The sequence below is a fragment of the Eschscholzia californica genome, unplaced genomic scaffold, assembly GCF_041429995.1.
Source record: "Eschscholzia californica isolate CP2 unplaced genomic scaffold, dmEscCali1.0.p SCAF_6, whole genome shotgun sequence".
In the NCBI taxonomy this organism is placed as follows: domain Eukaryota; kingdom Viridiplantae; phylum Streptophyta; class Magnoliopsida; order Ranunculales; family Papaveraceae; genus Eschscholzia; species Eschscholzia californica.
In genome coordinates, this window is record NW_028238483.1 from 21,445,785 (window position 1) to 21,507,288 (window position 61,504).

General features: G+C 35.6%; 4 protein-coding genes and 1 long non-coding RNA gene across 13 annotated transcripts; 3 read left to right on the top strand and 2 right to left on the bottom strand.

Annotated features, from left to right (window-relative positions):
• Positions 1–6,549: 6,549 nt before the first annotated feature.
• On the top strand, positions 6,550–8,038 carry LOC147532423 (uncharacterized). Its single transcript, XR_015227932.1, has 3 exons — positions 6,550–6,667; positions 6,774–6,837; positions 7,571–8,038. It is a non-coding gene; the product is annotated as an uncharacterized LOC147532423 (long non-coding RNA).
• Positions 8,039–11,869: 3,831 nt separating this feature from the next.
• Positions 11,870–22,896, bottom strand: LOC147532424 (heat shock 70 kDa protein 17-like). Its single transcript, XM_086649598.1, has 9 exons — positions 22,884–22,896; positions 17,439–17,600; positions 13,779–13,910; positions 13,595–13,695; positions 13,441–13,510; positions 12,926–12,982; positions 12,778–12,839; positions 12,518–12,590; positions 11,870–12,433 (listed from the first exon to the last, which is right to left on the bottom strand). Exons 3-9 carry the CDS (start codon positions 13,905–13,907, stop codon positions 12,224–12,226), a joined length of 702 nt encoding a protein of 233 aa, XP_086505724.1. The 5' UTR covers positions 13,908–13,910; positions 17,439–17,600; positions 22,884–22,896; the 3' UTR covers positions 11,870–12,223.
• Positions 22,897–26,121: 3,225 nt separating this feature from the next.
• Positions 26,122–41,866, top strand: LOC147532425 (uncharacterized). Of its 5 annotated transcripts, none has more exons than XM_086649600.1 (21): positions 26,122–26,331; positions 31,412–31,529; positions 32,392–32,469; positions 33,006–33,116; positions 33,439–33,495; positions 33,665–33,735; positions 34,704–34,803; positions 35,459–35,529; positions 35,625–35,725; positions 35,822–35,925; positions 36,021–36,074; positions 36,274–36,329; positions 36,496–36,534; positions 36,836–36,980; positions 38,009–38,190; positions 38,262–38,329; positions 38,461–38,533; positions 38,612–38,673; positions 38,754–39,678; positions 39,884–40,174; positions 41,413–41,866. In XM_086649600.1, the coding sequence occupies exons 3-21, from the start codon at positions 32,407–32,409 to the stop codon at positions 41,696–41,698; spliced, it is 2,859 nt and encodes a 952-aa protein (XP_086505726.1). In that variant the 5' UTR covers positions 26,122–26,331; positions 31,412–31,529; positions 32,392–32,406; the 3' UTR covers positions 41,699–41,866. The 5 variants fall into 5 exon arrangements, with proteins under 5 accessions (XP_086505726.1, XP_086505727.1, XP_086505725.1 ...); XM_086649601.1 differs by lacking the exon at positions 26,122–26,331 and adding an exon at positions 26,380–26,557; XM_086649602.1 differs by lacking the exons at positions 26,122–26,331; positions 31,412–31,529 and adding an exon at positions 31,211–31,411 and having other exon boundaries at positions 41,413–41,523; positions 41,571–41,866.
• Positions 41,867–42,651: 785 nt separating this feature from the next.
• LOC147532426 (uncharacterized) lies at positions 42,652–53,466 on the top strand. 4 transcript variants are annotated; one of them, XM_086648684.1, is made up of 20 exons: positions 42,652–43,460; positions 43,986–44,063; positions 45,491–45,601; positions 46,001–46,057; positions 46,212–46,282; positions 47,295–47,394; positions 47,594–47,664; positions 47,837–47,937; positions 48,020–48,123; positions 48,245–48,298; positions 48,453–48,508; positions 48,684–48,722; positions 48,965–49,109; positions 49,678–49,859; positions 49,932–49,999; positions 50,138–50,210; positions 50,286–50,347; positions 50,426–51,350; positions 51,557–51,847; positions 52,970–53,466. In XM_086648684.1, the coding sequence occupies exons 2-20, from the start codon at positions 44,001–44,003 to the stop codon at positions 53,244–53,246; spliced, it is 2,850 nt and encodes a 949-aa protein (XP_086504810.1). In that variant the 5' UTR covers positions 42,652–43,460; positions 43,986–44,000; the 3' UTR covers positions 53,247–53,466. The 4 variants fall into 4 exon arrangements, with proteins under 4 accessions (XP_086504810.1, XP_086504809.1, XP_086504812.1 ...); XM_086648683.1 differs by having other exon boundaries at positions 42,653–42,951; XM_086648686.1 differs by having other exon boundaries at positions 42,659–42,951; positions 47,594–47,659.
• Positions 53,467–54,211: 745 nt separating this feature from the next.
• LOC147532427 (PKS-NRPS hybrid synthetase cheA-like) lies at positions 54,212–58,066 on the bottom strand. 2 transcript variants are annotated; one of them, XM_086646532.1, is made up of 5 exons: positions 57,519–58,066; positions 56,905–57,125; positions 56,646–56,771; positions 54,782–56,552; positions 54,212–54,665 (listed from the first exon to the last, which is right to left on the bottom strand). In XM_086646532.1, exons 1-4 carry the CDS (start codon positions 57,835–57,837, stop codon positions 54,795–54,797), a joined length of 2,424 nt encoding a protein of 807 aa, XP_086502658.1. In that variant the 5' UTR covers positions 57,838–58,066; the 3' UTR covers positions 54,212–54,665; positions 54,782–54,794. The 2 variants fall into 2 exon arrangements, with proteins under 2 accessions (XP_086502658.1, XP_086502659.1); XM_086646533.1 differs by having other exon boundaries at positions 54,754–56,552; positions 57,519–58,064.
• Positions 58,067–61,504: the final 3,438 nt, after the last annotated feature.

The following is a 61,504-nucleotide window of genomic DNA, read 5'->3' on the forward strand; positions in this document are numbered from 1 at the left end:
AAAATACTTCTCGTTTGGTTGATTTTATTGATATGTATACATGAGTATTTATACAAGTTTTGATGTTTATCTAAAACTTTTAGGGTTACATAGGGTTACATGGAAAGATAGGATACAAGAGATTAACATCAAGGCTTAAAAATTTGGTGATCAAGTTTATCTGGGTTTGGCCAAGATCTATTGTAGTTGGTCGGGTCATCGTGGTGGGTCATGCATGAACCCGTGCATGGTGCAATCTGGTGTCTGTAATACTCCCCCTCAAGTTGGAGCAGGGATGTTAATGATACTCAACTAGTCAATCGTCTTCTTAAAAGTGTCTGCGCCCAATGGTTTGGTGAAGATATTAACCAGTTGGTCAACGGAAGGAGTACATTGTGGAGCCATAATTTGTGCTTTTATCTTCTCAAGAACGAAGTGGCAACCATTTTCGATGTGTTTGGTGCTTTCGTGGAAGACAGGGTTGTCGGTAATATGGAGACAGGGCCAGTGCGGGCAGGGCGCCCGCACTGGGCCCCCCAGCCGTGAGGGCCCGTTTTCGATGATGTCCTAACAATAGCTTATATATATGTAAAGATCCTAATTTATTACAATCCATCTTATGGGCGAGATGGTTAGGTACCGTGAATTCCATCCCGTTGACAGAGGTTCGAAACTCCAAAGACCCATTTATTTTTTTGGTTTTGTGATGTTCAAGGTAACATTGTTAATTGGATCTCTATTTCTACTCTGTTACACCTTTTGATAATTAGGTGTATTTCTTTCATTTTTTGAAATATTTTTTTGAAAATATAAATCTAAAACTACTAAAAAAATCAAAATATTTAAATATATATATGAAAATCATGATAAAAATACTACATTCAAAAACTCACTAGATTCTAAACTGTACCTTCAAATTTTGTTTGTAATATTTTTTTGTTTTCCAAAAGACCCTAATTCGAGTTTCGCACGGGTCCCCGAAATTCTAAGGCACGGCCCTGTATGGAGAACTACCCGATTGTCACAGTGGACATACATAGGAGAGGAATGATCAATCCCAAAATCATGAAGAAGATATTTTAGCCATTGCAACTCACAATTGTTTAGTTTTCGTTTTTATGATGAATAAGTACTTTTGATGGGGACAAACTCACCTAACCTAAAATCCCCTTATCTCTTTCTCTCTCTCATCTGTTATTTTCTCTTTCCTCTTTCTCGATCGAGATTCAAAACAAAAATGATGTCAAACCATCGACTCAACTGTTCACTTTCTGTCTAACCTAGACTTAAAAACCACCAAATCATCCTTAGCTTCTTATTTTTTCTTGTATACAACCACCCATGTTCTTATTTTGATTCAAATTCATGTTCTTTTATACAATTCAGATTTGCTGTTGAACTTAATTAATCAGGGATTTATTTAATAAACTCAATTTAGGTTTAAACTAATGCTGAACTAAATCAATTTAGGGTTGTTACAACACCAATTTAATCAAATTTAGATCTAAATAATCAATTTAGGGCTCAAGAGTCCAAATCTATCTGGTTTAGGTTTAGAGAGAGAAGAAACTAGTATCTGAAACTTAGAAATCCTTATTAAAACCTTTCAAGGGAAGAGCCAACATTTTTTTTAAATTCACTGATAGAATTTCATTAAATTATAAACTTTATTGTTTGTCGCAGTTCCTGCGAAAGTAAGTTAACATATTATTTAAACTTTATTTTTTTAATTTTTGTCGCAATTCTTGCGAAAGTGAGTTAAGATACAATTTTTTTTTGTTTGTTTACAGTTAGTAATCTGAATAAACTTCTTAAAAACTTTATAATTTTTACAATTTAATATTTAGATTCGTCACAAACTCTTACGAGACATAATTAAATAGAACATAATCTTCTGATGCTTGACTTCGCATGTTTATGGCAATAAGCTTTATCAATTGGTTGTCAGTTAAATCAAGTATTTTTTTCATTTCGCATGTTGATTAAATGGAGCATATGGAATTTGAGAAATAGATTTGAGTTCATCAACTATGTATATGCAAACATGATCTCCCGTTTGACTTCGCATTTTGATTGTAGTTAACTTGATACATAATTTTTTAGTTAGATCAGGAATCCTCTCTTCTCTAATTCAGCATTTTTTTTCTATATGTTTTCTCTTAAAACTAGCTTATATATATAGAAGATAACAAGTTTTAATAGTCAAAGTTGTTAGACTAATCGTTACTTCTTTTCTTTACAACTTTTAAATGAGTTTCTTGATTTAGCTAACGATTAACAAAAGTTGTAATCTAATGGTTGTGATAGGTTTAATACAACAATTGTGCTAATACCTACTTCTACCAAGAACAACAATTGTGATAGGTTCAATATTAATTAAAAAGTTAATTTAATATTAATTAAATTTATTAAGATATTACTTAATTAATATATTACATTTTAACTACTTAAATTTAATTAGATATTAATTAATACGTTAAACAAAGCTAAACTAAAAGATCAATAATGTATCTAAGTGAAATATTGAATAGAATATTAATTAGATAATATTAAAATAAAATTATTTATATATATTAAAAAGTAAATATTATATAAAAAAATAAATAAATTTTATATAATTACCAATTAAAATATCTAATATACTTTTAGATTTTATACTTTTAAATTAAATATCAATTTTTTTATTTAAATATGAAATAATTGATACCTTATCTAAGATTATTTCTCAAGGTAAATCGAAATCTTTTTTTATTGACTATGGAGTACTGATTTCTTGTATGAACCGCTTCCCTAAACAAATTTCGAAATATTGTCGCAACTTCTTTTTTACTCCCAAAGTTGTTATTGATAATACCAAAATTAATCAAATGAGCAACATCCTATTCAATATTTAGCAATGAATCTATCAGTTGTGCATAAAATGAAAAGTAGTTTGGAGCAACATCTTTATATCTCTCAAACGCAATCATATTCATTAAAAACAACTCTATAGTGTTGTCTATCAAAAGGGTTAGAATAGAAAATATACCATCAAGATCAAACTTTATGTTCAAAAATGACTTTTGTCGAGGGGTTGGTTTGAATGTAACTCTACACTTAATGAGTTCACTGACAGATGATATGGTGTGAAGTGTATTGGTTGAATTATCATTAGAAATTAAAGATGGAGGATGAAATGATCTAGATATAACTTCGACCAAATGACATCCTTCATAACTAATTAGCATGTCAATTATCCTTTGACGCTGAAATAGATCAATATACCTATAGATATCTATAATTAATGAGAAGCCTTCAATTGGAGCTCTTAACCTTTCAATTATCGGAGAGGAAATGCTTTCTAAAACAAGAATTGGGATTTGGTTTTCGAGTAAAATTAAATCTCTGTGAATACTAACAGCCTCTTGTTTGATGGAAAATGGATCAATACCATCGGAAAAACAGACATATTCCTTGCAGGTGTAAGAACCCATTTTATTTGCATGAACTGGTTTCTAAGCAAAAAGCTACATTGGAATCTCCAAAATAGGAAACTGGTTGTAAGAATAAGGTCGGGCTCCCATTTATAAGTTCAACACTGATACTATGCTCGGGTAGATCTCTAGGACCAATCCCAGCAATCCACATGCCACATGTGGGGCAGAGTACTTGAAGGGTTTTAAAATGAGTTCTTCATTCTTTGATTAATTATGAATAAGTGTAAGATCTCCAGGCCCAATCCCAGCAAGCCACATGCCACATGCCACATGTGGGGCAGAGTACAAGAATTGGGATTTGGTTCTCACACATAATCCTTGCAGGTGTAAGAACCCATTTTATTTGCATGAACTGGTTTCTAAGCAAAAAGCTACATTGGAATCTCCAAAATAAGAAACTGGTTGTAAGAACTAGGTCGGGCTTTCATTTATAAGTTCAACACTGATACTATGCTCGCGTAGATCTCCAGGCCCAATCCTAGCAAGCCACATGCCACATGCCACATGTGGGGCAGAGTACTTGAAGAGTTTTAAAATGAGTCCTTCATTCTTTGATTAATTATGAATAAGTGTTTTTGATGAAGACAAACTCAGTACTTAACCTAAAATCCTCCTATCTCTCTCTTTCAACTGTTATTGATAATACCAAAATTAATCAAATGAGCAACATCCTATTCAATATTTAGCAATGAATCTATCAGTTGTGCATAAAATGAAAAGTAGTTTGGAGCAACATCTTTATATCTCTCAAACGCAATCATATTCATTAAAAACAACTCTATAGTGTTGTCTATCAAAAGGGTTACAATAGAAAATATACCATCACGATCAAACTTTATGTTCAAAAATGACTTTTGTCGAGGGGTTGGTTTGAATGTAACTCTACACTTAATGAGTTCACTGACAGATGATATGGTGTGAAGTGTATTGGTTGAATTATCATTAGAAATTAAAGATGGAGGATGAAATGATCTAGATATAACTTCGACCAAATGACATCCTTCATAACTAATTAGCATGTCAATTATCCTTCGACACTGAAATAGATCAATATACCTATAGATATCTATAATTAATGAGAAGCCTTCAATTGGAGCTCTTAACGTTTCAATTATCGGAGAGGAAATGCTTTCTAAAACAAGAATTGGGATTTGGTTTTCGAGTAAAATTAAATCTCTGTGAATACTAACAGCCTCTTGTTTGATGGAAAATTGATCAATACCATCGGAAAAACAGACATATTCCTTGCAGGTGTAAGAACCCATTTTATTTGCATGAACTGGTTTCTAAGCAAAAAGCTACATTGGAATCTCCAAAATAGGAAACTGGTTGTAAGAATAAGGTCGGGCTCCCATTTATAAGTTCAACACTGATACTATGCTCGGGTAGATCTCTAGGACCAATCCCAGCAATCCACATGCCACATGCCACATGTGGGGCAGAGTACTTGAAGGGTTTTAAAATGAGTTCTTCATTCTTTGATTAATTATGAATAAGTGTAAGATCTCCAGGCCCAATCCCAGCAAGCCACATGCCACATGCCACATGTGGGGCAGAGTACAAGAATTGAGATTTGGTTCTCACACATAATCCTTGCAGGTGTAAGAACCCATTTTATTTGCATGAACTGGTTTCTAAGCAAAAAGCTACATTAGAATCTCCAAGTTAAGAAACTGGTTGTAAGAACTAGGTCGGGCTTTCATTTATAAGTTCAACACTGATACTATGCTCGCGTAGATCTCTAGGCCCAATCCTAGCAAGCCACATGCCACATGCCACATGTGGGGCAGAGTACTTGAAGAGTTTTAAAATGAGTCCTTCATTCTTTGATTAAATATGAATAAGTGTTTTTGATGAAGACAAACTCAGTACTTAACCTAAAATCCTCCTATCTCTCTCTTTCAACTGTTATTTTCTCTTCTCTTTCTTGATCGAGACTCAAAACAAAAATGGTGGCAAACCACTAGAGGTGCTCAAAAGGCTGGGTCGGCCCGTTCTGTACAGGCCCGGCCCGGTCTGTACGGAAAACGGGCCAGGTCAACCCAGGTTTTGTCCCGGGCCCGGGCTGGGCCTCTATTTTGGGCTGACGGGCTAAGCCCGAGTTGAGCTCGGCAACTTGTTTTTTTTTCCTTTTTCTATTTTTTCTTTTTTCTTTAAATATTTATATTCCTCCTAATCATTTATATCCTATTTAGAAAATATAACAAATTTAAGTTGGAGAAAAAAAATTTGGTAAGCTTTAAAAAATCTTATCTAAAAACCAATCGGCATGAGTGGGGATGACCTATACATTATATTTTTGGTTGCTAGTTGCCCCTTCTTCCATGTGAGACTATTCTCACACGCCCCCTCACGTGTGGTGTGGTTACGTGTTTTTTTCGAGTGACGTGGAGCACGTGTGACTTTTAAGCCTATCATGTGTGGGCCTAGATCTGATATCATGTTAGGTTTGTGGTCATCCAACTCAAAACCAATTGGAATGAGTGGAAAGGCCTATACATTATATTCTTAGTTGCTAGTTACCCCTTCTTCTGTGTGGGACTACTCTCACAATGTTTGTATGGACAAAATGTGGAGTGATTCTAATCACATGATACGATATACTCCTTTTAAAGATTTGTTAAGTTTGTGATCATCCAACTCAAAACTAATTGGAATATCAATTTTGACTTGTTAGATGGAAAATTTTCATTTAGTGTAACAATTTTTCATATAATAATGACCCATAATCCTTTGAAAATTTTGATAAGAATTACACTGTCAATATCATTCTATGAGATGAAATTTTTCTTTTAGGAAGGGGGTAGTGGTTGTGGACATCGGGGGACATGACAATGCCCCCCAATGTCTGTGTTATTGACCCCCCCAATGTCTGTGTTATTGGTTGGGGACATTTGAAATATTCCCAAATGTCTGTGTTATTGGGTGGGGACCCTTTAAATGCCCCGAAAGGTTCGTTTTATTCGTTCGGGACATTTTAAATGTCCAGAAATGTCCGTGTTATTGGTTGGAGACACTTTAGAGACATTTATGACCATTTTGTCCCAGAGACATTTGAGAGATTTTTGTGAAGGATTTTGGTGAATTTGGCCCACACAAGTCCACCAGAAAAGGAGAAACATTTGGGTGGGGACATTTCCAGTGAGGAACCTCTTAGGGCAAGAGTGGGCGACATCTGCCTTCAAATCGAGTTTCAGAGAAATCGATCTATGGTAAGTGATCTATAATTTTTCCAATCTTCTTCTTCTTCTCACAAAAGCAGTCTTCTTCTTGTTCTTTTTCTTCTTCATTATAGTTCTCATTCTTCTTTGTTTTTAGGGCAAGAAGGGGTCGAGTTCTTCACCATCATCATCATACATTTTCTAGTTAAAAAAATCTACAGGTAATTACGTTAACATTCTAATGTTTTGATCTGTTTGTATAATTTGATATATTTGTGATTGCTAGTTATATAAGAGTTTTTATGATTTGATCTATTTGTGATTGCTAGTTATATAATTACCTGTTTTTATATACCTTGGTTTTTGGATTTGGTAGATATATGATTTGTTTGTATGATTTGATTTTTAGATTTGGTAGAAATGTGATTGCTAGTTCTTCACAAATATAATTACCTATTTGTGATATATACCTGTTTTAATATACCTGTTTCTATGATTTGGTTTTTTTTGGGGTTACTTTGTCAAAAGGAAACTACCCATTGAGCTAAGCTTTATGAGTTTTGTGTTATATGAGTCTCTAAGAGGAGAACTCTTAGTTATATGAGAGTCTTTTAAGTCCTTCCCTAGTTCTTTTTAGCAAGTAGTTATATAAGAGTTCAATCATTATTAGATATTAAGTACCAACTTCTACTTTTAGCCCACGATTTAATAGCTTATGGAGGTGAAAAATAAATCTGATTCTAGGTCAAGATCTTGTGCTTTCTGTGTTATACGACAATGCTGCCTTGATAAGAAAGTATAACTAAAAAAAAGGTATGTAGTGACTATTAATGCAATACAAATTTGTGTGGCGTATGATCGTATCTTCATGTTGTTGTTTTCCCACGCTATGGTTTGATCTATTTGTGGTTGCTATTTGTATTTGAAAGTTTGTTTTTTTTTCTTTTCTATTAGTGTAGCGTATGATCGTATCTTCACGTACGTAGTACCCACCATAAATGGATACTTCCAATCAAAAGAAAGCAACAAAAAAAAAACAACACACGAGACTTAGACTATGAAAGAGACAAATGTTTTGTTGAAGCTTCTAGTAGATGGTGCAGGCTACAATTGGCGGGACAAAAGTGGATCTTTTAACAAAAGATAGTGGAGACAAAGATCTTACCATTATTAAATGCTCAGCTTAATTGCACCATATCGTATGTGGAATATCAAAGTCGTTTCAAATATATTTAGCAGAGATATAAGATTAGCAAGAGCTATTGAAATTTAGCTCCGGCTTTGGATAAGACTCAACAAGTAAGAAGTTCACAGCCGATGAAGAAATATGGAATAACTATTTGAAGATTTGTATATGTCTACTTATTTGAATATTCTCATTCTTTATGTTTTGTATCCACACTAATAAATTATTTTTGGTTATTTTCTAGTCTCATCCAAACCATAGATGGATGAAAGAGGCATGTGGTGACTATGAAGATATATGCATCGTGTTCAGAAAACTCCAATAATCCTTTAGTAAGATACCTAAAATAAACATCCCGTCGTCTATTAACATTTCCACGAATTTATAGCTTGGTATATCGTCGAATGATTTGGAGTAGCATTTCCGACATTGTTCTTCCATCTCTTTAACTCTTTCTACCAAACGATTTAAAACAACTTGGTGAGGTATTTCTTCTGTTTTGATTAGCAGGTTGTTTATAACATATAACTTGTTACACTGATTAAATATCGTATTTTCATTTCTGAAGTGATTAGGCCTCATTTAGACAACTGTCGGAACATACGGATTTTGAGTACCAGAGTTGAGTCTCTCATCTATTACGTAGATGCAATAAATGTAATCTCTCGGATGTCAGACTTCGCACGTTGATCGCATATAGTTTTATCCATAGTTTTTTAGTTAGATTAAGAATTCTATCGTCTCCAAAGCTAGGCATTTTTGTTCATGTCTTCTCTCAAAATCATCTATTGTTTATATACACAGAAATAAGTTTTGTGTGGTCAAAGTTTTTTAGACTAATCATTAGTTTCTTCTTCACAACTTTGAAGAGGATGATCATGCAAAAAAAATATTTGAATCTTAAAGGAAAATATTTGAATCTTAAAGGAGAATATTTGAATCTTTGACCAATTAAACACAACCCAATTGTTATTGGGTATGAGACTACAATTTTAGTATGTACATAAAAACTTTGTTCTAGCCTAACAAAGCTATTGTATGGGATTTAAATCTAATTTCTACCAATTTACTTTGTTATTCTGCTGCAATGTCACTTGTGTTATATTTTTCAAACCACCCCTAATTTTTCACCTACTTTAAAATATTCTAAAATAAGTTTTGATATAACTTATGACAAGAAAAATGTTATACTAGAAAAAAAAGATATTGATAAAATTAGTTGTTTTATTGTCATCAAAAGTTACACCAAAATATAGTTTTACTTCTTGTAATTTTAAACCATTTTTCTTGTTTAATCAATTTTTTCAACAATAGAATATAACTATTTGAGTTAAAATGTTGCAAATGATAAGCAAAACAACTAAAAAGTGAATAATATTATATCCTAAATGCCTCAAACAAATAAAATTCATTGTATGTCTAGTAGTTAGTGACTCTAAGAGCATCTCCAATGCAAATCTCAATCTTAGAAACTCGGAATGCCACGTAGGACTTTTAGAGTTTTTATCTTAAAATTTATCTCCAATGCAAAACTCAATTCAAATCTCTAATATGACGTGTCGAGGGTGGAATGGAGATATCTCAAGAGGACACTCCATTTCTAGAGTGTCCTCTTGAGATATCTCTAAATGTCAACTCAACATTTTCATATATTTTGATGAAAAAAATGTCAAAGAAGCAATTTTTAGAGTTTTAGAGTGTTGCATTGGAGAAGTCCTTCTAATAGGGGATCTCAATCTTGACAAATAAGAAAGAGAAAAATTATAGATTAACAGTTGAATCTCGACACATAGGATTTTTAGAGTTTCTTTTGTGTTTTGCATTGGAGATGCTCTAAGGTGTTTCCCTTGTTTTTCGTCTTCTTCATGGTCCATATTTGTTTAATAAACAAAACTTCATTAAAGGGAAGCTCTCCACCATAAGTTAATGCAGATTCATTTGACCAATCAAACCAAATAGTGAACTAATTAACCATGAAACTTAACCAAGTCGTTATAAAGATTGGAAAAGTTACTGTTTCTTTTTTTGAATATTGACTACAATGGTCATTACAAAAACATCGATATGATGTGATAAGCACGATAGTGTTGGGTGGTCTTGGGCCTCTCTTACCTCAAAAGTTAGCTCAAGAGGTAAGGCTTCTTCCACATTAACACACTCTCTGCCCCTTCCACAACCAATGTGGGATTAACCTAACAATCTCCTCCTCACACATTGGCTCTTAACTTCAATAGTTATTGGGTCGAGACTTGTTATTACCTGGGCTCTGATACTAGTGTTAGGTGGTCTTGGGCCTCTCTTACTCCAAAAGCTAGCTCAAGAGGTAAGGCTTTTCCCACACTTATTAACACACCCCTGCCCCTTCCACAACCAATGTGGGATTAACCTAACAGATAGTTGGCGAATTACTACTAGCTTAAAGTCCGGCGAATTAAATGGCCTAAATCCCGACAAATTAAATGGCCTAAAGCCCGTATAAACTACTTTATTACAACAATCAATCCACGTCCATCACTTACAACTTTCTTCGTAAATTTAAGGGGCAACTTAAACCAGTTATAGATGGGTCATATAAACACATAAGACAATATTACATATTTCAAAGAAGAGAAAACAACTTTTTAAATAGAAAAAACATATACCTTATTTAAAAGAAGAAACTTAAACCAGTTATAGATGGGTCATATAAACACATAAGACAATGTTACATATTTTAAAGAAGAGAAAACACCTTTTTGAATAGAAAAACATTTACCTTATTTAAAAGAAGAAACTATAATTTACTTTAGAGTTATTTCTTTCTTGGCCGCCTACTTTGTGACCGGCTTCCTTCTTGGCTCCCTATTTTTATAAATTCAAATATGATCCCATTTTTTTAAGATGAATGTCATAACTATCCTTCCACTAAATATATTTTCAAAATAAATAAAATAAAAAACATCTCTCCACCTCACCTCTTTCTCTCTCCACCTCACCTCTCTCTTCTCCGACGAAGTCGCAGTCCGGAAAATTTTCTGGTCGGCGACCTTTAAGCAAAAAAAAATATATTCTCTCATCTCTCTCTCTAAACACTCCAGCGAAGGGGTTTCCCTTCGCCGTGGTGTTTAGAGAGAAAGAGAGATGAAAGATTTTTTTTATTTAAAGGTCGTCGGAGAAGAGTGCTGAGGTGGAGAGAGAGGTGAGATGGAGAGATATTTTTTATTTTTTTCTAATTTTGAAAATGTGTTTAATGGAAGGGTAGTTGTGGCATTTACTTTAAATATGAGAGTCATATTTGAATTTATGAATAATAGGGGGCCAAGAAGGAAGCTGGTCACAAAATAGGAGGCCAAAAAAAAATAACTCTTTACTTTAAGGTGAGAGTTAATAAATAAGTAACTAACAGTACCCAAATTATATAATACTGCTTTTAAAGTACCACATATATTTGGGTTTCAGTCTTTTAGGCCGTGTTTAGTTGGGGTGAAGGTCCGCTTCTGTAAGAGATCAAATTAAGCATCGTGCTTATCACATCTTTGATGTATTAATGTCATTGTAATGATTATCGTAGACCATAGTCAATTTAAAAAAAAAATCACATATATTTTAAGAAAATGGTAGGGAATAAGAAAAACGGTGGAGACTTCGAATAGAATAGAAATCTTGTATGGCAGTTCAGATAATATATCTTCCTTGTTCCTAGCATTGCTTGTATTTTTTTTCTATGCTTACTAAATCAATTACTTTTTTAACTTGTGTACCCAACTACCCATTTCTATAGAAGGATCAAAATTCTGGCCTCAAACTTCCATTATATTTTCCTTCAACAAGAAAAAAACTTCCATTATATTTTAAGGACAATTTTATGTCCCACAATCAACCATTCCTTACAAACTATTGATTTTGAATTCAAAATCATGGTATTTCAATGGGATGATATTCATTTTGCCAGGAACTGGTACTACCAAGTTCTTGTGTAAAACTCAACAGAATAAACCACAGAGAAAGGTAGACCACATCGAAATTTAGAACTTGATATATTGAAAGAGCAAGAACTCTAACAGAGGAAGAATATCAAAAGACAAAAATAGGAAAATTATGAACTTCAATTCACCAAGTGAGATCAAAGAATTCTGTATTATTCTACGATTCAAAATTCCCATTAACTACAGTATGTGAACAAGTGAGATTAGTATGGAAAAGGAAATATAGACGGCCGATTCACCAAGATCTTGAAGATTTAACTCATCGATGATATTTGAATAGCGCTTCTTCCTTGACAGAGAAAAATGGAGCTTACTTTGAACACCTATATCCTTCCAAAAACTGGTAATGTCTAGGGGAGCTCGAAACAGCTATTGATTTGTTCTAGATAAAGTAGAACTCAAGATCGATGTGTAAAAAGATAAAATTACTTCCTAGTGTTACCTCGACTTTTTCAATTATAACTCATCTTTCAGCTCACTTTTTGGGTCGGCATTGTCCTCTGGAGATGAAGTTCTATCATCTTCTACAGAAGGTTCATCTTGTGAAGAGTTCTCCTCAGAAGTTGTTTTATCGGTCTTTGCCTTCTCTTCTTTGTTTTCAGTTCCGTTTTTCGGGGGTTTCTCAACTTTCGGCTTTGGTTTGGAGATTTTATTCACTCTTGCAACCTGTATAAATTCAAGTTTAGATTATCGATAGAAGTGAATATCGTGCAGAAGTTGTTAATATTTGAAGAGACTCGTCAACAATACCTTGTTCTTTAAATCAAACACTTTTTCGTAAACGTAGTCAGATGAGAATGTTGGAGTACTAAATGGAGAGGTCCTGTCAAAACAAAACGAACAATCAGCAACTTAATTTTCAGCAAATTCAAGTATAAAACGATTATCTCTTCAAATTGGTGATGAAAGATTTTCTCAGAAAAACTTTATAACTCGAAAGTGGGTAACTGTTCACCAAATATACATGAAAGGAAACCCAATTAATACGTTTTAGGAGAAGAAGCGCTTACTTTTTCTGTTCGGCTTCCTTCTCTTCCAACCACTTCTTGAGCTTCTCAGCCTCGCTCCGAATCTGAAAAGATCGTACCAAAATTGTTAACTATAAGCTTTTGTACCTAGAACAGAGTAAAAAATCAGCGGATGATAGTAAAAAAATACCTCATCAATTCTATCTTTAGGAATCCAAGGTTTGTTTTTCTCCCAATCACTTATAATCTGCAAAAGTTCGGGAGACGTTAAACTAAAAACTATTCGAGAAAAAAAAAGATACCAAGCGGTTCAACACAAACACGAGTTACATTTGAGCACATTTCCAATTTGCTAATTGGTTAATTAAACGAACTCCTCTAGAAAACACCTTTGAATAACACCCGATCGAATTCTTCCTCGAAATATATCTTTCAGGCTCAAATCTTAAGCTATATGTTTCAAATTTATATAATGCAGGAATATTCTTTCTTGGTATCACCTAGTATACTCGTGTAATATATAGTTACAATTACACATTAGAGGAATGACTTTTACCAATTCCGCTATATTTTAGCAACCTAAGTACGGATGTTTATGTTAAATTTGATAAAAGCTATCTCACGCTGATTAACTCGAAAAACCATAACCAGATTGATAATTAGTGAAGAGTCCCTGGTATCTCAGTGTGTGGTGATATTTTTTACCTGTGGAAGTTCACCAAGATATGTTTTAGCATCCTTGGATGCGATTGGTCGTTCAGTAAGCTCCCTTAATCTGTGAATAAGATTGTTAAGATTTACTCTTTAACGATGCAAAAATGAAATAACTTGCCAATGAGATGAAGATTAAGGAAGTGACCTGAAAAATATTGGGTCATATATAGCTTTTAATAAATCAAGGCGTTCTGTGAACTCCTTTGCATTAGCATCTTCACCATCAGTATATAACCAGTCTTGAGCCTGCAATTACAGAACATATTGGACTAAGAAATGAATCATGACAGGAAGATAACAAAGGAAAGCAAGGTCGTGCGGCAACTAACCTCTTCAAGCTTTTCGATCAAGGATTGACGTTCCTGCTCAGTTGAAATTTTTTCAATCCCCTCAGCTGAACCAAGCTGATATAGTGATGCAGGCGCATCCGGGTCGGGCCCGCAAACCCACACGTCCATGGCCTAGTCGGCCATTCTAGAAGTTTAGGAGAGTCCTAGTTTAGAAGGATTCATAATGAATCTAGGTTTAGGAAGTTTCATTATTTTAGTATTTCTATTATTTAGGAAAGTCCAGTTTGAGTCTATCTAGGAAAGTCTAATATCCTATAAAAGGATGTCCAGGCTGTCTTTATACATTCATGTTGAAGAGAAAATCCCCTTGCGTTTAATAAAGTTTATCAGTTTTAGAGTTATTTTAATCTGTCTTTTAATCGTTCTTCGTTTATTTTATCGTCTTCTTTAATTCCGCTGCGTTCTACATCAAGTGGTATTCAGAGCCATCAAAATTCTGAATTTTTTATTTCCGCGAAGGTTAGTTCTTATATATCAATGGATTCTTCGTCTTATAGTGATGAAAGTTTTTTTGAAGAAAGATCGGATTGCGAGGAAGATGATTTATCTTACCAAGATATTTCTTTCCATGATCCACAAGAAGATAACTTCTCCTACTATGAGGCAGAAAATTTCGATGAGTCAAGTATGGATGATTTTGGATACGAGTGGAACTATTCAAAACACAACTACGAAGACAAAATAAATATAGAAGAACATCATCATAACCCAAGTAAGTCTTATTCTTCGTATGTTTGGGAACCCGGAGACAAACCAAGTAAGTCTTATTCTTCGTATTATCCTTCTTCATCTTCTTCTTTCTCTAAGGAACAACCACCACCATATCATCATCTTTCAAGACAATTTTATGACCGTGAATCCTTCCCTAGGGTTCCGTATGTTGGTTCTGATCATTATCTTCCTACCTTGTTCGATGCCCAACACCAACGAGAACAACGACAAATTTGTTCTCCCCAGGGTTTGCCCCAATTTTATCCGGATGTGGTTTTGGCGGAGGAGGGTGGTTGCCGCCGGAATGATTGGATAAAACCACCATCACCCTCACTACCCCCACCGCCACCTAGGGTTCCTCCAATTTCTTGGAATTACGGCTCCCCTAATTATCATAACAATCATCATTCCTATAGTGATCGTTCGCTTGACCCTTCAATTTCCCCTCATCATCCTCATCGTCGGGAGGAGGAAGGGTTCCCCAATTCTTATTATTCTGATCAGAATAGATTCTCACAACAGCACCCACATCAAGTAGAAAATCTTATGATTCCAGATTACCATCACCATCATCCTACTGATAGGGGAGCTGGTGGCTTTAATGGATGTCAAAATCAAGACCTTTTGTGTAATCAATCTGATCGTCGCCCTAATGATAATTATATGTATCAGTATGGTTCGGCAAATGATCAGGAGCCAGCAACATCCTGGCGTAATGGAGAGGTTGATAATGAAGATTGGAGAAGGAGATTCGATAGTCATAGTAATGATAATCATAATGAACAGAAAACTGTGACGACTTTTGACATTGAAGTTGACGATGATGGGGAGAGTTCGGATCCCTCTATACGTAGTAGAAGACCACTTAAATTTTCGGATACCAAAGCATCTACAGAAAATAGGGAAACAATACCTGTAAAAGAAGTAGATGTCTCTTTCAAATCCAACTCGTTGGTAGCTAAAGCAAACTCAGTTTCTTTGAACTCTGCTGCAACATCCATGTCTAAATCTAAAAAGAGGAAAATTACAGACCCTGTGTCAGGTTCTTCACTATCTCCTGTTACCGAGCTCCATGAGGATCGATTACGCGGTACCACTGAGTGTTTAAAGGAGACAAAAGATGGAGTTGGAAATGCTGAATGTGGAATTATTGATAATTTTGGTTCACAGGTTGGTAACAATAGGATCGATGTGTCACTTGATCGTAATGGTGTAGTACGTCCTTTGATTTCCAGTGTTTGTATCGATGGACTGTCTAAATCCGAGATTAAAAACAAGAAGAAGAGGTCAAGGAAAAAGATGAAAGGGAACATTTCGGATTCACAAAGGTCAAGGATCGTTGAAAGCCATGACATTCATAAACGTCCACTCAGCTCTAACCATGGTGCAGACGCTGCCTCGAGTTCTGAGAAGAGTAAGATGTACCCTAAAACAACAAACGTTCTAGCTTCAATGATCGTAAATAGTGGAGGGACAGAGTCACCTCTAAGCTTTCCGCTTGGTTCAAATAAGTCGCCTAGGAATAAGAAGAGAAGCTTGGGAACTTTTTCAATTTCAACCGACTCTAGTCCTATTGCGTTTGTGGGTTTGAATCCGACAATTACGAAATTTGCATCCGATAAGTTAAAGAAGGAATTGGGTCGGAAGAAGGGTTTAGAGATTTGCATGGCTGGGAAGGCACACCACTTAGTTGAGTTAGCTAAAGAGCAACACTCTTTTGTTATTAGTACTTTATGTCGTTCGGGGAAACTTACAACAACATATGATATTGCGAAGAAAATGAGTGTAGACTTGGGTTTTTCAACGACGTTGAGTATAATCTTCTTCATCGAATTACTAGATGACGGGAGATGTAGAAATTTGTTGGAAGATTATTTCCCACGATCGATCTTCCGAGATTCCCTGCAACATGAGATTGAAGCTAATGATATAATCCATAATGGTGTCTTTTGGTTTTCATGCACCGTTCGTGCAAAGTGGGAATTAAGGATCGCCATGACAAAATTTATCGTATGCGGGTGCATCCAATTGTTTTCTTCATCGAAACGGTTCGGGACGAACCTTCTAGGGAAAGGGGAGCTGATGCAGGCGCATCCGGGTCGGGCCCGCAAACCCACACGTCCATGGCCTAGTCGGCCATTCTAGAAGTTTAGGAGAGTCCTAGTTTAGAAGGATTCATAATGAATCTAGGTTTAGGAAGTTTCATTATTTTAGTATTTCTATTATTTAGGAAAGTCCAGTTTGAGTCTATCTAGGAAAGTCTAATATCCTATAAAAGGATGTCCAGGCTGTCTTTATACATTCATGTTGAAGAGAAAATCTCCCCTTGAATTTAATAAAGTTTATCAGTTTTAGAGTTATTTTAATCTGTCTTTTAATCGTTCTTCGTTTATTTTATCGTCTTCTTTAATTCCGCTGCGTTCTACATCATATAGTTTCGTTGTCAGTAAATGAGGAATAACCCAGTACTCAAGGTTGCAAAATAAAATATGAGATACGTATAGTTAACAATGAGCAGATTCAACTTGCAGATATGAAAATAAAAATATACACTGTCAAATTGTCAAAAAACAGAACATTAAAAGGACAGAATACACAAAATTTAAGATTAAAAAAAGCAGGAGAGCGATTAAGTAGAAAAAAAGGAATTAGATGTGATTTCGCCAGATGATAAATATGGAGAACTAAAAGAAAGCAAACGAAATAGACCAATCAGAGAACTAAAACAAGAAACTAACAGGAAAAAGATTACGAAATCTAGTAATAAATAAAGTGCAAAAGAAAGTAAGAAACTTCTTGCTAATAGATTCGCTAGATATTAATCTCAAGAAACCTCTTAGCAGTCTGCCCTGTGTAGTTTAGAGTTTAGACTTTAGATATAATCATATAAATAAGAAAGCTACTAAATTATGGTTAAAGAGTTCTAACCTTTTCTCTAGCAGTATAAACAAAACTCTCAAGGTTATTTTTCAGCTCTGCGGTTCTTCTTCGCTCATCATCCTTCTGGTTCAGAGCTTCCAACCTAAGTTTAGCTTCAGAAAATGATTCATCTGAAAGAGACCTTCCAGCACCAAGCGTTTTATCAACAATCTACAATATGAAAAAAAAAAATCAGTTTATCAACCATATATTGAAATTATCGCAGCTAAGGCCTAATAGTCAATTTTATTAACTTTGTAAGCCACACTTGGTTGAACTCAAGAAGGAAGAAGGAGCTAACCAACTTAACTAACCTTCAAAGTTAGAAGAATTCTTATGGGCACTACCTGGCACGTGTGTTAGTCACATGTGCTGTTATTAGATGGATAATCTGTTAGTTAGTTAGTTAAAACAATTACCTAATCCTGTTTCTCTCTCTAAAATTGTATAATCGACTATATATAGAGTCTAAGTAGAGATTGAGAGTTGTAATAAGAAATCGTGGTCTTAGTGAATGAATAAAGAAAACTCTCTGAGATTTACGAAAACTTTCATGGTATCAGAGCCAAAGATTGATTCTTGATCAAAATTGAAGATCAGATCCAAATCGAAAGTAAGAGCTCATAAACAATTGTTCTTCTGTATCAAAGAATCAGACATTCAAGTTTGTTTCAAAGATGAATACTTCATCACAGAATGGAAACCCTAACTCAGGTCAGAATTTCTTTAATCCAAATCTTACAAATTTAATATCTGCTAGGTTAGATGGATCGAATTTCCTTGTTTGGAAAGATCAAATTGAAAATGCCCTAATTGGGAATGACCTTATATGTTACATAGATGGAACATATACTGAACCATCACAATTGATTGTTGTTGATGGAAGAGATGTAGTTAATCCTGCCTATCTTCAATGGCGAAAAACAGACAGTTTTGTTAAATCATGCATCAAAGCCACAATATCACAGTCTATAGCCTCAGATATATTAGGACTCAAAACCTCTAGAGAAATTTGGTCCTATCTTGGAATGGTTTTCCTACAAGAATTTGAAGCTCAAAAATCCTCATTGAGAAACAAAATTCAAAACATTAAGAAAGGCTCTAGTTCTGTGTCTGAATATTTGAGTAAGATCAAGACTATAGCTGATTCACTTGTGGCTGTTAATGACAAAGTGAGTGATTCTGAATTAGCAAGAATAGCATTACAAGGTTTGGGAAGAGAATACTCTCAGTTTATTATAGCAATACAGAATAGAGATGGGGGTCTCACTTTTGCTGAACTTAGAAGTAGACTAATCCATCATGAACAGTGGCTTAAAGAGCAAGAATTTCAAGAAGACATGAGTGAATCCTATTTTGTAAAGAAAGCTCAAAAATAGAGGAACCCAATTCAGAATAAATCAAAGATTTTCATCTCAAAATCAAAATGTTGAACCTTCTCAAAGAAATCAAAATTTTCATTCTTTTCAAAGAAATCAGTCTAAGTCAAGGCAACTTCAAGGTCAAGTAAGAACCAATTTTTTTGATTACACCACTATTCCATGTGGTATTTGTTACAAATGGGGTCACACTGCTAGGCAATGCAGAATGAGGTTTAAGGACTTCTCTGAATCATCTAGCAGACCATCTCCAAGAAACTTTGCAAATCTTCATTTACAAGAAATTGAAGAAGAAGAGGAAGATGATGAGAATTTTGAAGTACAAGAAAATGAAGAAGAGCAAGCAAATTTTGGTGCTCAAATTGATTGTAATATGAACACTATGGAGGAAGTAAATCTGTCATCATCTTCAAGTGTCAAAGACAAAAGATGGATTGCAGATACAGGAGCTACAAGCCATATGACTTTTGCTAAAGACATGCTCAATTTCAGTGTTCCCTATAAAGGTACAAATGGTGTTATGATAGGTGATGGAAATTGTATGAACATTGCTAGCACAGGAGAAGCCACTCTCATGGCTGGTTCAAACCTTTTTCACCTTAAGAAAATACTTCATGTACCTAATATACAGAAGAATCTTCTTTCTATATCAAAATTCACAAAAGAGAACTTCTGTGGTGTTGAATTCCTTCCATGGGGTTTTGTGATCAGAGATTTGTGGACAAAGGAAGTATTGACAGAAGGGCCAATGAAAAACAATCTATACAGTATTGATTTTGAAATGAATCCTTATTGCAGTTCACAAAAGGAAGAAGTGGAGGAAGCACATATTGCTACAGCAACAGCTAAAGTATGGCATCACAGATTGGGTCATACATCTAAAGAGATTATCCTCACATTGGAAAAGGAAAACAAGATCAAAATATCAGCAAAGGACATGGACTTGATTTGCTCTTCATGTCAACTTGGAAAAAGCCAAAAACTTCCTTTTCCAAATTCAGAAAGCTTCTCTACTGCTCCACTTCAGTTAATACATTGTGACATATGGGGTCCAGCCCCTATACTCACATCTGTTGGAATCAAATACTATATCTTGTTCCTTGATGATTTTAGTAGATTCCTTTGGATATATCCAATGAAACTGAGATCAGAAAGCCTCACATGTTTCCAACACTTTAAGAGACATAATGAGAAGCTGCTCTCACAATCTATTAAGAGTTTTCAGAGTGATGGAGCACCAGAACTAAGCAAAGGAGAATTCAGGGAGTTCCTAAATCAATGTGGTATTCAATTTAGATGTTCTTGTCCATATACACCAGAACAAAATGGAAGAGCAGAAAGAAAGAATAGACAAATTACCTCTGTGGGTAATACTCTATTGATCCAAGCATCTATGCCAAAGTATTTCTGGTTCCATGCTTATGCAACAGCCACATACATCATCAATAGGACTCCAAGTAAGGTTCTATCCTTCTTAACTCCTTATGAGGTCTTATTTCAAAAATGCCCAAATTATGATATGATCAAAATTTTTGGATCTCTGTGTTATCCATACTTAGGTAACACTAAGGCTGACAAACTAAGTCCCAAGTCAGCAAAGTGTATTTTCATTGGATATAGCCCTTCACATAAAGGTTTTAAGTGCCTAGACTTGGTCTCTAAAAAGGAGTATGTGTCCAGACATGTTATTTTTGATGAATCAATATTTCCTTTTGCATCATCAACCACAATTGCTGATTTCTCAGATTCAGTAAACTCACAACATGACACTTATAAAGTGTTTCCACTACCACCTCTCTCATTCAGTACCACTCAAAATCTAGTATCAGATTATCATACCACATACTCATCTTTAGATCAAGTAATTTCAACACCTTCTGTGTCAACTTCAGAATCTGTAGAAACATCATCTGCTGCTTATTCAGAACCTTCACAAACTACATCTCCACAGTCTTCAACTGAGTCTGCCTCTACACAAGATATACTCCCAGCTCAAAATGTTCATTCCATGCAAACTCGTCTCAAGAGTGGGATTACTAAACCCAAAACTATACCTGATCATGTAGTTCACTTTACTATTCCTCATTCTATGCCAACTGCTTATGTTGTGGCATTGCACTCTGAAATTGAACCTAGAACATATAAAGAAGCCAGTAAGTATGAACATTGGCAATCAACTATGAATGATGAATATCAGGCACTTCTGAAAAACAACACTTGGTCTCTCACTCCCAAACTACCACATATGAATATACTTGGATGTAGATGGATTTTTAAAATCAAATATAAATCTGATGGAAGTCTGGAGAGATACAAGGCAAGATTAGTAGCTCAAGGCTATAACCAACAGGAAAGGATAGACTATTTGGAGACTTTTAGCCCAGTGGTCAAAATGCAAACAGTAAGGATAGTGCTGACCATGGCAGTTTCTAAGGGATGGCCAATACATCAATTAGATGTATCAAATGCATTCCTTCATGGGGATCTCTCAGAGAATGTATATATGAAGCAACCCACTGGGTTTGAAGATGACAAGAAGCCTGGTTTTGTATGTCATCTTCACAAAGCACTCTATGGGCTCAAACAAGCTCCTAGAGCTTGGTTCCATAAGATTACTGTCTACCTATCATCTTGGGGTTTTATTCAAAGTGAATCAGACCATTCTATGTTTGTGTTTAACTCTTCTCATCATATGTTGATCTTTCTTCTCTATGTGGATGATATCATCCTCACTGGTACCTCACTCTCTCTGATAAACAAATTGGTTGGTGATCTTACCAAGGTTTTTGCAATGAAGAAGTTGGGAGATATTCACTATTTTCTAGGAATTGAAGTTCAGAGGATCTCTACACATCTCCATTTATCTCAAACTAAATACCTTCTTGAACTTCTCCACAAATCTGACTTGATAGACTGTAAACCAAGTTTAATTCCAATATCATGTGGAAAAAGGGTATCCAAATTGGATGGTGATTTGATAGATAATCCTCTTTTTTATAGAAGTATGGTAGGTGGTTTACAATATGTCACAATGACTCGACCAGACTTGACTTTTAGTGTGAACTACTTGTCTCAGTTTATGCAGGAACCAAGGTCCAGTCACTTGATTATGCTCAAAAAGGTTTTGAGATATGTTAAAGGAACTATTGGGGCTGGCATTATGATTCAAGCAGGAGATCTTTCTAGCTTATCTGGTTTTTCAGATTCAGATTGGGCAGGATGCCCAGATACTAGGAGGTCTACAAGTGGATATTGCATATTTCTTGGGTCTACACTTGTGTCTTGGTCTTCTAAGAAGCAAACCACAGTCTCCAGGTCTTCCACTGAAGCTGAATATAGGGCTCTCTCCCTAGCTACTTCAGAACTCTTGTGGATTTCTTATTTGCTTGATGAGCTGCTTCAGCCAGTTACATTTCCAGTGGACTTGTTTTGTGACAACATGGGTGCGAAATTTTTGGCTTATAATCCTGTGTTTCATGCCAGGACCAAACACATTGAAATTGACTTTCATTTCATTCGAGACTTGGTGAAGAATGGTGCTTTGAAAATTCAATTTGTTGCATCTGATGAAAACTTGGCAGACATCTTCACCAAAGGGTTAGTATGTGCTCAATTTCAAGAAATCAGCTACAAACTTCTGCATTTTCCTTCGGCTACTGCTTCGTTTGAGGGGGGATGTAAGCCACACTTGGTTGAACTCAAGAAGGAAGAAGGAGCTAACCAACTTAACTAACCTTCAAAGTTAGAAGAATTCTTATGGGCACTACCTGGCACGTGTGTTAGTCACATGTGCTGTTATTAGATGGATAATCTGTTAGTTAGTTAGTTAAAACAATTACCTAATCCTGTTTCTCTCTCTAAAATTGTATAATCGACTATATATAGAGTCTAAGTAGAGATTGAGAGTTGTAATAAGAAATCGTGGTCTTAGTGAATGAATAAAGAAAACTCTTTGAGATTTACGAAAACTTTCAAACTTTTTGTCAACAAAATTGTAGTCACACATATAGCCAATACATATGCTCTAGCCTCAGTGACAAGTACATGTACACGTCTATCAGTGATATCCAAAAACCTCAAATGTTAGGGACTAGCCACTTCATTCCATGTGTTAGTGATTCATTTTCTGGAAGTAATTAATGAGTATGGTTTATTTAAAAGGGTGTGCCACAATTGACACGATATGTTTAAGGCCCTAATCCTACTTATATATAGACCAGTAATATAAGGTTCTCTTCTTTAACTTCTTCTCCATTTCCACGCTTCCAGGCTCTTCAGTATTGGAGTTAGATGTGCTATTTGTTGCGCTGTCTATGTCCACGTTGGCTTTGCTCTCTTCTGTTGTGCTTGTGGAGTCAGCATCTGCTGTTGTATTCGTAGTAGTTGCTGTGACATTTTCAACGGTCAAAGGGTCCTTTTTAGGAACTTCAACCCATTCTGAAATTTCAATAGTAGCATCTGCTCGATCAAGAGAAAGTACGCCACTTCTGCTGAGAGAGAAATGGAGATTTGCCTTGATTGGAGCTGAGAGGTTCCGAGACGAGTACCTAGAGAAATAACAAGATAAGACATCATACTTACTTTAAAGTTTAGAGAATGCCAAACTTAAAATCTTTTTAAAATAAAAAAGTTTCACTCTGAAAATATTACACCAATTTAGGATTTATCAGTAAGTTGAATAATTGATTTCTCTTACTTTTCACTAGCATCGGTCAAACCAGACACCGCATACTGGGCAAATATATCAGAAGAAACCCCTGGTGGTAATGCTCCTCCACTCGGAACTTGAAAGTAGTATACAGACTTTAAATCATAGTAAAAGGTATACTATACTTTTGTACTTGCTAAATACAAAATGTATCCAATAAGTTTCACTGTGCCAGAGGCACGAGAAGACCTAGTATTAGTATGAAAATTAACGATCAAATAGAAGACGAGTGGGTATATGATAATTGGATTACTTATGCCGAAAAAATAGTATTTGATACTAGTTTTTTTTTGTTGAGAGTATTTGATACTAGTTGTAATGTAGTTATTATTCAATACAAATTCAAGAGATAATAGTCTGTGAATAGTGACTCTGTATGTATTTGAGACACATACTACAAAACTACGGATGTTGATTATTCTATTTTTGATATTTGAATTGTTTCTTGTTTCTGTAAAAAAAAAGTGCCCCTATAAAAAGATATTCAGGTCGCCGTTGGGTAAATTTTTTATTTGGTACAGAAGGATAAAAGATGTCATTTTGACAACATAAAAGAAAAGTATCATATGTACAACATAAAGAGTAAAGTTGCCAAGTTTAACCAACAACAGCAAGCCTAGTTGGTAGTGCATCTACTCCAAAACACAGATTCGATTCTCAGGGGAAGTAGAATCCGTGATTTATTGAACTTGGGGTCATCAAAGGTATAATAACTTGTAGGATAGTTTGTATGGTCTTTAAGAGTCCTATCAAAATAGTTAACGAAATTTACGAATATATTCCATCATTTGATGTATCAAAGCCGTGAATGTACCGTATATTTCAAAAAAAGTGCCAACTTTAGATTATAAGAGTAAAACAATAATAAAGTCAACTTTGGATTGTAAGAGAAAATGTAATTATGAAAATGTAAGGAGTCAACATTTTGTTGACCAAGTGGTTAAAAATATTGACATAAACTCCAAAATTCTGGAGGTCTCAAATTCGATTCTCAAAAGAGGTGGAATCCAAGGTTTATTGAACTTGGATTATTAAAAGTATATATAATGTAGTTATATGGGATTTAAACCGTTTATTTTGTTGGGCTTTAGGCCAATAATTTAGTAGGACTTTAAGTCCCTTTTATTTCAAGGTTTAATATCGCGCTTATCACATCTTTGATGTATCAAATGCAATTGTAATGATTTTTGTAGTCACTTTCCAAGAAAAAATAAGGGCAACAAAAGGCGTTTTGACAACATAACTGGCATATTCCACCGCAAATTCAGCTAGATCCCAATAGTTGGCAACATTATTGTAACGTTGTCGTCTAAATAAGGACTATTATGTAAAAAAAAAAGATAATGGTAAAATGTCATTTTTGTTGCAAGTTAATACCACATTGGTGGTGAGATGGAGTGTGGTGCTCCTCTTAAGAGGTTAAGCACCCTTCCGTAGTGAGGCTTTTTAAAACCGTGAGGCCCAGGTGTGCCAAAGCGGACAATATCACTAGCAACCCAGAAGGCTGGTCCGCACCATCCTATAACGCGTTATCAACACGATTCGCCCTACTATGATGTGGTCTTGGGAGGGTGTGTTGTAAGTCAATCCCACATTGATTGTGAGATGGAGTGTAGTGCTCCTCTTAAGAAGTTAAACACCCTTCCCTAATGAGGCCTTTTAAAACCGTGAGGTCTAGGTGTGCCAAAGCGGACAGTATCATTAGCAGCCCAGAAGGCTGGTCTGCACCATCCTATAGCAATTTTGGCAATTTAAAGAAAATGTCATTTTGACGATCAAAAGGTTAAAGTGTCGTTCTTACAACATAAAGGATAAAATGTTATTTTTGCAATTCGGATTCTACTTTGGTTACCAAATACGACAACGAATTTTGATTGAAAGAATCAACCATCTTAAAATTCTTATTAGTTATCATGCTTAGTTGTTTTCTTCGCTTTGCCAAATTGCAGGCAAACCAATGCTTCTAGAAAGGAACTAATCATTTTAGCATTTTCCTTTTGCTTTCTCATTTTTCCGAATTTTAATAGTATCTATTTCGTGAAGTTTACTTTGATTAGGTAACAGTACGAGCGTCTCTCTTTACTAGGTCAGGACTTCGTCTAGCATATTATTAATTTTGTTGTTTGAACGCTAGTTTATTTCATATAAAAAGTTGACTTATTTATATATACTTCTAATATAATGTTTAAATATTTCCTTTTCTAGTCACTATAAATCTATTTGTCTTTCAAGTTTCACCCTTTAACTCCTTCAACAAAAAAAAAAAAAAAAAAAATTTACCCTTTAACTTTTAAGTTCAATATCTTATCTTCTATGTCAATAGATTTTTATTAACGAGGACTTTAGGTTTTATAGTTTAATAAGGTATCCCATAAATGTGATTTATTGGTTAGTTGGATGAGCCAGAACAATGAGAGTAACGCTTAATGGTGGAAAAAGACATACAATGATAACGACCAATCATATTATTGATTTCGAGAGCTGGAAAGCATGATAACCATATTTTTTTTATTTTGAAAGTAGCATAATATGATATGAGCAAGTTATCCCACGAGAATCACATTTGTCATTAAATATTTAGATGTTTAATTAGTACCATGATGGTAACGACCAGTAGAAAAACAACATATTATAAATACACGAACATTTTTAGTAGATTTAAAATTCATAAACTTTCGATTTGGCGAGAATGAGTTTTAAGAAGCATCGGATGACGAACTGACAACATCAATTTCAAATGGAAAATGTGATGTCAACATCGCTATTGCAAGCATGCTTCAGGCAAGCTTGAAGGATCTGATAGTTAACGTTAAAGGTACCCAAACAAAATAATATAACGACTACGACTAACGAGGGGTATAGAGGAAACAATAATATAACGAGCTTTAAAGTAATTATCCTCATTGACAGTCCACACAGTCCCTAGAGGAAACACTAACATATAGAGACATATTTTTAAGCATGAAAATTTTGCATCTTTTTATCTTTGAAGCATAAATACTCTCTTTTGCACTTCTCCCCTCCATTCAATTATTTCCTTGGTGAGTATTCTTTCTTTCAAGATTTAATTCTCTCTTTCTCTTTAGCTTTGGATCTCATTCTTTCCGCCCAATAATTCACAATTTTTTCCTCACAACGTTTAAATCATTATGTTCTGTTATAAGTCTTTTCATTTTTTCTTTTAAAAAGAAATTAATTTTCTAATGTTAAAAAGAATTCTCATACCACTTTAAATTAGGGCATCCCAATCACACCATCCCAATCACACCATACACATTAAAGTGATATTTCTTTTTGTTGAAAGATTAAATTGAATTTGTTAAACTAGTAAAAAAAAAAGACCATGTCATTTTGAACTTTTCAAGATTGCCTTGTCCCATGTAGGTATTTTTTTTCTATTGGGGATAACTATATCACTAATCTATCACTAATTCATTATAAGTAACAACCTGTCATTTTACCTCTATGAAATGTCAGTAGTATTTATACATCTATAAATTTTGAATTAAATAAATAAAAACTTCAGATGAGATGGCAAATGAGCAAATTGATAATTGATTTACCACTCATCCAAAAGTTAAGGGAGGTAGGTGATTAATTTTAAAAACTTTTTCTTTTTCTGAAAGTAAATTTTAAAATCTTTCTATTACCTGCAAAAGCAAAGACTGAGAAAAATATAATATTGACCCCTGTAGTAGTATATTTTTCTACGTAACTGAATATTTATTACATCATATATATTAAATAAATATTACATATATATTATTAAATATATTTTGAACTCAAAAAAATGTATATAAAGCAGAGATTTCGAACGCGACACTCTACCTTAGAGATCATGAGTTCATAGAGGATTTTTGGAATTTTTGTTAAAAAATTCTCTCCAATATAAAACTCAATTTGGAGCTCTAAAAACGTTTCCAATGCAAAACTCAAGAAAATTCCTATTTTTCTTATGTGTCAAGTTTCAATTGAGATTTTCACTCTTAGAGCATCTCCAATGCAAGACTCAAGAAAAACTCTAAATATCTTATGCGTCAAATGTGAAAAGTGAATATCTAAATGGTCTCGTTCCTATTTGGCCATTAAGAGATACTCTATTGGAAAGTCTTCTCCAATGCAACACTCAAGAAAAACTCTAAAAACCTATATTTTGGTATAAAATTAGTTGATTAGCGTATGTGGCACTTAGAGAAACTCAAGAGGACACTCTAAATTTAGCGTGTCCTCTTAAGGATCTCTAAAACAAATCTTGACACATCATTTTAGAGATCCATATTGAGTTTTGCATTGGAGATGGATTTTAAAGAAAAACTCTAAAAGTTCCTATGTGGCACTCTAACATTTAGAGTTTGAGTGTTGTATTGGAGATGCTCTTAGAGCATCTCCAATGCAAAACTCGAAAAAATCTCTATTCATCTTATGTGTCAAGTTTAAATTGAGATTCTCACTCCTAGTTGGCGAATATAGAAATCCTTAATTTTTGTGTGTCTCCAATGCAAAACTCTAAACTTATCTTATTTATTTATGTGGCGTAGTTATTTTTGTAAATAAATAATTTAGTTATTTAGAAAATATAGAAGACTTAGTTTCTATTGGTTGAAAATCAAATATTGATGAGTTGGACAATTAGAGATATCTCAAGAGGACACTCTAGAAATAGAGTGTCCTCTTGAGATATCTCTATTCCACCCTTGACACGTCATCTTAGAGATCCAAATAGAGTGTTGCATTGGAGATAGTTTTTAAGAAAAAACTCTAAAAATCATATGTGGCACTCAGAGAATCTAAGATTGAGTGTTGCATTGGAGATGCTCTTAGGTAGCGAGAATAGAAATCCTAAATTTTTTTATATATCTCCAATTCAAAATTCAGAACTTGTTTTATTTACTTATCTGACATAGTTATTTTTGTAAATAAATATTAGTTATTTTGAAAAGAAATAGTTATTTATTTTGAAAATTTAGAATACTCGATTTCTATTGATTGAAACTCAAATATTGATGAGTTGGACAACTAGATATATCTCAAGAGGACACTCTAGAAATCTATTTCTAGAGTGTCCTCTTGAGATATTTTTATTTCACCCTCACACGTCGAGATCTTAGTTGAGTTTTGCATTGAAGAGTGTTTTTAAGAAAAAATCCAAAAATCATAGGCGGCACTCGAAGTTTATAAGATTGAGTGTTGCATTTGGAGATGCTCTAAGATTGCGTGGAGGTGGTTAGAGCATCTCCAATGTGACACTCTAACAAATACTTTAAAAGTCTTAGTTGTCATGTGTCAATGAAAATTCTCTTTTCCAATGAAGATTCTCTTTCCTAAGAGCATCTCCAATGGACACTGAAATTCTAAAACTTAAAGGGCTACTTAAGATTTATAGAGATTTTGTTAAAAATCCTTCTCCAATGGGACACTCTACTAGACACTCTGTGATGATGTGGAACATTTATATTATTAAAGACTCTCAAGAGAGACACCCTAAAATTAAAGTGTCTCCTTGAGACTCTCTAAGTGCAACTCTGAAATTTTAACCAACAGAAAACCTTGTTTTTTAACTACTTTTTATCTATTAAATTTAAGAGTGACATATATATTAAGTAGAGGTATTTTAGAAATCTCCAGTGGAGACTAAAAAAGTTTAAAGTGTCTCTATATTGACACTAAGAACGCGAAACTCAAAAATATCTCTACTCCTTGTTTGTCGAGTTTCAATTGAGATTCTCACTCATAGGTGGCGATAATAGAGACCCTCAATGCTTGTATTTCTCCAATGCAAAACTCTAAACTTGTTTTTTCACTTATGTGGCATGGTTATTTTTGTTAAAAAATAATTAGTTATTTTGGAAATACACGAATACTTGATTTCTGTTGGTTGAGATTTATATGTTGATGAGTTAGACAATTAGAGATATCTCAAGAGGACACTATAGAGAGATCTCTATTCCACTCTCGACACATCATCTTTGAGATCTTAGTTTGCATTTTGCATTGGAGACGATTTTTTAAGAAAAACTCAGAAAATCATGACACTTCGAGTTTCTAAAATTTAGAATGTCACTTGAGATTTATGGAGACTTCTAAAATACCTCTACTTAATATACATGTCACTCTTCAATGCAATAGATAAAAAGTAGTTAAGAAACAAAAGTTTCCAATGGTTAAAATTTTAGAGTGACACTTAGAGAGTGCCAATGAGACAGTCTAATTTTAGTGTGACACTTAGAGAGTGTCAAGGAGACGCTCTAATTTTAGAGTGTCTCTCTTGAGGGTCTCTATTAATAAATGCTCCACATAATTATAGACTGACCCATTAGAGAAGGTTTTTTTTAACAAAAATCTCCATAAATCTCAAGTGACATTCTAAATTTTAGAATTGGAGTGTCCCAATGGAGATGCTATTAAATAGAGATATCTCAAGAGGGCTCTCTATCTTTAGATATCTCTAATTGTCCAACTCATCAAAATTGAATTAAATTTTTTTCTTTTGTCGAAAGATATTTGAACCAATTAATAGAATTCAAGTCTTGTTATATTTTCAAAATAACTAATAATTTGTTTACAAAAATAACCATATCAAATAAGTAAATAAAATAAGTTTAGAGTTTTGCATCAAAGAAACAAAATAACCGAGGATCTCTAATTTTGTCATCGAAATGAAAATCTCAATTGAAACTTGACACATAAGACTAATTGAGGTTTTTTCATGAGTCTTGCATTGGAGATCCTCTAAGTTTCATTTTTTTTCCTACTTTCATTTCATTGATAACCAATCAACACGGACAGACGGACTTTGACAATATCATAGAACAATACAATGTTTTTTTGACATTTGACTCCAAGTGTCGCTACATTTATATAACATTAATATATCGTGAAAATGATATTGAATACATCATGAACTGAATCAGTATTACAACATCATATAGATATCTTGGATCTTAAAGATCACATAAGATCCGTAAGATCATCCTATGAAGCCTTACTATAAGAGTTGTGGGATACTGCAGGTTGTGGGTCTAAAATAGTATAATTGAAACACAATAATTCATTTCTAACCTAAAACTCAACTCTCAACAAAAAAAAAAAGGGTTATTTCCCTAATGGCCCCCAATTTTGTGACTAGCTTCCCGCCTGGCCCCTTACTTTACAAGAAATATCCATATGACTCCCTTCCGTTATAACACCGTCACTCTCTCTCCTCCATCATGTTTTCTCTCTCTGCCAACTCACGCCACATCATCTGTTACGCCACCTCATCACCTTCTCCGGCAGAGGTCGCCGGCCGGCGACCTTCAATTTTTTTTTTTATTCTCTCTCTCTCTAAAAATTTTTTTTTTTTTATTTCCTCTCCCTCTCTCTCTAAACTCCGGCGAAGGGGGTTTCCCTTCGCCGGAGTTTAGAGAGATGTGAGAGGAAATATATTTTTTTTTTTAGAGAGAGAGAATAAAAAAAAAAAAATTGAAGGTCGCCTTTCCGGCCGGCGACCTCTGCCGGAGAAGGTGATGAGGTGGCGTAACAGATGATGTGGTATGACTTGGCAGAGAGAGAAAACATGATGGAGGAGAGAGAGTGACGGTGTTATAACGGAAGGGGCCATATGGGTATTTCTCGTAAAGTAGGGGGCCAGGCGGGAAGCTAGTCACAAAGTTGGGGGCCATGAGGGAAATAACCAAAAAAAAAACCTAAAATTCAACCTATCCATCTAGAATTGTAGATATTAAATGAAAATATCACTTTCATCAATAAAAAAAATGAAAATATCAAATCCAAATTTAAAATACTCCACTATTTATACCCCATATGGACCTTAACGTTGAATATACTACTTTTTATAATCTCTAGTTGGTGGTTACCTCTCTTTCTCTCTCTAAAATCTACAGATACTTTTACAGGTTAGGGTTCTACTTTTACGTAACTTCCATTTCTTCTTCACGAATTGAATTCATGTTTGTGATCTTAATTTGGTACTCCATTATTGATCATTAGTCCATAACAGTTCCTTTCAATTTTGTAAGTACACTGATAATTGATTCTAAATTTTGACTTAATCGTTAAGTTTTTAAACAATTTGAAAAGTTTTTTTTAATTGTAAATGGGAATTGGGTATTATTAAGAAGTAAATCTTGGTGGATGATTGTATTTGAAGTTGATTTAGTTTGATCTAATGTTGAGATCAAAGTTTATTGATCACTTTTTAAATTATGAACTTCATCACCATTCATGATTATTTCAGATTCATAGATTGTTAATATAGGAGTTCATTGCCATTATCTGTGCTTGTAGAGTTGTTTAGAGATGACCTAGAATGTCTTTTTTCTTGACGATCGTCTATACTTTAGCAATGGTATTACAAGTTTGTATGGTATTGCTTGCATTCATATTCATCTGGAGTAAGGAAACTTGGATTAAGTTGCAGAGTTAAATATTAGTGAGCTAACTGGTCAATCTCACTGGGTTATTGATGACAAAAGCGAACGTTGTTTTAGTACCGTACTTTGATCTGGATATGGCTATTGTTGCCCAAAAAATTTTAATAGAAAAGAAGCACAACTATTTGAATTTTTTTGTTTTTTATTTCATTTTGATAAGTAAATGCAATTGGTATAACCGGCTGCAATAATGCAGCCGAAAAACTAGTAAAGGCACATTGTTAGATGAACAATTTTGCCGTAATAAATGAAGTTTGAGAATTACTTTGTGAACAAGACACTCTATGAAGTGCGTCTAAAATTCGGTTTCTTTGATGCTTGTGTTGCTAGTAGTTCACAGACATGGATGTAACGCTGTAGTTTCCCATTACGTTTTATTCCAATCGTCAATTTTTACTACAACATGTCAAAGTTATTTTTAACTTTGTTGTTCGATTTGGAAGGTTGACAGAGGAAAGATGACGAAGAATGGATTTTATGAAGGAGAAGAAGGCCCTAAATCTGACGTTCTCGTTGATAAGGTACAAGTTCTAGTTTTCGTTTTTTAGTTTCTATAGAAGCAAACTGGCTTTCGGATAACTTCAAAATTTGACCTCAAAAGGGGAGAAGTCTGCTTCCCAAAATACTGGGAGATTTTTATAGAACTTATACAGTGCTCTTTTTTTTTTTTCTTTCACTTATGCACGTATCAAGTGCTAACAAACTAAGAAATAATCCCTAACCTTTGGGCTTACATTTTTGCACCTACACTGCAAGTGCTTAAAAAGATACACTCCCTAACACCTGTGCATTCTTATGCTTAGAGGAAACCTAAATGTTATTTCTCAAACCTTAGGAAGATACTTACTTGCTCCACACTGACTGCCTTTAGGGGTTCTGTTTTCGAGTCCTAACTCTTTCCAGTGTCATGTCTAGTACGGTGCTCGTGTCATTCAAATAGTTTGTATTTACACTTTATGGTTTTTATACTACTATAAAATAAAAATTTGTCTCTAACTTACGGTGCTTTATCTACTCTGAGATTCCTCTAATCTCAGCCACCATTTTGTCGTTCTAGGTTGAGGTTGACCCTGGACGACCTGCCTCTTTGACTTGGGAACGGAGAATGGACAGTGATGAAACTGTTCCTTTATCATTTTCGCCGAAACTACGTGAAGTGATACATATGGTACGTCTTCATATTTAGTGATGTTCTTGTGTATCCCTTTTGATGCAGCCGCCAGCCACATAAGGGACCCTAGAGTGCCCTGATGTATTTACTATCGATACCCTAATAAAAGAGACCATGCTATCTCCAAGTAGAAAAAGTTACAAATGGGAAATTATGCACATATGCATATCTACTTGCTTCATAGTCACCTCGGCGTAATTCTAAGCGACAGAGTCACTCATATGTGTATTTCAAGGACATATACCACCGACCCAATTATGATACTTCTTGATATTTCTTCCCACTCACAGCATCTAATTTCTTATATTGTATCCTGAAGATTCCACTTGGCTACCGGTTGTTGCGTCATGTTGTTGCAGAAAAATCTAAAGGACAGGTGACTCTTTCTTTTATCTAATGGAAGTTTTTGTTTGGATTGCATTGATAACTTAATCAGATGTGTTATGGGTCTCCTAGTTAACAGCATTCTTAAAGTTCTCTGATAAATGAGTCCTTTGTGCCTTTACTTCTAAACAACATGTTTTTCATTTATTTGTAAATTTTAGGTGGCTATAATTGATCCTTTTCACAAGCGTCAAATCACAGGTTGTCATGGTGTTCCGTTAGGTGGTATCGGGTAAGTTATCACTCCATCTCAGATACTAGATATATATCAGCATGATCTTTACTGCATTATTTGAAATTTTGCTATTATCTTTCTGTGTTCCTTTTCATCGAAAAGACATCGAATATCGTACTAGAATATTTGAAGGTATGGTCATTGACTCACTAGATATTGATTTTTTCGCTGTTTTAGTTATTGATATTTAGCGGTTAATGGAAACCCGATAGACTAACACAATCTAATTTATAAATTTTCTATAACATCCGAGGAATTGTGTCCCTGATTGAGATAAGTGCTCAGTTAGTATATATTATATACTATAAGGAGAATTAGATGTAACCACTGTGAAGTTCACAATAAGAGAGCATATACCCAAGTTGTCCAAGTTAACTTTAACAGTTTGAGGATGGAATTGTTCATGGGGTGAACAAAGCAAGAGAATAGCAAAACAATCTCAGGAAATTCACATGGGTTAGCATTTGAAAAGAAATTCTATGGGACATAGCATGATAAGGATAGCTATAGATACTCAATATCTAGCACTCTGTTTTTTCTCGTGTGAAGGATGGGTTTATTCATCATGTGAAAATTGATATCTACGGTAAACTAATCCAGGGTGGAAACTATTGCAAAATAGCAATGACTACTTCTTATACCTTGGTATGGCGGGACTATTTGACTTTCATGCTTCTTGACTTAAATGTTTTGTGGGAAAATAAGACAAGAAACTACTGGATAGTTGTATATGGAGTGGTTAAGAGGTAGTTTATTTGCTCACTGTCGAATCTTACGCACCAGACCTTCTTACCCTTGACTGTCAGAAAGCAATATTAAAATCCAATGACTTGCTTTTACTGGAGACATGAGGAGAACAAGAACCATATATACTGTGCATCATGATTTTTTAATGTGATCTGTTAAAGTTTTGGATTAAATTTGCCATCATTTAGTTGTAAATGTAAAGTTTATGTCAACCTCAGCGCAGGAAGCATTGGAAGAAGTTACAGGGGGGACTTTCAAAGATTCCAACTATTCCCTACAATTTGCGAAGATAAACCTGTTTTAGCAAACCAATTTTCTGTAAGTGAATCCGATTTTTGGTGGATATACATTAGAGGTTTATGCTGAATACTACGTCTTTTGTGTGCAAAAATATAACTTTCAGCATACAGATGTGTATTGTCTTCTGAAAACCAAATCAGAGCTTATAAAAATAGCCGGGCAGAGATATTTCTTGGTTAGTTGTATAAAGGTTATAGAAGATCGAATACATATTTGTCCGAAAAGGCGCTGTTACAACTTTGCAACTCTCCAACTTTTTTCTACAACTCATTTCATCCTTTGAGTTCCCCTTGGAATATCCATTTTAAGTTATGCATCACTCACATGGGCAAACTGGATAAAGCATATTCAATTGGATTTGTATAATACTCTGTTGGAAATTTGCGAAAATTCTCCCACCAGTGAAAATATGATTACTAGCTTCACTATAGCTTCTTATGAGCAGAAATAATTTTTATACGAATTACCTCTTAGATGTTATTTCCGTTTCATTATTTCTTGTTCGACAGTTATATTATCTACATTGACCATAAACTAGAATAACAATGATAATAGCTGTTTTTATTTTGTTGAAGTCATTCGCTAAGTTTGTATTCCTAGCATATATCTGTCGCTTATTTTTTTCCTCAATAGTATTCGACTTCCTCAGCTAATCTGCTGTTTCTTACTGCAGGTCTTTGTTTCACGTTCAAATGGCAAAAGATATGATACTGTATTGTCGCGAGGGACCCAAGAATTTCTACAGTAAGCCATAGTAGATATTTCATTTTACCTTATTCTTATACTCCAATGCAAAAGGAACAAGTCTTACTGAAAACACGTGAATGTCTGATTGTTAGAGATATTTCAACGTCTGGAATTGGATCGTGGGGTTGGAACTTTAATGGAAACAATTCTACCTATCATGCTCTTTTCCCAAGGGCATGGTCTGTATATAAGGGTAAGCTTCATTATTCAGTAAATTCTAAGTGATTCTTACAACCTTCATCATATTAGTCATTCGTGTGAACCCGTATTTCTTCTTGCATTTATTCAGGTGAACCTGATCCAGAACTTGAAATAGTTTGCCGCCAGATCTCACCATTTATTCCTCACAATTATAAAGAGAGTAGTCTCCCTGTTGCAGTATTTACATACACGGTAAGTTAGATACTGAAAGAAGATTATCTCTCTTATGTTTTTGTTTTTAGTTGACCTGAAAATACTGCAAGGGGTTGACTGTTTGTTGACACTAGCTATCCAACTCCGGAGACTCTGCTGCTGATGTTAACCTGCTATTCACATGGGCTGTAAGTACATCCTCTTCAAAAAATTTCTTCAAAGTTAACTCATCCATAACTCTAAGAAGCATTGTTATATATGGCTTTAGTTTCCTGAAGTTGAAAGGAATGACTGTATATTCCAATCCCTGGTCCTCAATCCCTTTTTAAAACTTCCATATAAAATAAAGACAGGCCTCCTCCAACTAATTGTGCTCGTACCTTGCAGAACTCTGTCGGTGGGGACTCTGAATGTTCTGGGGGTCATGTCAATTCAAGGATGCCGTAAGGATATATCCGTGATTTACTTTTATGTTTGAACACCCGGATTTGTAATTCATCTTTTGGTATATGACATATCTTTTGATATGTTTTCCTTAACAAATGTGGATATATGTTTTTTTCTTTGTCATGCTTAACATCTAACATTCAAACTCATCATTTTTAACAGGACAAAAGATGGGGTTCATGGAGTTCTTCTACATCACAAGTAAGTAGCTCTCTTGACACAAATGGAAGAAGGGGGTTTTCTTTTTTCTTTTTCTCACTTTATTTACTTATAAAACTATGGTGTTTCAAAAGACGTGTAAGTGTTGATAAAAACCAAGTAGTGTGTGTCTATGAGGTTTGTTCTGCTTGTGAGGAACATTTACCAGTTGAGTCTGTCACAAATGCCAGTCAAGGAGTGTCTTCTAATGCTTAAATAGTTTAATATTTGAACTTTCTTATGTTTATCCTTTACTTTTTTGAGAAAGGTAAGTTTTCTATTCATCCTTTACGTGTACTTGCAGCACTGGAAATGGGCATGCTCCAGTGACGTTTGCAATAGCAGCACAAGAGACGTCCGATGTTAAGGTTTCAGAATGCCCTTGCTTCTTGATATCTGGAAATTCCCAGGGTGTCACAGCGAAAGATATGTGGCAAGAAATTAAAGAGGTACGTGAAATTTATAACAATATTGTCTTTTGTTTTGGAAAGGTAAAATCTTATTAAAAATGAAAGGAGTTGGTGACAGCTACAATGTTATTTTATTCATTTCATTATTATATAAAACACATGAGCTTCCCCCCACCCCTTCTTCTGTAAACGCAGCAACTTGCAAAATGTTGCAGTATAAATAATTGCAAGATGGTGCAGTGAATACAAACTGCAGCTTGCTTAAATGTTTCAAAGAAGCAATCATGTTGCAGTAAAAAGTGCTAATAGGAAAACAGGAAATTGGGCAGAAGATCCAATTTCCTGTATCTTGGTTAAAAGGACATGTCAATCTCTTTTCAGGCTTGGGCTCCTTATGCAAACATATGCCAACTATTTGCAGACCTTACATACTATGCGTGAGCTTGTGCAGACCTGTGCAAACTTTACATAGGGAGCTAAAGCCTTAAGAAAATTGATCGATTCTTTTAGACGAAAGAAAATTTGTCGTGGGGACTTTTTGCATTTTTCTCATAAAAAAATTCAGTACGTGACTTCTCTTTTTATGTAGAATTTAGGTGAAACATAGTGTTAGGTTTGGGTTTTGGCAACATAATTAGGGCAACCAATCCAATCACTGATATTGAATTGTTTCCTTCATTTTGTTTTGTAAACTAAACAGAATTATGGTGAAACCAATCACTGATATTGTTTCCTTCGTTGTGTTTTATAAACTGCTATCATCATCTGTCTGCGGTTCCATAATTGCTTGGTATACTATATATATTGCGAGATTTTTTTAGAATTTCATTCTCTTTTGGAGTCTTTCAAATTTGAATCATCATCTATATATTAACCTTGTCAATCTAATGAAGTAATCATCGACAAACATATGAGATGTTCGAATCTATAGTCAGTTCCTTAGAATTAGTAATCCATGACAATGAAGATCAACGGTGCAAAAAAATAATTTTAATCACACTAAACTTATTCACTATATATCATTTTTGCCATAATTTGAGAGCTTGATTTCCCTATCTTGTCACCAGCATGGATCCTTTGACCATCTTGCATCAGTTGAGACATCAATGCCTTCAAATCAAGGATCTTCTATTGGAGCTGCAGTGGCAGCTTCTCTATCTGTTCCATCAAAGTCTACTCGCACTGTCACATTTTCATTAGCATGGGCATGTCCTGAAGTGAACTTTTCGAGTGGCAATACTTATCACAGGTGCACCTCAATCCTTAACCAAGCAACTATATCACTGAAATGTTCTGCTTGCTCATAAAATTAGTCAACAGGCGATACACAAAGTTTTATGGAACTCATACAGATGCAGCAGCAAATCTTGCACATGATGCTATTTTCGGTAATAATTCCAGATCTCAATGATTCACACCATTTTGCGTCTCTTCCAGAAATATAATATGTTTATCTAGACTTTGCTTTGGTGAAAGAACGAGACAAAATTTGACTCCATTTCATTCCTTTGTGAAATAGAACATGGTCAGTGGGAGTCACAGATAGAAGCATGGCAACAACCTATTCTTGAAGATAAGCGGCTTCCTGAATGGTGAGAGGTCACTCATTTTCTCTTATTTTACCGAATTTTTTGTGTAGCTATGATTTTAATTTTTGAAGGTATCTGCAGGTACCCGGTAACTCTATTTAATGAGCTTTACTATCTTAATGCTGGAGGAACAATTTGGACAGGTATTTAACGACCGGAGTACCTAAATACTGCCATCCTTTAGGAGCAAGGTGAAACTAAGATCACTGCTTTCCTTTTGTAGATGGAGCACTTCCCATGCGGAGTCTAGCAACTATTGGAGAGAGAAAATTCTCCATTGATAACTCTGGGTCAGATATTAATATCCCTAGTACTGATCCTCAAAACAATATTGCGGTTGGTCTTCTTGGAAGAATGACATCAGTACTTGAGCAAATACAAACACCAGTAGCATCAAATTCTGCTTTTGGAACATCTTTGCTTCAAAAGGGGGAAGAGAACATTGGCCAGTTCCTCTATCTCGAAGGCAATGAATATCTCATGTGGAACACTTATGATGTGCATTTCTACTCATCATTTGCACTAATTATGCTTTTCCCAAAACTTGAGCTCAGCATCCAAAGGGATTTCGCAGCAGCCGTGATGATGCATGATCCTGAAAGCGTGAAAAGCTTTGATGATGGAAATTGGGCCCAGAGAAAGGCTCTGGGTGCTGTCCCTCATGATCTTGGGCTGAAGAATCCGTGGTTTGAAGTAAATGCTTATAACTTCTACAATACAGATAGGTGGAAAGATTTAAACCCCAAATTTGTACTCCAGGTCTATAGGGATGTTATTGCAACAGGTGATAAATCTTTTACACAGGCTGTATGGCCCGCAGTATATATGGCCATGGCTTATATGGACCAGTTTGATAAGGATAGAGATGGGATGATCGAGAATGAAGGTTTTCCCGATCAGACGTACGATGTATGGTCGGTTAAAGGGATTAGTGCATACAGCGGAGGGTTATGGGTTGCAGCATTACAAGCTGCTTCAGCCATGGCACGTGAAGTTGGAGACAAGGTTTCTGAAGATCATTTCTGGCTCAAATTTCAAAAAGCAAAAGCTGTATACGAACAATTGTGGAACGGCGAGTACTTCAATTATGACAACAGCTGTGGTGGTTCGAGTTCGTCAATTCAAGCTGATCAGTTGGCTGGACAATGGTATGTATAAGTTATATTTACATTTCTGAAATTTATATTTTGCGCTCCTGGTTCATGCTATGTTAGAAATCCAATTAAATCTCTTAACATTTTTTCCTCCAAAAGGATACTCAAAACGACATGCATATATTGCCAGAGCTTATATATCACTTTTGTTAATTACTTTCTATGTTCTTGTTGTGATTGTTTCAACTCACTACCACAGGTATGCTCGAGCTTGCCAACTTCTGCCTATTGTTGATGAAGACAAAGCACAAAGCGCGCTTGACAAGGTTTATAATTTTAACGTTTTAAAGATGAAGAATGGGAAGCGAGGGGCAGTGAATGGGATGCGACCAGATGGGACAGTTGACATGACAGCTTTGCAGTCAAGAGAAATATGGGCAGGAGTTACATATGCTGTCGCTGCATCTATGATTCAGGAAGGTCTGGAAGATATGGGATTTAAGACTGCAAGTGGTGTCTATGAAGCTTCCTGGTCACAAGAAGGCTTAGGGTAAGTTTGCTCTTCCACTTATTTTCTCTCTTCACTATTCACTTTGAATTTGTGAGCATGGAGGGTTTAGGTAGAAAGGACTAAGAAGGGACATGAGCGAAGTATCTTGTTTGGACTCAAACCGTGGCTGGAACTAGAAATTTAATTGAGGCGGTCCCTTTTATATAGGTTGCTCTACTCAAATGAACTGACTCTAGTAAATCAGTAACCCTGAAAAGAATTAAATCATGTAAGAGTTACCATTAGTAGCCTTGCTTCAGCTACAGCCCCAGCTAGCCTACTTACTTGTTGGCCTCTGGCTAAGTTTTCCTCACAATTGATAAGCGTCAATGGTTGCTAATGCCAGGTTTTACAACTTGTCACCCATTACCCGTCATTGTGATAGTCACCTGAATTATCCAGAAGTCGGATAACAATCTTGTTCCAGAGTCCAATTTTATTACATTCTATTTCTGATTCACGATTAACATGAGTCGAGTATCAAATTCTGGGATGTGAAACAGAAGTTTGACGTGCAAGACAATTATTCCCACATTGCTTAGGAAGACATTTTTCAACCTGGTTTATAGCGAACACCTTAGGGCAAACCTGGGGCAGTTTAGGGCAAACCTATGCCAAGGGTAGACCTTGTACCATGTGGAGTAGAACTAGGTTAGTAGGCTTAAGTGATGCCTAAACCATGGACATTATATACTTCACTCTCAGTTTCACTTTGTGGGTTTATGAAGTAACACCTGTCGATACCAAGCATAGTCTCTGGTTTAGGCACTCCAGAAAGACACCGCCCTGTTCAACATGGTACATTGTTTTCTCTTGTTCTTGGACAGGACCCACCCAGGCTTCCTAGCCTAATCAGCCCAGGTGTAAAACTCATTCGAAAGGCCTAGCTAGGTGCTAGTCTATAGTGCAGGTACAGAAAGTCTTCATAAGCTATGTGGGATTGTGTAAAGCACATCGGCCTTCCTTCTCGCATCAGTTAGCAAAATCGAATGCTCAGATAATTCATGTATCATTCATTTCCATTCTGTCTATTATAGTTATGGCTGACTATGAAACCAGACACCTGAGTTCAGGACCCCCTTGGGCACTTGAGGCTTTGAGTCTAATCGTTATTTTCAAAAACCTTATATTAGACATGACAAATAGTTAGAAAACGGATGAAAAACAAAGAATATGATATAGCAAATCATTATGCACGTGCTTTCTAGTTTGTTAATGTATTAGATATTCTATTACAGGTATGCCTTTCAGACGCCTGAAGCTTGGGACAATGAAGACAAGTACAGATCTCTGACTTACATGCGTCCATTGGCCATATGGGCCATGCAATGGGCCTTATCTCCACCGAAGCTCTTCAAGGAGGAGAGGACGGAAACTTCAGAATTACCGAAAGAAGCTCCTCCTCTTCTCTTCAGGAACATTGATGGATTTTCAAGAGTTGCAAAGCTATTGAAATTACCAAAAGAAGAAGACTCCAGAAGCTATCTGCAAATGTTTTATGATAAGGCTGTGAGGAGAAAGTAGACATATTATAAAAAAAAATAGAATCTCAAGATTAGTTTGAGTTTCTATATTATTATGAATCTATGATTGATAATTGCTAGTATTATTTTACTAGAAAACAGATATATTATTGAGTAAATAAATTCTTTATGTTAGTAATAAAAAAAAGTGACTATATTGATGTTCAAATTCGTATCTCCTTTCACTCAAACACACACACACATACATGTATTTATACATACTTGCAATCTTAACAAGGGTCTATCTTACAGTAGGAGCTAAGATCGACTCATCGACGATCTTGAAGTTTTTGAACTCAATGTCTTCAAGCCAAAGACTCTTTTGACTTTTGCCAGAGTTACTACTTCCTCTAGAAGTGCAAAAAAGTTTTAAAAATTATGTAGTTGCTTGCCACATATTGTTCATGTCCAATTCGAACATGGGACTTAAGTACAATAGGGTTGTTGTTTCTTCTACGTAGTGTTTCTTGATATCAAGCTCCCGATCTCTTGCGAAAACTGATGGTAGTTTCGGGTACAATAATGATGTCAACGGAGGCGATGCTTTAGTTATTTGTAGAAATAGTAAGATTCAAATGCATGTCTCTACTAAATGGGATGATGCTTTAGTAATTTGTACAAATAGTAAGATTCAAATGCATATGTGCAAATTTTCTTTCAACGACAAGATTGTTCTAGTTTATGAAACTGATCCATTGACAACCACATCAATTAGTTTAGTGATGTAAAGTGGGTGGAGTCTGGTAATTAATTGACACGCATGGTTTGGATCAAGATGTCTAATCCACGACCCGTCCTGATTGACACCACTAAATCGTTCCAGCTTAGCTGTCAAATGACCAATTAGTCCAATCAAATTCCAGAAATTTGGAGTCCATAAAGGAAGCTGGTCACAAAGTAGGGGTCCAAATAGGAATTAACTCTTTAGATAATCATGATTTGTTCCATTAATAATGGCCTTAATAATAAGGTGAATAAGTCAATAAAAAATATTTGAGAGGGAAGGAGTTTGATTCGAAAATCCTATTTACTAATAAAAACAAATTTCTTTTCTATAATTTAAAAACAGAACCACGATTCAAGATTCTAATTTCCAAACACTTCCCAACTAAGTCCCAATTTTAAAATTCATATTTATAGTACTAGTAGAAATGAGCTTCATCTATGAATTTCCTCCTTTTAATAATCTCCATTTGCAGTTGGTGGTTTATATCACTATTTCTCTCTCTCTAAAAACTTCAATTGTTTTTGCAGGTTAGGGTTCATAACTTCAATTTCTTCTCAATGTATTTATTTTTGTTCAGATTGCTTGGATTTTTCTCTGATTCTGTATTTTAAGCTTCTATTTCTTTGACATTGATGGTTGATTCATACTAATATTGAGTTAATTATGTATCTGGGTGGTGAATGATTCTATTTCTATTTTAAGCTTCATCTTAAGGATTGTTGATCACATTGTGGACTGAATGAAGATTACTTTATTAACTATGAGTTTGATTTCATTCACTTTGTCTAAAGACTAGGTAATGTTTGTTTTGTTCTCTAACTCAGATTTGAAGTCTGACTTGAGGTCTGAGTTGACTTGAGTCAGATTCCAGACTGTTTGTATTTGTCTGACTTGTCTTAATGGCTCATTTGGGTTTATTTTGGGTAGAGTTTCTTTGTCTGTGTACAAGTACATAGGGATTGTCATTACAGATTGATGTATTGTTAAATATAAGGATTTCTTGTCAGAATCTATGCTGCTGTGAAAATTCTTGACAGTTTGTTTTTATATAATCTCTTTTTTTTTGTTCTTTTATGATCATATATCTTATCATTGATACATCAAGCTTGTTTCATATTGCATTTTCATTTCGACTAGTGAAACTAGGCCTAAATTGCAGAGAGAAGACCAGTCAGACCAAACTGGTTAACCCCACTTAGATCTTGTTCCTAATGATAATAAATACATATGGAAAACGTCGTAGTACATTCTAGTTTGGCTGTTTTGTCGAAATTTAAATAGAAAAAGAAGAGTACAAACTAGCAAGATCGCAGACGATACAGTAGTACATGCACTTCGTTACATAAATAGTTTTGACAAAATGAAGGAAATATTAGAATTGCTTGGAAAATAAGACAACCCCCACTTAGTGTAGGTCTAATTTGTTTGTTCGTCATGTCCTACGTTTCTAATAGTTCACAGACGTGAATTTAAAGCTGCAATTTCTTGTTCAATTTTTTGATTTTCTAACTTCAGTCGTCCTTTATTTTTATTCTTATTTACATACTGTCCCACTTTGAAGGTTGACAGAGAAAAGATGTCGACGAATGGATTTTGTGAAGGAGAAGAAGACCCTACCTCTAACTTTCTTGTTGAGAAGGTACTGGTTCCAGTATTTGTTCTTTTAGTTTCTATAAAGACTATTCGGCCGACTTTTTTATAAGATGAAATATTTGTCTCTAACTTATGATGCTTTAGCTACACTTTTTTTGAAACTGTAAATGAATGATTTAGTAAGGGAATGAGTAAAAATATACTTTAACACTTACAACAAAAAAAAAAGAGTAAAAATATTACAAGAGTACAAAGGAGATAAACTAATGACCAAGGAGCATAACATCCTGACCACCTGGGTATTCTAGGAAACCCTCATATATGTCAGCCATAATGGCCTCCCAACTATACAAAAAATCAGTACATATTCAGTTCACAGCACACAATTTTAGAGGTTTCTTTTGGTGAAAAATATGATTGACTTTGCCCCCACTTACTTTCTTTGAAAGTAACTGAATCTCTCGATTTCCAAATAGACCAAAATATTGCTTGTGGAATCATGTTCCAGAGTTTTATCCTACTCTTCGGCACCTTCATTTTCCTTCATTCTACTAGAAGACCTTATATTATTTCCGGGATACACCATGTTGCTTGTACCGATTTTAAGAAATAAAACCAAACCTCAATAGCGAAGCTATAGTGAAGTAGTAGGTGATTAATCGATTCTCAAGTACATTTACAAAGGATGCATCGGTTGATCTTGTTGATACCACCAGAGTAGGTTATCTTTGTGTGGTTGCAGCCCACAAGGTCAAATTGACCCTTGGTCGAATATCTTTGTTCCAAATCAATTTATGAGATACGACTTGTTGTCCTCTGGAAGCCATTGGAGATTTGTACCACCTTTTCACTATGAACATCCCAATCGTTAAAATACTGACGGAAGCTATGGTTCCAAGTATTTAATCCGTTCCCTCGAATAACAATCAAATGCCCAAAAATCCTTGGCTAAGGTTTAATAAGGTCTAGTTGAGACCCAAACTTGTGTACAAGAAAGAACGTTCTTAGAGCATCTCCAATCGGGCACTCTAAGAAAAACTCTAAAAGTCCTAGTTGTCAAGTGTCAATGAAGATTCTCTTTCCTAAGTGGATACATAGAGACACTCTAAACTTTTCTAGTCTCCAATGGAGATCTCTAAAATACATCTTCTTAATACACATATCACTCTTAAATTCAATAGGGAAAAAAGGAAGGATTTCTATTGGTTAAATTTTAGAGTGACACTTAGAGAGTCTCAAGATTTTAGAGTGTCTCTCTTGAGAGTCTCTATATTAAATGCTCCACGTCATCATGGACTGTCAAATATAGTGTCCCAGTGGAGATGGTTCTTTAACAAAATCTCTAAAAATCCTAAGTGGCATTATAAGTTTTAGAGTTTGAGAGTCCCATTGGAGACTTCTACCATCTCCTAAGTATGATGCTTTAGCTACTGTGAAATTTCACTCATCTCAGTCATCATTTTGTCTTCCTAGGTTAAGGTTGACCCCAGTCAACCTGCGTCATTGACTTGGCAACGGAAAATGGACAGTGATGAAATTGTTCCTTCATCGTTCATGCCGAAAATACAGGAGATCATACATATGGTACGTTTTTAACTTTAACAGTACTTTTGTGTAGCCTTGTTTTCTAAATAAGTAAATAACATGGTTATCCCATGTTTCCGACTTCTGAAAAGCTTGTGAACTTTCAACTATGCATGACTTTTACTCCAACAGAAGAGTATTCAGGTTCACATTCTCTTCCATGTATATCATATGAACAGAGATGCTACCCCCAAACAAAGTTATGCATATATGCATGACATGGATTTGGAATGACTGTGGCCTACTTCTAGTCACCCTTGGCATAATGTAACGAACAGACTAGAGAGTCCAATAATGCACTCATCCCTGTATTTCAACAGCATATATTAATGGTCCACTTATATGGTTCTCTTCTTATATTTTCTTCCCAGCCTTAACTTTGTATTTTGTTTTCTGAAGGCTCCAAAAGCCTTGAGGTTATGGCATCATGTTAGAGACGAAGTATCAAGAGGGCAGGTGAAACTTTCTTTTATCAAATGAATGTTTTTGTTATGATTGGATTGGTAATATAGTGAAGTGTTCATTTTAATAATAGATCCATCCTTATAATTTTCCTGAATCCTCCAGAACCTTACTCTGACCATACATATTATTTCTCTGGAAATTTCAGGCGGTTACTGTTGATCCTTTTTACAGCCGTCAAGTAACAGGTTGTCATGGTGTTCCATTAGGTGGTATTGGGTAAGATATCATCCTATACCAGATACTTGATGTATATCAGCATGACCTTTATTGTGGTTGTGTGAATTCACTATTCCTTCGGTATGGTATCAGAACGCTGAAATTTGTAGTAAAATATTGAAGTTATTAATCTTCTGTCTCCTTAGATAACAACCTGTTTTGGTTATTAGTGGTTAATAATTCACTGAAACCTGATAGACCAGCACATGATAATGATAATGTGCTTCTATAACAATAGAACATCTGAGGAATTGTCGTCGAGATCGAAGTAAGTGCTTAATGCAGTTTATATTGATGTTCATATACACCTTTAAAGTATATAGAGAGTTAAATATGATATCTTTGTCAAGATAACAAATAAAGAGCCAATACCCCACTTGCCTAACTATAACATGTTTGCACGGAATTGCCTGGAGCTGAAGGAGGGAAGACCAAAACAGACTCGAGAGGTACTCATGGATTAGCATATGAAAAATATGCCATTTATGGGACACATAAGTAGTTGCAGGTACATGATACCTGGCAATTTGTTCCTTCGCGAGGGATGGTTTATTCATGAAATGAGGACATTCACCCTCTGTAAATTAATCTCAAGCAGAAAATGTTGAAAATTGCGATACATACCTTTTAGCGCAATCACAACTTCTTATACCTTTGTCGTGGAGAGATATCCTTTGTGCATGCTTCTTATATTACAATGACTTCAATGTCTTGTGGGAAGGTCAGAACAGAAACAACTGGGCAGTAGTATATGGATTGGTTAGCGATTTCTATAAGATAAGCTAAATATATGATTCAGAAAAGCACATCTAAATGTGATAGTATGTTCACTTGCTCGCTATCGGATGTTACGTACCCACATGCTGTGACTCATGTATTTACTGTAATATACTGTTTATCAGGAATTCTCATCTGTAATCTATTTGGATTTTTGATTAAATCTACCATCATTTAATTGAATATGTAAAGGTTTTCCTTAATTTTTCATCTGGTTGAATATGTCAACCTTCAGCGCAGGAAGCATTGGAAGAAGTTACAGAGGAGAGTTTCAACGCTTCCAACTGTTCCCTACAATATGCGAAGATAAACCTGTTTTAGCAAACCAATTTTCTGTAAGTGAATCAATTTTTTAGTGGATAAACATAATAGCTTTACTCCAAGTAGTATGCCTAAGTTGGATGACCACACAACTGTTACCGTTTCGCTTAAGTTGCAATCTAAGTTGTTATTGGCAACATATAAGTGTCACTTATTTATTTCCCTCAGTACCTATTCTACTTCCTTAGTTTATCTCTTGTTTTCTTACTGCAGGTTTTTATTTCACGGTCAAATGGAAAAAGATATGCTACCGTATTGTCCCCAAGGACCCCAGAAGGGGTAAAGTAAGCCACCTTTGATTGGTTTATCGGTTCTTTAGAGACAATCTTTATGCTATCGGAAAATTTCTGAGAACTCAAATGTCCATAACAATAGCGATTTTAGTTTATCGTATTCATGTACTCTGGTCCAACGGAACAAGTCTGGCTAAAATCATGCTGATATGTGATTCTGTAGAGAGGTTTCAACTTCTGGAATTGGATCCTGGGATTGGAATTTGAATGGGAAGAATTCTACTTATCATGCTCTTTATCCGAGGGCATGGTCTGTATATGATGGTAAGCTCTTGTACTAAATACTACAGATTCCTACAACCTTCATCATATTAGTCAATTGATATTTCTTTTCTTATTTATGCAGGTGAACCCGATCCAGAGCTTAAAATAGTTTGTCGTCAGATTTCACCATTTATTCCTCACAATTATAAAGAGAGTAGCTTCCCAGTTGCAGTATTTACATTCACAGTACGTTAGATACTGAAAGAGGATTTTCTCTTTCTCATGTTCTTGTTTTTGGTAGCCAGAGATCTTGGTTAACCTGAAAATAATACAAGTGATTAACTGTTTGTTTGACAATTTTCTCTAGCTATCCAATTCCGGAGAAACTGCTGCCAATGTTAGCTTGCTATTCACATGGACTGTAAGTGTAGACCTTTGTATGATGAGTTTATTCTTTGAAGTGAAAGAATCCCCTGTTAAAAACTTCCATTAAATGTAAAAGAAAATCTCTTTTTTATTTATTTAATAATTCAATTAAAAAAATAGAAATAAACATTTCTGCTTGTATCTTGCAGAACTCAGTCGGCGGGGATTCTGAAAGTTCTGGTAGTCACTTCAATTCGAGGATGCCGTAAGGATGTCTCCTTGATTTACTTTCATGTTCTTCCGCTCGGGATTGTGATATATTTCAGCTTTTAGTTTATGAAATATCTTTTCAAATGTTATCTATTTCAAACTTCAGTACATATGTTTATTTTTCCTTTCATGCTTAAGATCTAACATTTAAGATCATATTCTTTTAACAGGACAAAAAGTGGAGTTCATGGAGTACTTCTACATCACAAGTAAGTGGCTTTCTTGACAGAAATATGAAGAGGGGTTCTCATTTTATTTACATATAACTTCATATGGTGTTTTCAAAGTGGAGTGATGGGTCTGTCTATGAGGTTTTTCCTGCTTTTCTAACTTTTGAGGAACATTAGCTAGTTGAGTGCATATGAGGATCACATAAGGCCATCCAAGGAGTGCCTTTTCCATATTTTGTTTGAACTTACTCACCATATTCATCCTTTATCTGTACATGAAGCACCAAAGATGGGCATTCTCCAGTGACATTTGCAATAGCAGCCCAAGAGACGGCTGACGTTAAGGTTTCGGAGTGCCCTTGCTTCTTGATATCTGGAAATTCCCAGGGTATCACAGCAAAAGATATGTGGAATGAAATTAAAGAGGTTGGTGAAAACTACAATCTTATTTCATTATGTGAAAATGAACGACATATTGCAGTGAAAAGGACTTACTAAAACTCCATCATATCATGTTGTTTTCCGAGTAAGACTTTGACCAGACAAATGTTTGAGTTTTGGCAACACAGTAATGAGCCTCTAGCTCAATCTAGTGTAAACCAAAGCACTTAATTTGTTTTCTTTCTCATCACTTTGCTTATACATGTCACGATTTGTGGTTAAGGATTTGTAGTTTTGTTAAAGCTTAATCTGTTAGAGATTTATATAGTTTTTCTATTTGGGAGTTTTTGTTTTATCATCGACAAAAACTTACCTTGTCAATGTAATGAAGTAACCATCAACAAAAATCTGATAACATAATCTTTACTCAGTTGCATTAAATCGATAATCCATGGAAAATGAAGATCAACAATATAAAGTGATCATCTTATTTTGTATTGGACATTCAACGCTTTATCTCTTAAGTGTAAAAACATGACCCAAGGCGGCATTTATTTTGTATCGGATATTTTCCGTAGTTTGAAGAGCTTGATTTCTTTATTTTGTTCTACAGCGTGGATCCTTTGACCATCTTGTTTCTGACAACACATCAATGCCTTCAGAACCAGGATCTTCTATTGGAGCTGCAGTAGCAGCTTCTGTATCTGTTCCATCAAACTCTACCCGAACGGTCACATTTTCACTAGCATGGGCATGCCCGGAAGTTAACTTTCCGAGTGGGAACACTTATCACAGGTATAACTCAACCCTTAGCAACTACATCATTTAACATTTAAGTCATGTCTGCTGACATAGGTTACTCATCAGGCGATACACAAAATTCTATGGAATTCATACAGATGCAGCAGCAAATCTTGCACATGATGCTATTCTAGGTGATAATCCAAGATAATCATTGTTCAAACCAATTTTTGTGTCTTCTTGGAAATAGAATGTGTTTATCTTGATCTTTTTTTCTTTAGTGAAAGCAAGAGTCAAAAGTTTGATTTCTTTCTATTCCTTTTGTCAAATAGAACATGATCAGTGGGAGTCACAAATAGAATCATGGCAAAGACCTATTCTTCAAGACAAACAACTTCCTGAATGGTGAGGGTGCACTTATTTTCCTTATGCCATATTATTCGTTTATCGGTGATTCAAAAAATTTAAAGGCATATGCAGGTACCGTTTATCTCTATTCAATGAGCTTTACTACCTTAATGCTGGCGGAACAATTTGGACAGGTATTTAGGGACCTGGACCTACATACTATCATTTCCGGGGAACAAAGTGAATTTAAATTCACTGCTTGCTTTTTGTAGATGGATCGCTTCCATTGCGGAGTTTAGCAACTAGTGGAGAGAGAAAATTTTCTATCAACTGCTCTGGATCAAATATTGGTACCCCTACTGCTGAACCTCAAAACAATATTTCAGTTGGTTTATCCGGAAAGATGATTTCAGTACTTGAGGAAATACAGACACCAGTACCATCAAATTCTGCTTTTGGATCATCGTTGCTTCAAAAGGGGGAAGAGAATATTGGCCAGTTCCTCTATCTCGAAGGTATTGAGTATCACATGTGGAACACTTGTGATGTGCACTTTTACTCATCATTTGCGCTAATCATGCTTTTCCCCAAGCTTGAACTTAGCATCCAAAGGGACTTCGCAGCAGCTGTTATGATGCATGATCCAGAAAGAGTGAGAATGTTGGATGACGGAAACTGGGCTCAAAGGAAGGCTTTGGGTGCTGTGCCTCATGATCTTGGGCTGAACAATCCGTGGATTGAAGTAAATGCTTATAACTTCCACAACACAAATAGATGGAAAGATTTAAATCCTAAATTCGTACTCCAGATCTATAGGGATGTGATTGCAACTGGTGATAAATCTTTTGCACAGGCCGTATGGCCCGCAGTATATACAGCAATGGCTTATATGGACCAATTTGATAAGGATAACGATGGGATGATTGAGAATGAAGGTTTTCCTGATCAGACATACGATGTATGGTCAGTTAAAGGGGTAAGTGCCTATAGTGGTGGGCTGTGGGTTGCAGCGTTACAAGCTGCGTCTGCCATGGCACGTGAAGTTGGAGACGAGGTGTCCGAGGAACATTTCTGGCTAAAGTTTCAAAAAGCAAAAGCTGTTTATGGTCAACTGTGGAACGGCGAGTACTTCAATTATGACAACAGTGGTGGCATTTCGAGTTCGTCAATTCAAGCTGATCAATTGGCTGGACAATGGTATGTTACAAGCAAAATTTATGCTTCTGAACTTTATATTTTGCACTCATATGGTTAGTGTTATGTTCTAATTCGGGTCAATTCCTTTGCTCAAAAAGCATATGAAGAACAAGAGTAGAAATTTTGCGAGATCTTTGCTTTATCAAATCATTTTTGTTAGTCTCTATATACTCTGTGTGACTGTTTTGATTCATTATCCATTTTAGGTATGCTCGAGCTTGTCAACTATTGCCAATTGTTGACGAAGACAAAGCACAAAGTGCACTTGGGAAGGTTTATAATTTTAACGTTTTAAAGACGAATAACGGGAAGCGAGGAGCTGTTAATGGGATGCGACCAGATGGGACAGTTGACATGGCAGGCATGCAGTCAAGAGAAATATGGTCAGGGGTCACATATGCTGTCGCTGCGTCTATGATTCATGAAGGTCTGGAAGAAATGGGATTTAAGACTGCAAGTGGTGTCTATGAAGCGTCCTGGTCTCAAGAAGGCTTAGGGTGAGTTTGCATTATTATTTAGTTTCTCTCTTCACTATTTGATATATAAAAGTGTGAAAAATGGAGGGGCTACGCAGAAAGAAAGGGTAAGGAAAATGAACGACGGAATATCATATTAGGACTAGTGACTGGAAGTCTGGAACTTAAGATTTCAATTGAAGGGCACGGTTTATATAGGCTACTCTAATTGATAGGCTGACTCCGGCAAGGTAGTGTCGGTGATTGCTATTTTGTTAATGCCCATATTTTACATCTTCATCACTCACTACCTACCATTATCATAGAGTCAGTCACCTGCAACACTCCACCAGTAAGACAGCAATATTGTTCTTTAGCCCAATTTTATTAGATCCGCCTTCTGTTAAGGTGTAGTATTGTTTACCCACGTTTGACGCGAGTCAAGGACAAAACTCTTGGTTGCACGCGAGTGAAGGACCGCAATATTGTTCTCTTAGGCAACACTGGTACACATTTGTTGCCCTTTTTCACATGGTACATGACTTTTTTCTTTGTCTTGGACCGACGACAACTCATGCTTCCTTAACCTAATCAGCCTGGCGTTAAGCCCACTCGAAGGGCCAAGCTAATATGTAAGACAAGGCGCTACATTATGACGTAGGTGCAGAAGGTCTTCAAAGCTTATACAATGCGCATGCATATTATATTATGCATCTACCCATCTACTAATATATTCCTCATAGTCGTGGAAGATTTTGAAGTCACAAAAATTTTAATTTACCATTGTGAATTCCATTACCCATAGAAACATGGTGTTGTTTCAGTAAAATTTGTTTCTTTTCATTAGTTAAGGGCATCGACTAGCCATGCTTCTACCTTCTCAGAAGCCACTATGCCCGGATCTAGTGTCCCTAGTCTTGCAACTTTGATTCATCAAGTTTGCGAAACAAGAATACAGAAATACCAGACCCTAGTTCAAGTGGAATCTTGCCTATCAAAGGCTTTCCTCAGCCATTATAACCAAGGAAGAACACCAATTTTCTCCAAAAGAGAGTGAATTTTGGGTAGTTAAGATATGGTTGAAAAAAGAATAGATCATGTTATAATACATAATTATACACATTGTCCTTTTGGTTTGTTAACGTACTAGTTTTTCTACTGCAGGTACGCCTTTCAGACTCCGGAAGCTTGGGATACAGATGACAAGTATAGATGTTTAGGTTATATGCGCCCGTTAGCCATATGGGCTATGCAATGGGCTTTATTTCCACCAAAGCTCTTCAAAGAGGAAACTTCAGAATTATTGAAGGAAGATCCTCCTCTCCTCTTTAGGAATATCGACGAATTTCCAAGAGTTGCAAAGCTATTAAAGTTACCAAAAGAAGAAGACACAAGAAGCTGTCTGCAGTTCTTTTATGATTATGCTTTCAAGAATAAATAGATATCAGCATACAAAAATAAAAGCTCAAGATTGTGTGAGCATCTTAATCATCATTTATTAATAACTTTATTTGTTTTATGACAAAAGATTTATCATTAAACACCTGTGAGTGATCGTATTCTTTTTCCTCCTTAGCTCTCAGATGAATTCTTTGTGTAAAATATTAAATATGTACTGAAGAATCCTTGGTAATCGAAAAATAATATGTTCTTGTTATTAATTATCTTGCTAGATCCTGAAATATTATGAAAGCTTCAATTGTCAACTATACTCTTTTTTGTCAACATTTTTATATTGTCGTTGAAAGCTTCGATGATATCTTCATAAATTGAGTACGGGTGACTTCCAAGAAGAACATCCACAATAGATCCAGTGCCCTTCACAAGATCTCTTTTGTTTCAACAAAAAAAAAAAGATCTCCTTTGATAGCTGTATCACTTCCAAAGACAACAATACCTGCATTCTCATTTTCAAGATTCAACGTTGTTCGTTTCACACCGCTAGCAAATTCAACCATTTCCTCAGCTTGAATCTTGTTCAATCCATAAACACGTGCAATCCCATCTCCAACTGAGACCACTCTATCGATCTCATCCACTTGAAAATTCGTCTAAAAGTTGGTAATTCGACTTTCGAATAGAGTAGCGAGTTCCACAACTCTGCGGGAGAACTCTATAATTCAAAAATTGGATAGAGTCGAGGGAGAAATCCACTTTACTAATTGACTAAAAGTCAACTGAAACTCCCCTGAAAACCCCTTTCTTATTCCTTCTCAAGAAAAGATTCTTTTTTTCGAACAATTGTCCTTGCCTATGAAATGGATAACCCTTGCTGCCATAGCAGCAGGATTATATATATATATATATATATATATATATATATATATGTGTGTGTGTGTGTTTTCTTTGTGCCTAAATCTGGAGATTTTTCCATGAAAGAAGACTAGGCAAAATTATCAAGAAATATCATAGAACCAGGACTTCAATTGGAGTAAAAATGTTAAAGAACAGACAAATGTATTCATACATCAATAGATAATTATGATACAAGGAGTTGCCCATTACCTAATTCCTACCTACTTCACTACACTATGGAAACTAGAGCAACAAGCAGTGATCTTCACTATAAATTTTATGTACTTCCTTTTGTTAGTCAAGTCAAATTCGTGCCGAAGGAAACCCCAGAATCATCAGATAAATCACACCTCATCTGTTTCGGCTGAAAATGAAATCCTCTACCTTATATATTCCTTCGCTTATTGGATTTCAGAAGGAATAATCTCATCTAGCTACTCTAATCTCTGTCCTAATGACGATCCATGGGCAAAATTATTCTCTCACCTGCACGATTGCAGACTCTGCTATCACTAAAGTATGTCGATTTCTTCATACCGGGTTATTGTCGATCACGCATTATCTCCTACATAAACGAAATGAGGTCAGATTTCTGTGCACAAAATTAAATTAGTAAATGATGCAGTACTAGAATTTGTATAATTTTTCATTACAAAGTCATATAGAACATTATTCTCTTACAGTTTGTTATTCATCACGAAGGAACACCATTGTGAGGCACTAGTTGTGATGAAGTTGTGGGTGTTGCGATTTTCTCTAACATTTCTAGAATTGTCTTTCGTTCGGTCTCAGATGCCTTTTCCCATCTTTCTCTTATTAATAATAACTCAGGTAGATAGTAAAATTCATTAAGTTCTTCCGGCATAGGTGTAGCTGAAAGTTGTTTCCAATGTGAGTCAATCTTAGAGAGAGGAATTGGACTACCCATACGGCAAAACTGTGAAATCTCATGTGCACAAGGGAGTCCATGAGAAGAACGAAGTGCACAGCCACAAGCTGTTACATCTGTGCCAACATTCTCAGACCGACTATGCTCCATTGCTAGAAGCTCTAATGCCTTAGGAGACACTTTACCCCATAATTCCTTAAAAGCGAGTAACAAATGTTCTTGTTGAACAAGCGTTGCAGTCTTCTCAAAGGATGCTTTAATGTCAATTATCTCATTACAGATCATCTGGTGCATTGCTGTCCAACAGGCTGAGAAGTTATTAGCCGAGGATCCTAGGTGGCTCTTCAATTTAACATAAGAACTTTCGGTTCTATTTGCTGTTGTGTGACCAAAATGTTTCACATTATTTGTCCAAGCAGAAACAAATTGCTCTTTATGTGGTAACCAACTCTCACGTATATAGTTGAGGCACAAAGGGTAGCTAGCCCATTTCAATAAAAAATCACAAATAACATCCATGTATCTTTCCTTAGTATCAACTTCCATTAGATTTGTCCACTCCTGCATAAATTGTTCAAACTCTTCATTGTTCTCAAAGTGGTTTCTGCAATTTTCTGACACATTATTTGAAATGTGAAACTTGCAAAGCAATCGCTCTGCCAGTGGAAATACTGCACCAATTGCATTTACCAGTGCAAGCTCTCCGTCTGTTATGAAAACTGTTGGTAATTTTGAGGGCGGAAATAATGTCTTCAAACGAGTTAACGCCCAAGTATAATGATCTTCTGTTTCTGCCTCTAAGAAGACAAATGCAACTGTAAACGATTTCCCTATGGAGGTCATCCCAACTATCTGAAACAGGGGTGTTCCAAACCTATTGGTCTTGTATGTGCAATCAACCATTAGCACTGAATGGAAACACCTAACCAACTGTATAGATTCTGGGTGAGCCCAAAATATATCTCTAAGTTCTTCGTTCTCTTCATCCCTCCTATGCCATTCGATATAGTGGTGTTTTGACAACAACTTCATTACTTGTTCCATGTCCGACTTCCCTTCTGTCTCCATGAGCCTTAGAGTAGCCCTTGCATTGTAAATGGTTCTCATAGTGGACATATTTTCTTTACTTCTCTCTTTGAGAGTGTTTAATACCTGTCGAGGTCGAAGACCACTTTTGGTCAAATGAACTAATATTTGCTTTTCTTCATCCTTCAATCTGGCTACATAAGAATGACCAACTAATGATTCTGGTAACTCATGATTATGTTCCCCACAGTGCACTTTAACCTTCCATTTTTCTCCTACCATACAAACTCCTTTCAGTTTAAATGGGCATCCACATTTTCTTGTCCCGCTTTCTCTTCTTCTCGTAAGGTATTTATTTTCAAGTTGCTGTGCCTTTTTCTTATGGTCCCTGTAAACACCACCTCTCTCGCATCCTAATTCTAATCTTGCAGCTCTTCCTTGCACTTGTTTTCTTGACTTAGAAATCACAATCACAGACTTATTTTTCCTTCCTACCTCTTGACACCACTCAATTAGGGCTTCACGTGAGTCAAATACCTACAATAAATCAAGAACCCACTAAATTGTTCTTTGTTTTATCCTTATATCAATTTAAGGACCTGTTATAAATGACTATGCAAGAAACAATACCTGGTCCGTATGAAAACATTTTGTCAAGTCTACTTTCGCTGAGACAGAGAGAGGTACTTCCACATTATTAACAAGAGTGTTACCCACATTTTCGTCCTCAATTATTCTTTTCTCCTTAATATCATCCTATTAAGAAACAAACCCGAGAAATTAATAAACGAATAGCAAAAATGGTAACAATGACTTATTGACAAGTGGGTTATTTGGAGAATAATGAGAAGCGAGCGAAGATAATCTATATGAACGAGAAACAACTCACCTTCTCATTTGGACGGTCCATTTCACTTGACATTGTCTGATCATCTGATAATAGATGTTTTTGTTCAAAAGAAAGATCACCTTCGTCTCGTTGAGAATCTCCTACCGAAGAATCATCACAATCAGTAGTTCGAAAATTCCCGATTGAAGGCTCTTGAGGATTACCTGCCTCAAGATTATCCTCAGATATCTGCTCTATGTTCTCAAATGCGAAAGTGTAATCTATCCAAATAACAAACTTGAAGTTTTAGAATAAAAAACTTGATAATAAAAAAAACTACATGATAGGAACAATTGAATATGTCAGATAATATAATAACAATTTCGAAATCATAATGTCATCAATTCTATCTATATTGTGGCAAATTTTTCACAAATATTGGAATAAGGAAGAGAAATCAATTACCCATTATCACCAATAAAATTCTTACCCAAACTCGAAAATGTGGGAAAATTTTCATGTAACCTAATTAAGAGTCTGATTCAAATAAACAGCCTCATACCCATCAACAAAAAAAATGAATTGGATTGTTGCCCCACATTATAACTTAATTGTTAAACTGTACCAGGTATATATATATATATATAGAGAGAGAGAGAGAGAGAGAGAGTTACCAGAAACATCATCAAGACGAGGTCGCTTTTCATCAGGGATAAGGTGTTGAACTTCGATAGACATTGAATTCCAGTCGACGGATTCCAATTGAATTTCATCTTTTTCATTATGGTCCAAATCTTCAAGCTTCCTCTTATGATCAGATTGAACAGAAGAGCTCACGTCTTCTGCTTTAAGAACACCAGGTTCAGGTAAAAAATCAACAATTTCTTGAACCGCCTTTTCTTTAAGCTTCATATCATCAAGCTTGATCGATTGAAATTCTGTTTCAGCTTCTGCTGCTATTACTGGTGCCGGTTGCCGTTCTTCTTCCGCCATTGTTTTTTGTTAAGGAACTCACAAACCCTAGTTTTTTTATTCTGAGAAATTATTATTTGGACTTGGTTTACAGGAGGTTTTTTTAAGAAACGGAAAATTTCCCAAAAAAAACGTCCCACGACTCGCACCTAAAGGGGTGGGAATCGGGTGGGAATCGGGCGGGTTCGGACTCTTCCTTTCACGGGCACAGGGGATCGGGCTCGAAGACTTAATGTCCGATCGGGCTATCGGGCAAATCGAGCCTGACAAATATGAATATCTTTGTGCCCGCTGCCTGGTTTTGCCCGAGAGCCCGATTAGGCCCTAACGGGCTCGGGCGGACAGGTCGCGGGCTATTTGAATGAAAAACATTATATAAAAAAAAAAACTTAATATATAATTATCGTAAGTTTGTTTAGTTATAGTGAACAGAGAAAGTTGATGCTAAAAGTAGTGGTCACCATTGTTGCATAAAAATAAAATAAAACTTAATATATACACTCTAGAGTCTATACAAACCCCAATTTCTTGTTGAAAACCATCGTAAAAAAAAAAGGAAAAGAAAAGAAAAAGAGGACAACATCAATAGATTGTAGTTGATACATCCTTCATTTACATCATTTAAAAAAACGAAATCAAATCAGATCCTTAAGATATGATTCGTTTCAGAGATCAGAAATATAATGCTTCATGCTTCAGTTACGCTTCCTAATCATTTCAAATTCAGAGAAGATGCACTGATGACTGATCGGAGAAGTTTCGGCAAGGTGCGGTGGTCCGAGATTTTTAAGTAATAAGAGAGAGAGAGAGAGAAAGAGAGGAGAGAGAGAGAGAGATTAAGAGAACAACTCACTGTGGATGGTAATAAGATGCGATGGATTAAAGAGAGAGTGTGTGGTCTGGTACTTGGAAGAGGAGGTGGGGGATCAAGGAGTTTGGAGCGGTGGTCGGTGGAGCGTCTGAAGAGTGGAGGTTTCTAGCGTTTGTAAATGAAATAGAAGGGTTGGGGGAATATTTATACGTAAAGACACTATAATCCAACGGCTGAGATATCTGTTAAAGAGACAAGATATCTTAGTCGTTGGATTATATAACCTGACGTTGGGTTTAAGGTTTCAGGCGGACGGACAACGGAAGTCTAAACGGGCGGCCGGATAGCTTGTATTGCAGGCGGGTGGGTCACGGTTGTCTAACGGGGGGCGGAATGGGCAGGGACTCGGGTTGGAGGCCTTACCCGAGTACCGCCCGCGTCCGCCCGAAAACGGGTCGGGTATGCCCGAGCCGGGTGCTTTCCCGACTCCGGATCACTTCGGATCGGGCGGTTAGGATCGGGTTTCGAATTTCCGGACCGTTTTCCCAACCCTACTCGCACCCTTCTTCGTCACGTTTTCTAACATATATATAATAGTAAAATAACAATAATAAATTACTATAATAAAACGGTTTGTTACACACGTGACAAACTAAATTCATAATACTTGCAAAAGGTTGATGTTTTGGGGAAATAAGAAGAAAATTCGAAGAAAAAATACGAAAGGGTGGAAAACTAAATTTATTCCACCAAACACACCCTCCCTTATATCGTTGGTATAGTCGTTGTCGGTGAAAGTCGCTGAAGTTCATCTTCTCCATTCTCCATCTCGCTCAGTATTTCTCTATTTTCTCTCTCGATTTTCTCTCTCTGGCCACCACTCTCTGCCTTTGCACTCTCTGTAAGTTCCGACGAAGGGGAGACTCGTTCGTCGGAATCCTTCGTCTGAAAAACCAGCCGAATGAGGGGTTTCTTCGTTTGGTTTTTCGCCCAGTAGAAACAGACAACCTTCGTCTGGAAGGAGGGTCCTGACGAAGGGGCCCTCTCCTTCGCCAGAATAGGTGAGAGAAGAAGAGTGAGAGAGAGAGAAGAGAAGGGAAAAAAGAAAAAGGAACAAGTGTTGCCGGAGATGCTAGGGGTGTTGTTGGAATAGTTGTTGAAGGTCGAATGAGTTGATGGTGGTAGTGGGAGCGGAAGAAGAGGGAAGAAGAAGTTAAAAGTATTGGAGTTATGGTGTTTGGGGGAAACAAAAAATTCTAAATCTTTTTTATTTCCACCCAAAACTTTGTACCTCAAAGAAAATTTCTTTATTTTCCCGTGACACCGATCGCTGCAAAGGTGTTCAAAATGTTGTTTCGCCCGAGAATGAGTTGCTCTGAAAGCTTATGGGGTCGGCTCCATTGGTTCGGGCATGTCGAGAGAAAAACTCTTAAACTAATGGGAGTCGACCACAGACCCGTGTGGTGGGGGATGCGGGTCGTGCGCCCGCATTAGGCCCCCCACCACAAGGGGGCCTACTTCTGACTATATCTTGTATCGGGTTAATGCTTAATAAACTCGCGGTTCCTTCTTTAATAGTGAAGCATCAATAGTGTAATGGTCACTAGTCTTTGTTCCAAGCAGTTGGACATGAGTTCGAGACCAAATCCTAACATATTTTTTTTGTTTTTTCTTTTTCTGATGAAGATACGCGGTTCAAACCTTCCTATTTTCAAAGAAATTATATAGAAAGGGACAAGTCTTTGGACAACATCTAATGGAGAAGATAAAAATGTATATTCCAAAACCCTTACCAATGCTGATGTTGGCTTTCTCATACAAATATATCTTATTGTGAAAAAGTTTCTCTTGACATATTTTCGTACAAAAAGACCCCGACAAAAGTTTGGCACTAAACCCCTAAATTGTCAGGCACGACCCTGGCAGATCATGTTAGCTTTCGGGTTGAGGTCAACTCCCATTTTTCGGTCACATAACATCTCTCCAGACATTTATGTTGACGTTTTACAACATCGAGATAACATCAGTCGTCAGACAAAATGGTCTGGCGTGTTCATTAAAGTTCATTGTAAAACTCTTTTTATCACCTTTTTAGGAAAATTAAATATTTACGGGAGTCATTTCTCTCAACGCGATGTTTACTCTAGTTTGGTTAATGGTCACTGATTAGTGTCACCTTCTCATTTTCTCTCACACCGTAGCTATGATTTTGAACAAGGTGAAAAATGAATTTTTTTTGGAGAATAATCATTCTATCTCACTGTCACTGTGCAAATAAAAGAGTTTCCGAGCATGGAAATTATCAAGTAAAGAACAAATAACACAAAAATCTACACAACTTTTTAAATGCAAATTTTTAAGATATCAGTTAAACATTGATTATTGAATATATGCAAAATATTAAAGGTAACGGATGTATTTGTACTAACTGCAAACAGTTAAATTAAAATTTTTAATATTCATATTCGTCGTTTTTCCAAAATTATGCTATCTTTATGCCGAAAAGAAATAAATGCACTAAACATAATTGAAATTTTCTTAAATAAGGATGTGAATTTGAAGTTCAACAAGAGACAAATCACTGCAAAAAAGAAGATTATCCCAACGGTGAATTTGCCTTTATACATGAAAAAAACTCCATATCACTTATTTTTCATCTTAATAACATACTATTTTTTTATAATAGAAATATGAAATATCAACAAGGATCGATCATCCGATAGTTGGGACGCTAACAACGGTCCGAGCTGAATCAACTAAGAGTTGAACACGGTTGCAACAATAGGTCGGATCCCCAACCCTTCCTGGTACCAATACCAACACAAATACTTCTGGATGGTCTTTATGAATCATAGCTATTGCATAATTCTGTTTTTT

What these genes read in the sequence shown, in the direction of transcription:
- LOC147532427 (XM_086646532.1), bottom strand. Translation starts at nt 57,837, where the DNA reads ATGGCGGAAGAAGAACGGCAACCGGCACCAGTAATAGCAGCAGAAGCT. An exon ending in TGGACCGTCCAAATGAGAAG is followed by an intron (nt 56,772 to 56,904) that starts GTGAGTTGTTTC and finishes GTTTCTTAATAG; the next exon opens with GATGATATTAAGGAGAAAAG. An exon ending in AATGTTTTCATACGGACCAG is followed by an intron (nt 56,553 to 56,645) that starts GTATTGTTTCTT and finishes GATTTATTGTAG; the next exon opens with GTATTTGACTCACGTGAAGC.
- LOC147532425 (XM_086649600.1), top strand. Translation starts at nt 32,407, where the DNA reads ATGACGAAGAATGGATTTTATGAAGGAGAAGAAGGCCCTAAATCTGAC. An exon ending in TGTGGCAAGAAATTAAAGAG is followed by an intron (nt 36,981 to 38,008) that starts GTACGTGAAATT and finishes TCTTGTCACCAG; the next exon opens with CATGGATCCTTTGACCATCT. An exon ending in GATAAGCGGCTTCCTGAATG is followed by an intron (nt 38,534 to 38,611) that starts GTGAGAGGTCAC and finishes AGGTATCTGCAG; the next exon opens with GTACCCGGTAACTCTATTTA.
- LOC147532424 (XM_086649598.1), bottom strand. Translation starts at nt 13,907, where the DNA reads ATGGACGTGTGGGTTTGCGGGCCCGACCCGGATGCGCCTGCATCACTA. An exon ending in TGATCGAAAAGCTTGAAGAG is followed by an intron (nt 13,696 to 13,778) that starts GTTAGTTGCCGC and finishes CTGTAATTGCAG; the next exon opens with GCTCAAGACTGGTTATATAC. An exon ending in ATCTTGGTGAACTTCCACAG is followed by an intron (nt 12,983 to 13,440) that starts GTAAAAAATATC and finishes GAACTTTTGCAG; the next exon opens with ATTATAAGTGATTGGGAGAA.
- LOC147532426 (XM_086648684.1), top strand. Translation starts at nt 44,001, where the DNA reads ATGTCGACGAATGGATTTTGTGAAGGAGAAGAAGACCCTACCTCTAAC. An exon ending in TGCACATGATGCTATTCTAG is followed by an intron (nt 50,000 to 50,137) that starts GTGATAATCCAA and finishes TTTGTCAAATAG; the next exon opens with AACATGATCAGTGGGAGTCA. An exon ending in GATCAATTGGCTGGACAATG is followed by an intron (nt 51,351 to 51,556) that starts GTATGTTACAAG and finishes TATCCATTTTAG; the next exon opens with GTATGCTCGAGCTTGTCAAC.